Source organism: Leucopleurus acutus (genome assembly GCF_964270905.1).
Source record: "Leucopleurus acutus genome assembly, chromosome: 16".
Classification (NCBI taxonomy): domain Eukaryota; kingdom Metazoa; phylum Chordata; class Mammalia; order Artiodactyla; family Delphinidae; genus Leucopleurus; species Leucopleurus acutus.
In genome coordinates, this window is record NC_139158.1 from 87,623,899 (window position 1) to 87,689,774 (window position 65,876).

Below are 65,876 nucleotides of genomic sequence, written 5' to 3' on the forward strand. Positions count from 1 at the left end.
GCGGGGGTGGGGTGGGGGGGTGGAGTGCCAGGTGTTGGAGCCCATTGTCCCTGCCAGTGGCCTTCGGGACCCTGGGGGGCGCCCAGAGACAGTCCCCATCCTGCCCCCTCCCCAGGAAAAGACCCAGCTTTGTAAACACAGAAAGAACCATCGGCGCGTCGTTCCCCCCACCCCTCCAAGAGTTAAAGCTCGGAAGAAGCAGCAGGGAGCCCGCACCTGCAGGGCAAAGCGAGTCCTTGTAAGGGGGGAAACGGGGCGGTCAGGGCCTGGGGGCGGGGCGGGCCAGTGAGCGTTGTGGGGAGGTGGGGCGCCCTGCGGTTGGACACCGGCCCCTGGGTCCCCGGGCTGGAGGGGCACAGCCTGGCTCAGTGAAGTCCCGTCGCCTCCCTACATGGCCCAGTTGTGACAGTTGTGGCTCGGTGGTAAGGCGGCCAGGGCCCCCCGCCAGGTGAGCAGGCCTGTCCTCCGGCCGCCCCCACGTCCCCTGCCCGGCCGGCGCGGGGCGCGAGGCCAGGGGTCCGGCTGGGGCCCGAGATAAGCGCCGCACCCGCCGCCGCTTCCTGCGCTTCCTTCCAGCGCCGCCGCCGCCGCCGCGGGCCCCTTCCTGTTTTCTCGCGCGGGCGGGCGGGGGCGTGGGAGACAGGGCGGGGTCGTGGGGCAGCGGGGTGGGGTCGTGGGGGAATAGCGCGGGGGCATGGGAGAGGGGTCCTGGGGGATGGGCCGGGTTGTGCTGGCCAGAGCAGGAAGGGGGCGTGGGTCGGGGGCGTGGAAGATAAGGCAGAGGGTGGGGAGCCGTGCCGGGCTTCCCTGGGAGGCTGGGTGCTTGTGCAGAGGTAGAGGGGGTGGAAGGAAGCCGAGTGGGCTGTGTTCTGAAACACAAAGAGGAGGAACAGTGGCGCTCCCATCCCTCCTCCTCCCCAGTCCTGGGCCAGGAACTCCCACACGCTTGGCCAGAACCCACGGTGGACTGGACTGGCGCCTGCTCCCTGGGGCCCCTTCCCAAGCTTGGGGCAGGAGTGGGGGAGGGGGTGGGCTGGGTGGAGGGTTGAGTCTCGCTTGTGAGCACCCAGTTGGGATTGGAGGTCAGCCGCTCTGGAGCCCCCCCTTTGGGGGGTAGCTGCTCTAGCATATGAATTTTGGTTTTTACTGGAGTATAATTTCTTCAGAATGTCCTGTTAGTTTCTGCTGTACAATGAAGTGAATCAGCTCTATGTATACCTATATCCCCTCCCTCTTGGACCTCCCTCCCACCCCCACCCCCATCCCACCCACCTAGGCTGTCACAGAGCGCCGAGCTGAGCCCCCTGTGCTATACAGCAGGTTCCCACTAGCTTTCCATTTTACACATGGTAGTGTATTTATGTCAAACCTAATCTCCCAATTCCTCCCCCCTCCCCTACCCACCCTGTGTCCACATGTCCGTTCTCTACTCTGCATCTCTATTCCTGCCCTGCAAATAGGTTCATCTGTACAATTTTTCTAGATTCCACATATGCGTTAATATACACTATTTGTTTTTCTCTTTTGGGCTTACTTCACTCTGTATGACAGGCTCTAACTCCATCCACATCTCTACAAATGACCCAATTTCATTCCTTTTTTATGGCTGAGTAATATTCCATTGTATATATGTACCACATCTTCTTTGTCCACTGTCCTGGCTATTGTAAATAGTGCTGCAATGAACATTGGGGTACATGTGTCCTTTTGAATGATGGTTTTCTCAGGGTCATTTACCCAGCATATGAATTTGAGGTACTTAATCTACTTGTTCAGACTTGGTCATTAGAGATACACATTTATGTTACTTTCCTGAAAACACATCCACGTAAAACCTTGCACACGAATGTTCATAGCATCAGTAATCACGGTAGCCAAAACATGGAAACAACCTCAGTGTCCATCAGCTGATGCAGAGATAAATAGACTGTGTTCCTTCCATACAGTGGAATATTATACAGCCTTTAGAAGGACTGAAGTTTTTGATTCAGTTTACAACATGGATGAACCTTGAACACTCGATGCTCAGTGAGAGAAGCCAGGCTCTCAAGGCCACTTACACGGAAGTCCCGAATAGGCAAGTCTACAGAGACAGAAAGCAGCTTAGTGTCTCCCAGGGGCCGGGAGCAAGGAGGATGGGAAGTGACAGCTAGTGGGGACGAGGTTCTTTTGGGGTGATGGGAAAGTGCTGAAGTTAGTGATCATAGTTATACCACCCTGTGAACAGATTAGAAACCACTGAGTTGTCCCCTTAGAAGTGTCTGTAGGTGTTGGAGGCTGTCAGCTGAGCAGCTGGACTGTCCAGCGTATTTGTCCATCAAGTGGGTGGACAGTTCAGTTCCTCTTTGCCTGCCCAGCCTGGCCTTGTTGGGGGCGGGTGTGTGAGCACAGCTTTGCTCCTGGTGTGGTGTGTGGCTGGTTGTGTGTGGGGTGTTCCTGAGGGTGTCGAGGTGATGATAGTGCCTACAGGGGAGAGGGGTGCACCTTACCTGCTCTAACCCCCCCCCACCTCCTCCTGTGGGCAGCTTGCTGGGGAGAGTTCCACACCTCGGCTCAGGTCACCCCCAGGCTAGGCTGGGTCCTGGGTGTGGGAGCTGTGGCTCAGGCCAGGCCGGGCTGCTAGAACTTCCCGCCAGGAGCTAGGTCGCCTGGGTCTGTTCCTGGCGGGCCTGACTCAGCGGGAGCTGGGGGTGGGGACATCCCTTCTCTGACCTTAGGGGAAGCAGGTGGGTGGAGCCGGGGGGGGGGGGGCTGCGGGGGAGCCTGACCCAGGGCTGGAACCACCCAGGCCCTGGAGCTGTAGTCCTGCCTAGGAGGGCTGCCCAGCCTGCAGGGCAGGTTCCTTGGGAGGGCCCCAGGCATGGTGCCCACCTGAGGCACTCTCTGAAAACAGCTGCCCTCCGCATGTATGTGTGCGTGTGTGTGTGCGCGTCCCCAGTCCTGATTCTGCTCCTGAATGCCCCCAGCCCCTGGCTCCAGGGACTTGGTCCAAATTGGGGCCCCCGGACCCCCCCATGCCCCCCCGGCATCCCACGCTGGCGCTGAGGGAGGGTCTTCTGGGGAGCAAGCTACTCGGCCCTCCCGCACTTGGGCAGTGGGGCCTGTGCCGCCCCAGGCACCCTGAGGCCCGCATCCTCCTGACTCCGAGGGTGGGGGGAGGAGGATGTCAGAAAGCTGTCCACGCACATGAGAGACGGCCTTGCCTGCCCACCTGCAGCCTCTCTCCATGTGTGTCCACGGGTGTCTCTGGGGTGGGGCACAGGTGAGGTGATGCCTGCGCCCAGACAGGGGGGCCCTCTGAGGGTCTGCTCACATGGCTCTAGGCGGTAGGAGAGGCTGGGCTGGTCTTCCCTTCCCCCTGCCCTGGCCAGGGGGTTGGGGGAGGAGATGGGAGGGTCTGCCCCCCAGGGTGTGGCAGGGGGCAGAGGCTGCTGGACTCTGGCGGCTACGGGTCCCCATCTGTACAGAGACCAACCCCACGATGGGGGGGGGGGGCGCACCTTGGCCCTGCTAACCCAGGGCTCCAGTGGGTGGGTCACCGGTCCCCCTACCAGGGGCAGGCCCAGAGTGGGAGTCAGGGGCCATGAGAACTGGGTGTGCACACTCATGGGTGATGTGAGCCTTCGTGCGTGAGCCCAGGACTCAGCATTGGTGTCTCAGAGCTGCCTCCCACCATGACAGATGCGGCTGGACTGGACCACCCTTGTCCCTTTGGGCCTCACTCCCTGCCTCCTTCCTGTGTACCAGCACTGTCCTTGGTGTCCTGGGGGCCATTTCTGTCTGTGCCTCGACCCGCCCAGGGCTCCTCTCTCCACCTGTGAGTCCGTCGCCTGCCCACCCCCACCCCCCCCACCCCCCCCACCCCCGTCAGCTTGTCTTTCTCTGTCCCTTTGTCTTTGAGGTCTCCGGGCCCTGCTCACCATGAGGTGGGGATGGGGGCCCAGGTGTCACTCCCCGACTCCACCCGCCGAGGTGTGGGGCTCATTCCAGCTAACAGAGAGGTGATGTCCCCGTGCCTCTCAGAGGCAGGACACCTGTAAGAACAGCCCCACACCCCGTTCACCTCTGTACACACGCTCAGGCAGCAGACCCATGTGCACGGACACCCAGGCTGACACACAGACACACGCATGCGCACACAGTCTCAGACACCCTGGGTGTCACACACAGTCATCCTCATGGAGGGTCACGTCGCGTCACATGGCCACACTGTCACAGCATCACAGCCATGCTCGGAGCACGTGCACACACTTGCTCACACGCACTCACACACACGCAGCTGGATTCAGGCCCACGGCAGCCACACAGCAGCGCACCTCATCACAAGATGCCCACGCCCCGTGGCGCACGCACTACATCAGAGTTGTCAGATCAGCGGGACCCCCCCCATATGCTACCGGGGCAGGACAGGCCAGGGGGACACACGACCTCTCATCTTGGTCTGGAAGATCCGTCAGGCCCTGAGAAGGGTGTGCGTGTGTGTAGAGGCCTCACTGTGGGACCCGGTCCCAGGAGAGAAGAATTGCCCAAGGTGACTGTTGCCAACTTTCCCTGAACCCATGGGCTCCCCAGTGAGGGGGCGCTAGTGGAAGCAAGGAAGCCGAGTGAAAACAGGGTGTCCGGTCCTGCTGGGAGAGGGCCCAAGGCTAGTGTGATGGGTTCCAGTGGTGGAGGCTCGAGACGTGAGGCCTGAGCTCCCCTCCTCTGGTCACTGACCGCGTGTCACTGGTAGAGCCCGCACACGTCACCCTGGCAAGCAGTGTGGATTTGTCACGGTGCTGCCCTCTCTGGGGACACTGTGTTGAGAGAGAATGACGGATGGGAGTCCCAGGATGTCATGTCTGCAGACAGGCGTCAACCCCACCAGCCTCCTTCAGAGAGAGGCGGTTCTGGGCACTCACTGGGCTTGGAAGTTGTTTTCAGGATGAGATGAGGATGGTGAAACCCGGGTGAGGGTGTGGAAGGAATTTCTGGGTGTAGTCTGACCGCTATGAGGCTTGAGTTAAAATGGGGGTTGGGGGGTGGAGAGCTGGCAGGGTGGGGAGTGCCCACACCCCCTGCCTCCCATCGGCTGTCTGGGGTAGTGTCCTGGAAGGGTGGAGAAGTGCATGCTGTGGGGCCCAGCTGCGAGTCAGGCTCCCTGGACTTTGGAGGGAAGGGCACGCCCAGGGCCCTGGGGGGGACTGCTCCCCACCCCCAGCGACCACAGACGCGGGAGTTCCGAGGAAAGGAGAGGCGCTTCGTGCTTTATTGTGGCCTCGCCTGGGGCACCCAGCTCCCGGCTCCTCCTTTACAGCAAAGGAACGTTATTTAAAGAGCCCTTGCTACATTGGTGCTTTGCATCACTGAAACCCCTTGCAAGAAAAAGTTAAAAAGTTTAATTAAAAATTAAATATATTGTTTCATGTATATAAAAAAGGCAAAGTAAAAAATACAGCCTAGTTCTAGAAAATACACGGCAAGAAAAGGATTAGGCGCTTCAAAAACTTAGCCCTGGCAGGGCCAGCCCACACGTCCTAGGCCTGGGCTTCCCGGCCAAGCCCCGGGACGTGTGGGGACCGCCCCGTAGGGGCGCCCTCCGCCCGGCCAAGCCCCGGCGTTGCCGGTTCCTGCGGGGCTATGACGAGTAGCGGCAACTCCGCCTGCGAGAGAGACAGAGCGGTGACACGGTGACACGCGGCGCCCCGGGCGGCCTAGCCTGAGATGCAGGCGCTGTAGTAGACAGCGGAGCTGGCGTCGGACAGCGCGGCGATCAGGCTGCTCTCCTCCGGGCAGGACATGGCGCGCGGGCCCAGCTTGGCCAGTGCCACGTGGTACGGGAGCCCGGCGGCGTCGGGGCGAGTCCGGCCGCTGTTGAGGTACTGGTCGAACTCGGTCAGGTCCACGTCGGCCCACAGGTCGGCGGCGGGCCCCAACGGCTCGGCGCCCTCCAGCGGCGGGGCCTCGGGCGGCGGCGACAGCGGGCCGGGGTAGGGGCCTGGGCCGGGCACACCCGGGGCGCCGTAATAGAGGCCGCAGAGCGGCGCGGCGGGGGCGGGCGCGGTCCTGAGCGCCTCGGCCGAGGGCGCCCCGAAGCAGCCGCCCGGGTCCCGGGGCAGCTCGGCGGGGCCGTAGGGCGCACGGAAGGCCCGCAGCGCACAGTCCTCGGGCGCCGCGGGCGGAGGGAAGAAGGCGGCCTCGCCTGCCTCCAGGCCGTCCAGCGGCGAGCGCTCGGGCGTGGGCAGCCCCAGGCCGTCGAAATCGGCGCCCAGCGGCGGCAGCTCGCGGAAGGCCCGGGCCGGGCCGGTGGCCGCGGGAAAGGGCTCGGGCGGCGGCGGCGGCGCCAAGCCTGGGAGCAGGAGGCCGGGCTCCAGACGCCGGGCCTTGCGCGCCTGCTTCTTGCGGCGCGGCCGGTACTTGTAGTTGGGGTGGTCGCGCAAGTGCTGCACGCGTAGGCGCTCCGCCTCCTCCACAAAGGGCCGCTTCTCCGCCGGGCTCAGCTCCTTCCACGCCTTGCCTGCGGGCCGCGGGCGCGGGTCAGCCGGGTGCCGTCGGGCGGGCAGGCGGACCGCCGAGCTCCGCGAGCGCCCTGGAGTGAGGTGCCCCCGCGCCCCGCCCGCCCCAACCCCACACGTCCCCGCCCCCGCCCAGCAGCCACTCACCCAGCATCTTGCTGAGCACCGCGTTGTGCAGGTCTGGGTTCTGCTGCGCCAGCCGCTTGCGCTCGTCCTTCGCCCACACCATGAAGGCATTCATGGGCCGCCGGATGCGCGACTCGTCGGCCGCCTGGCGCTCCCCGCGGCCGGCCGGGCTGAGGCCATAGCGCCCCGGCTCGGGGCTGCGCGGCGGGCTGCGTGGCGGGCTGGGCGGCGAGGCTGGCGCGGCAGGCGCGGCGGGCGCGGCGGGGGCGGTGGGGAGGCCACGCGGCTCAGCGGCGGCCCCGGGGCCCGGGGCCCATGCACAGTCGCGGCGGGCGGGCGGGTCGTCCTGTGCGCCGTAGCCGGGCGGCGATCTCTGCATTCCAGCTGGGCGCGGCCTGGGCGGAACGGAGCGCGGGAGCGCCGAGGGTGGGCAGCGGGCACGTCGGGGTCGGACGCGTGGGGCGGGTGGGCGGCGGTAGGGACGGCGGTGGCCTCGCGCCGGGTGGGCGCCCAGATATAGCGGCGCGGGGCCAATGGGCGGCGTGGCGGCCGGGGCGGGGCGGGGCGTGGCGGGGCGGGCCCGGGCCGCCCCCTCCTCCCGGGGGCTCCCTTTCTTCTCGGCCCGGCCGGATTCCGCCTCCTCTGCGCGGCGCCCCCCGCACCCTCTGAAGGAGAGACCCCCTGAGTGGGAGAGGGTGGCTGATGTGACCCGAAGCTTGGCAGGGGGCGTCCTCTTGGGGGCTGTCAGGCTTTCAGAGACGAACCCACACACGCAACGAGTCAGAGCCCCCGGGGAGGAAGTGGGGAAGGCTGCCTCCGCAACCAGAGGCTGGCTCCAAGGGAAGGGCGCCTTGGGAAAAGCAACTTGTGTCTTGGGGGAGCTGCTCTGGATAACCCCGGGGCATCATGCTCGCCCACCCTCCACCCACACGTGGGACTTTCAGCGCTGAGGGCTTGGAGACCCTCCGCCACCCCGGGCCTGTTCACGGGGTTAAAGGAGAAGACGGTCTCCGTGTCCCCCGCCCCACTCCCAGACCGACTGGGAACCGGGCCAGTCGCAGCTGAGTAAGGGGACGGAGAGCGTAGATGCCCCGGACCCATAGCAGAGCCGGAGGGGAGGGGTCCAGAGTGGGTGGAGCCCCGGGCCTCGTCTCCCTCCCCCGGGCCTGATGGGACCAGTAGTAGCTGGTTACCCAGCGGGCCAGACCAGCGCTGCAGCAAGAGAATGAGGCTGGACCTCGAGTTGGGGCAGATGGGGGGAAGAGGGGCCTTCCCCTGGGCCATCCGACCCCAGAGGGTTTCCAGAGGAGCTTCTAGCCTCCTTGCAGTCCCCTCCCACCCCATCAGCAGGGGATCTGGGCTGCAGACATTGAGGCGTCTCCCCCAGGGCAGGCTCCTTCCCTGCCCCTCCTGCTGAGGGTGGTTTTTTTGGGGCTGGGATGAGTTTTCCCTCCTGCACATCCATTCGTAGCTTGGGAGCTCTGTAGCCCCACTACCACATCAGGAGCCCCACCCCATGTGCTGGGAGCTCCACGGTGCGTGCGTGACCATAGGTGTCGGTGACCCTGGGTCTGTGTGGCCAGAGCTTCTGGGTCCTCTGTCCCTGGTAGTCCCTCTAGGCCACAGTCAGTGCTTATGAGCGGGGTGGGTCCCCTGTGGGTCTGACAGCTCGCCCCAGCGGCTGCTCCGGAGCTGTCCTGGGGAGAGGCCAGCGTGCCCGCAGGGGTCCTCTGGGGGCCGCTGGGCGTGCACCCTGTCCCCAGGGCAGGTCCTGTGGTGTAGGCCTGGGTGGCTTCCAGATCTCCCAGGCCCTGGCACCTAATTCATGGACACTGACCCCATGCTGGGGCACTGGGGATAGTCAAGGTGGGTCCTCTTGGGTCTCGGGGGAAGACTGGCTTTTCCTGGGAGGCAGGTAAGAACGGGGGGGCCTGGGGGTGGACGGGTGCACAGCCTCTCCCAGTGCTGCCAGCTCCCCTTTGACCAGTGTAGGTGGGTGGACTGGGCAGCCTGCAGGGGTTGGTGGGGAGAGATGTGTGAGGAACGCTCCAGGCTGAAGGATGGGTCCAAGGGGCCAGCACTCGACAGGCCTCTCCCTGCAGCCTTCTGAGTGTGGTCTGGGTCACCAGGGCCTGGCTCAGCCTGGGCAGCGGTGGGTCTGGGATTATCATCACTGGGCTTGGGAAGGAGGCTTCCAGGTTCCTCTGCTCAAGCGCCCTACCTTGGGACGGACTTTGGGTTCCCCTAGGGGCCCTGCCTGGCCCCCCGCAGCCCCTGACAGCTGAGTTGCTCAAGCTGCTGGGAGCGCAGTGGCCACAGTGCCCAGAATTACCTCACCACCAGTGCCCACCCCCCAGGATGGCCGCTTCTCCTGGCGCCAGCCAGTGGCCCTCCCTCTTGGCTGGGCTGTGGAACTCAGGTGTCCGGCTGTCACGTCCTGTGGGCCAGGGCTGGGCAAGGCAAGGGGAGCGTCTCCTGGGGTAACCACCTACCTCCTGGGGGTCAGGCTACCCTTCCCTGTGTGCTGCCCGGCAGGCACAGGGCCGGTGGCTCTGGCCCGTGGTCCAGTTGGGGAGACAGAGGGGTGGGAGCTGCAGGCAGGGTGGCCTTGACCTTGGAGCCTCGGGGCGGGGGGGTTCCCCCTGGGGCTGTAGGAGGGCCGGCGTGGGTGTGGCCAGGTGTGCATCCAAGGTGTGTGTCTGTGCATCTGTGTGTGGTCTGTGTGTTCGTGTCTGTCTGCCTGGGTGTGGGGGTGAGGCTGGACTCTGCCATGGGGACATGGGGCCCCGCGGGGAGTAGAGTGGAGGTTTGGCCCTGGACACCCACCAAGGGAGGGGTTCCCCAAGACTTCTCTGGCTACCAAGCTGTGGCCCCTGATCCATCCACAGTCTGGGGGCGTTCCTACGTCTCCAGGACCCCCCTCAGGCTGGCCTGGTCCAGGTCTGCTGCCACCCACCCTTGGGGGGGCCCTGTCTGCAGCCCGCATCTCCCCAGACAGAAGGTGGGAGGGCGGGCAAGCTTGCTCTGTGAGCGGGGTCTGGCCTGGGCGTCCAGTGGACTCTGCCTTCCTGGCCCTCCGCCCGCTCCCTCCCTCAGCCTGGACTGGACCCCTAGGCTCTGGTCGAAGCCTGCAAGGGATGCTGGGTAATCCGCTCGGTGGCTCTGAGTGGGGGCTTGGCTGGGCCCTGGCGGACCTCCCAGGCGCTGCTGCCCGGGGCATAGACCTCACAGGCTCCCAGCCGCCCAGGCCTGGCTAATGCAGGGGCAGAAGCAGGGGCTGGGACCAATTACTGAGTCCGGTGGGGCAGGACCCTCCTGCTCCCAGAGGGCGGGGGTGGGGTCCCCGTCAGACGCTCATCCAGGTGGAGAGGTCTCTGGTCTCCTGACACCTCGGCTCTGGAGCCAGGCCGCCCAGTTCAGACCCTTCCTTGTGGTCCTGGAGACCAGGGCTCCAGGACTGGCCCGGAGCCCCCGGCCTGTTCTTGCAGCTGCTCCAAAGGCTGGAGGCGGGTGGGGATGGGGGTGGCCTCTGGGGAGGGCACCCGATGGCCTAGAACCCAGTGGGCACACGCCCAGCGGCAGGCCTGGTCCTGGAGGACCCTGGGGCTCAGGCCTGGGGCTGCAGGCTCGCCCCACCCATGCTTTCCTGCTCAGCCCTGGGGTGCCGGGCGCAGTGTGCGGAGGGCCACGGGGCTATGAGGGAGCTGGCACGGTGCTCACGCTTGCAGGGCAGTGCTCTCAGGAGTGCTGGGGTCAGTGCACGGTTTGCCACCGTCGTGGGACCTGGGAGTCCCAGAAGAGCTGGGTGCTGCGGGAACTAGGGTGTCAGTGTGCTCGTCGGGGTGCCCCGTGGGCCTCTTGGGCGCGTGGAGAGAATGGTACCATTGCAGGTCCAGGGCTGTCGCGCAGGGGTCGGGCGCGCCCCTGAGTGCTTTGGGCCAGCAGGAACAAATGAGGGGGGGCTTCTCTGGGTTGAAGGGGCCTTGTGGGTGGGGGGGCGCTGAATGCAGCGTGTGTGAGGAGGACCCCGTGACGGTGGCTTCAGGGGGGCAGGCGGGCTGTGGGCAGTTGGCTTAGGTCGCTTTTGTGGGCGTCCCAGGTGTTGGGGTCGTGAAGAGGCGTTTCCGAATGCCGGGCTGCTGTGAGGGAGGGGAGTCGGGGTGCTGAGCCCGGCGAGCCCTGGGGCACCGCGGCCACGCTCGTCATCCAGCGACCTGCGTCCTGTGTGGGCCCCAATTGGTGCTCAGCGGGGGCTCCGTGGGAAGCTGGGGCGGGGGCCCAGGCCCCACTTGGTTTCCACGGCAACAGCAGGGAGGAGCCAGGAAACACCAGCTCAGGAAGGAAGGCCGCAGCTGAGAGGAGGGCCAGCCTGTTTGAGCAGGCGCCAGACACTCTGTCTGTCCAGTTGTCCGGCCCAGCTGGCCAGCCAGGCCCCGTGTTCCTGCCTTTGGGTCCACCCCCATATGCCTCTCAGTCCGGGCCCCGGGCAGCCTCTGGGAAGGCTGTCTTTGCTCAGACCTCGGTGACCCCGGCCCCAGTTCTCCAGGGATGGTGCCCTGGTCCCCCTCAGGGGCTCTTGGTGGGGCAGAGATGGGGCTCTCTGCGTGTCCTGCCTGGGGGACTGTGTGTTGACACACTTGCGTATCCCGGGCTCCCACCCCGACTGCCCTGCCCTGGGCTGGCCTGGCTCGTCTTCTCGCCTACTGGGCTCTGGTGACCGTTCTCATTGGCCCTGGGAAGCATGGGAAGAAGGGGCGGAGCCCCCCAGGTGGTCGGTCACTGGCCCACGGGGCCTGGTGGGCACGGCAGCTGTGAGTTTCTTTTCGGCTGTTGCCCTGGCTTTGGTGACAAATGGCTTTGATGGTCCAACCGGTTGGGGCTGCCAGCTGGCCGGGGGGCAGCCTGCGTTCCTGGGGACCATCTGCCCCTTCCTGCTCAGGGGCAGGAGCCATCCACTCATCCGTCCATCGATCGGTTATTGACCCCACCGTGGGTCAGGCCCTGTTCCAGGAGATAGGGATTTAGCAGCGGAACAAAGCAGCCCCAAGCCCTGCTTGTGGGGAGTTTCCGCTCTGTTGGAGAGGGAGCCGATCCGGAGCGCCAGGCTGTGGAGGAGAGAGGGGTGCTCACTGCCTGCCCGTTCGGGAGGTGACTGTGGAGCCAACCCTGAAGGAAACACGTGAAAGCAATGAGGGCACACGTGGGGAAGAGTCTTCTGTGCGGAGGAAACAGCACATGCAAAGGCCCTGGGGCAGGGACCTGTGCTGGAGAGGGAACCGGGCGTGTGGGGCCTGGGAGGGCCTCGCTTTCTTATCTGAAGGAGACTTGGCGGCTTGGGAGGGTTTTGAGCAGAGGAGGGGTGTGACCTGGCTTGGCTTTCCACAGCTGCTGTGTGGAGATGGGCCTTGCAGGCAGAAGGATGGACTCACCAACTCACCACTAGGAGAGAAGGACAGGGGTCTGCTGTGGGAGTGGGGCTGGCCAAGGTCACCTCCCAAGGCCTGGCTCCTCGGCCCCCAGTCTGCCTCTCCCAGGAGTTTCCTTTGTCTCTCTCCACCAGGGCAGGGCTGGTGTGCCTGAACTGCCAGGAGGCACTGCCTTGGGGACCCCTGTGAGTCAGACCCCCTGCTTTCACCGGAGCCCCTGACCCTGCGGCTGCTGGGGCCCCTGTGGAGGGGGAGGGTGGGGTGGCCGCCAGGCTGGCGGGCTGGCAGGGCAGGGAGGGCGGTGTTTCTGGGAATTGTGTGGGGGAAGCGCATTGTTAGAGCGAGCCTGGAGCAGGCCGCCAGGGCTGGCTGCTGCTGGCCTCTGGGGGATGCCTCCTGCCTCCCCCAAAGTTCTGCCTCTGGGGGAGGGAGCTGGGCCTGGGCCAAGGCTGTGGGCTGGGCTGGGGACTTTCCGCGAGAGGCTGCTTGGGGCAGCGGTTCTTCCCATTCTGCAGACTGGGAGACCGAGGCCCAGAGAGGGGGCGGCTGGATGGCAGAGCCGAGATATGCGCTGGCACATGGGACAGGGGACTCGTGCTGGACTTGGTCCCTGGTCACTGCCCTGCCTGACCTCAGAGGCCGGGATCTGAGGGCGGCCTGGATGGGGTTGGCTGGGGTCTGAGCTCCACAGAGCCCCTGTGGTGGGGAACTGCAGCCCCCAGGATGGGCTGGAGGATCTGACGAAATAGGGTGCGGAAACAGCTGGGTGCCTGTGTCGGGGGAGAGCTGCCGACAGGGTGACCGGGGAGGGGTGGGGGCTTCTGGGGCTGAGAGATCTCCCCGCCCCACCCCCGTGGCCATGGGGAGACGGGGAGCGGTCTCCGTGTGAGTTTGGCGGCACTGGCCTTCCCACCGAGGCCCCTGCCCCAGCCAGAAGGGAAGCACAGATTCGACCTGCTGGGGTCATGGCCGGCTTTGGGCGGGCAAGTGGTGGGGGACACAAATAGAAAAATTAATGGCCTGAGCTTCCGATGTTTCCGTGCACTGAGGACGGGGGAGGGGCAGGCCTCTGGGCCAAAGGTGCAGCACGTCTCTTGGGGGATGGACCCTGGACGTGTTGTTGGGATATCCCCAGACCCCTGTCAGGGCTGTGTCTGCCCCCTCAGAGCCCCCAGGACAGGGCCAGGCTCCCTACGTCGCAGGACTCCTGAGCGCAGACCCATGTATCTCTCGCCATAAAGGGGTCAGGCGTGGAAGACCCCTGCAGGAGGGGACACAGCCCTAAGGGGGAGCTGGGGGGTCAGCCCCAGGGTGGGGGCAGGAACGGGGCTTCTACTAGGCGCTTCCCTGGGGACCATCGCGGGGACGGAGGGAGGCCCCCTGGCGGTGGACTGGTGGGGTGTCCAGGAGGGCATCCTGGAGTAAGGGGGCTGGGTGGGTCTGGGAAGGTGAGCTCGTCTGTCACCCACCCTTGGGGGCTCTGTCCCTGCTCCTTGCTGATTCCTCTTCACCTCTGACCTCTAATCAGGAGCCGTGCCCCCACCCCACCCCTGCTCATGGCTCACAGTCTCCAGACACGGCCTGGTACCTCCTTGTTGGGTGCCCCTGGCCCTCAGCTCTCCATGCCCCACTCCTGCCCCTCCTGGGCCCGTCTCAGGAGGAAGTGGAGGGGCTGGGGGTCGTGGGGACGGGGCCCCACCTGATTCTAGGAAGGTCTGTGTGTCAGGGCTGCAGCCCAGAGTAGCAGGCAAGTTGGTCCCGGGCTGGCCTCTCATGGGGTGGGGGGTGGGTGTTTTTGGGGCTCCCCTGCTTGGGGGTGGCCAGAAGGTGAAGGTGTAAGTTCTTTCCAGCTCCCCCCAGGGTGCCACGTTCCTTCCGTTACCCAGTAGGTGTCTGGGGGCTGGGATGCAGCAGAGGGTGGAACTCAGGCCTGGTTCTTCTGGCCGGCCGAGCAGTCCGGGGAGACAGACGCCTCACAGCCCCTGGGCGTGTGACTTGTACTGTGCCCAGCGTGCACACACGTGGGCAGCTTCACGCATCCCCCCCACGTGACTCGGGTGGTATGCCAACTCCCTGGATGCAGCAAAGAGGACGTGGGGTCTGGAGCCCCGGTGGGCACCCTGTCGTGGGTACAGCCAGGCTCGCCGTCCTGATGTCACCCTACAGGCACCGCTTTCTGAGGGCGCGGGAGGGTCTGGAGGCCCAGGCAGCTTGTTGGGGCACGTTCCTTGGAGGAAGAAGTTCCCAAGTTTGGGTAGGGTCCGAGGGGTCCTGGGTGGGCCGTAACTGACCTGAGCAAGGTTCTGGGGGGTGTGAATTCATGAGGGGCCCTGGGACCAGGGACTTCTAAGGTGGGGAGTCGGGGGTTTTGGGGTTGGTCAGTCAGTGCTACCCTGGCCAGGGTGGGACCCACCGACAGACCCCACACGTGAGGGTCACTCTCCAGGACCAAACACAGCCCCACCCGGGCTGCTTCGAGGCTGTGGCCAGAACCAACTGGACCTCCTGGGGGGTGGGGGAGGGTGGTGGCCACCTGGCCCGCAGGCCGTCTGTGGCTCACTCCTGCCACCTAGCGGCCTCTTCTCATTGTGGGACCTGCAGGACACAAGGCGGGTCACCCAGCCCGGACACTGCGTGGGGGTGGCTTCCACGTTGGACTGCACCGTGTCAGGGCTCAGGGCTCCCGTGACGGGGCGAAGGGCCGTGGGCCGCAGGTCCCCAGCTGCGAAGCACCCCACCTCCCCTGCCACGCACCCCCGCCTGCCTGTCCACTGCCCCTTCCCCATCACCTGCCCTGCCCGGGCCAGGCTCCCCAGGCTGGGCCCTCCTCCCGCAGGACGCCCCGCCTCCTGGCCACTCTTCTCGAGCGCCATGGCGTCTTGGTCTCCCTTTGTCTGCAGCCTCCGTGGCCTTAGTCGAGAGCTTCTGAGACGTGTCAGGCCCCTGAGGAGCTGTCTCTGTGGCCCTTGCCGGAAGCTCCAGAGGTAGAGACCACCTGGCTTCTCACGAAAGAGGTCGAGGGCCTGAGGTGGGCGGTCTGGGTTTTGCACTGGCTGAACCGGGGCAGGGCCTTGGTGCTCAGCTGACAGCCCCTCCTCGCCTCCCTGTCCTCGCTTTGGTGCCCCATCACAGGGCAGTGCACAAAGTAAGCCCATGGGGTTACCATGGAAACCAATTCCACTGAAACACAGTTACCAAATTATTTTCTAAAATGTGTGATATAGAACCTAAGTGCTTCTCTATCACTGCAGCTCCCGGCAGTGACAGCAGTGAGCGTCGGCAGGACGCTGGGGTATCAGCAGGATGGCTGTGACACAAGGTGCCTCCAGTTTGTGCTGTGGTCAGTCCCAGCCCTGCTGCGGGACAATACGTGTCCCCTAGAGAGCAATGCAGAGGCGACCGGGAGTCTTTCCCACTAGTCTTTCTGCCAGGGGGTTGGTTCCTGACCCGCAGGTTGACACCCTGTCCTATTCTCCCTCCCACCCGACCCAGTCCCCCTCCTCAGCTCCCAGACCTGCCCTGTCTCCATCTCTGCCCACCCCCACCTCCCCAGGTTGGTCCCTGTCCCGCGGCCGCCTCTGTCCCTCTCGGCAGCTTGGATCCGGTCACAGGGGCTGAGGTACAAACTCTGCAGCCTTGGAATACAGTCCCCAAGCCCCTGCTCTCCTCTGTGTGCCCAGTGTTCAGTGTCTACCCGGCTGGCTCTGCCACTTGAGGAGAAAGGACAGAACCCCAGGGCCCCACCCCTGGGGGACAAGGGGCAGGGCCCTTCCTTCTTAACCAGCTTCTAGGTCATGCTTTAGAGTCTCTGTGGCTTGAAACATCCAACCCAGTCCCACACATAGACGCCTCCCTCACTCAAAGCCAGGATAGAGGAGGCTGCCCCGCTAGGCCTCCCCAACAGGCAAAGTTAAGCTGATTCGAGGACTGACAGGAGGAAATTCCTCCTCCAAGCACCACGACAGGGCATCCTGAGATGCTGAGCTCAGCCATGGCTTCTGACAAAGGCTAGAGCACAGGGGAGAGCGTGTCAACCACACGGTCAGCATGCAGCAAAGCACTCAGCCTCTCCCCTCTGGAGTGGGCGGGTGTATCTCCGAGAAACCTCAAAGCAGCTTCCGGTCCCTAAGATTACAGTCAGAAAGGTGAGCATCGGGAGAGGCCTCTCAGAAGCATCACCTGGGCTGCCAAGAAGGGCTCGTGCCAGACAGTCCAACCCTGGCAGAGGCACCAGTTGAGGCAGGGTCTGGGCCATCAGCACAGCCCGCAGGAGTAGGTCACTGTTACGGAGCCAGCCTCGAGGCCAGTCCCCATCTGATTTCTCCGCAGGGCAAAGGAGGACAAAGTGCTGGGGGTTGGGGGTGGGCATGCAGAAACCCCGGAAAACCAGCCTGAGCACCCTCCCCCCCTTGACCATGCTCCGAGGGTCCCCGAGGCCACAATCCCGGCCAGAGCGCTCAGGAGGTCGGGCAGCGGCCCCGGGACAGCGGAAGGTGGCGGAGGAGGGCTCATGGGGCGGGGAGAGGGGACGGACCCCAGCGTGCCTTTGCTGCCCCGCGCAGTCGGACCCTGGCCGCCCCCGCGAGGTGTTGGGAGGAAAGCGCGGGTTCGGCGCCGCGGCCCCCACGCACGGCCGCGCCCCGCGCGGCCGCAGCGCCCTCCGCCGGCTAACCGGTCCACTGGCGGCTGCCCGCGTAAGGACTACACTTCCTAGGATGCCCTGCGCGCCCCCTGGCTCCTGGGAGTTGTGGTCCGGGGCAGGGCGGGCGCGCGCGTGGCGGGCGGGCGCGAGAACTACGTATCCCAAGATGCAGCGCGGTGCCGCGGGGGCCGGAGGTTTGAACGGAGGGTCTCCCGCCCGTGGCGGGGCTGCGTCTGCTGCGGCGGGTGCGGGAGGCTGCGGCGGCCGGGGCCGGGGTCCGGGCCGGGAGGCCGAGGCTGGCGCGGCGGGCGCTGGGGGCGGTGCCCCCGAGGCGATGATGGGCAAGGAGGAGGAGATTGCGCGGATCGCCCGGAGGCTGGACAAGATGGTGACCAAGAAGAGCGCGGTGAGGGGCGCGGGCCGCCAGGACCCCGGGACCCCCGTCCCGCCGAGCCCCCGCCGAGCCTGCCGAGCCCCCGTCAGGGCCGCGGCGACCACCCGAGGGGCAGGACGAGACTCCGCCCCGGGAGAGACTCCCGGGACACGGGGAGACCCCCGCCGGAGGCCGAGACCCCCGCCCTGGGCCAGCCCTGCCCTTCACCTCGCACCCACGGCAGAGGCCGCGATCCGGTCTGAACCTTGTCCCGGGAGCCAGCCGCTCTGGACTCAAACCCAAACTGCCAGACTGAGACCCCGCAGGCCTGGGATCCGCCCGCTTCCTCCCCTCACTCCGGAGCCCCTCGGGAGGCCGGGCTGGCGGAGACCCTCCTCGGCCCAGTCCCTCCAGGCCCTGCGGAAGCCCCGGCCCGTGCAGCCCTGACTGGCCGCCCCCCCACCCCCGTCTTCCTCCTCCCCAGCCGGGGCATCCTCGAAGTCCTCCAGAACTCCCCGCCGAGCCCCATCCCCGACTCAGAGCCCTCTGTCCCACCCTGGGTCTCCCACACCCATTCTCCGCCTTCGGGAGTTTGGAGTGTGAGAGTGGACCCCCTTCTCCCCTGGAGCTACAGCGCCCCCCTACCTCTGCCGGGCCTGGGGCTGCGGCCCCCATCATCTCATTTTCACCGGCCAGCCGGCCAGAGGCCTTTCTTGTCTCGGAGGCCCTTTTTTTCCTTGTCTGTTCAGTCCTCCAAGAACCGGGTTGCCCTAATAAATCCTTCCCCTTCCTTAGCCAGGGCTCCGCCAGCAGCTACTGGGGAGTGGGCAGATGCGTGGGCACCCTTGGGAACGAGCCCTAGGAAGCCCTCAGCCTGGCCTGGGAATGCCCGGGCGCAGGACTCCCCCCGACCCCCGCGACCAGCTGGCCGGCTTCTGTCGTCCCTCGGCCAGTGAGCCTCTGGGGAAGGCTGTGCCCGGTCTCGGGCTGGTGGTGGTAGGGGGCGGACAGCACATGGGGCTTCAGTTTCAGGCCCCTCTCAACTTTGGACCTTGGTGATCTGGGTATCCTCGCAGGGAGCATCTTTGGTGGGTGGCACCTGCCTCTAGGGAGTGGAGAGGAGTGCTGCCGGCTCCCTGAGAGGCTCAATAAACGCGACCAGCTCTCCCCAGACTGAGCTCCTGGGGCGGGGCCGAGGGGTGGTGGGGGCCGTGAGGGAGGGTCAGCTGGGGTCTTGAGATGCCTGCCCCACCACCCCAGGGCTGTGTGCCTGCACTGGTGGTTTGGGGGTGACTTTTGGGCTGAGCATGGTTGAGTCTGGGTCTTTGGACAGGGTTCTCACCCGGGGCTGGGAAGGGGGCTGGCCCCCACGCTTTCATTCATCCATCAAGCAGCAGCGCCTGCCCCAAAGCCCGCATGATGCTCTCACCCCTGGGGCTGTGGGCAGCACAGAGCAGGGGTGTGGGAACGTCTATGGCTGTTTCCAGAGATGACCAGAGAAAGAAGCTGCTTCCCCTCTGAAGGAGACGAAATAAATGCGCCCCAGCTGGGGGCAGAGATGGGCCACGGAACCCACGGAGGGCTGGGTCGGGCCAGGCAGGACGGGGGCAGGGGGCATCAAGGTGGAGCACCGCATGGATGGAAGCCCAGGGGAGAATGAGGAGGGGGACAGGTGTGGACTGGGAAGGGGGCTAGGGGGCTTGGGGCGCCATGGAGTGGGGGGTGAGAGCTAGCAGAGGCTCCTGGTGGGTCCCAGTGCCTTTGAGGCCCCTTGGGGGAGTTGGGGGCCGTGACTGGGAATCACGTTTATGCCCCTCTGGTCCGGAGGCCACAGAAAGCTGGCGTTCTGCAGCCCGGGGCTCCGTTTGGGGGAAGATGATAGATCGCCGAGTGGCGCTGTGCCCTCGGTTCTGGTGACCATTTGTCCCCTCTGAGGAGCTGACTACAGGGCTCGACTCTGTAGCCCAAGGGGCAGGGCCCGCGGGGGTGGCGAGGGGCAAGCCGCAGCCTGAGCGGAGATGCCGTCCAGGTCAGGGATGGGGCAGGCTCTGCCCCTCCCACGGCCAGGCTGCGGGACATCTGAGGCTGTCGCCCCTTGCATGGCTGCCTCCTTCATGTCGTGAGGGAGACACGCACACGTGAAACCACACCGGTGGGTTCCGTGAGCCTTCTGTGGAGGAAGGCGAGGCGGGGAGCGAACGGGGTGGCGCCGGGCTGCTTGCCGTCAGCGGGAGAGGCCTCGCCGAGAAGGTGTCATTTGCACAGAGCTTTGGAGGGAGAGTGGGGCAGGCGTGTCGCTGGCAGTGGGAGCAGCGGGTCCCGGGCGGGCAGCTCGGCCCCCTGAGGGCCCTGGGGAGCTTCGTCTGCTGTGGAGCCGTGTGGCCCCTGTGTGTGCGGCTACGAGGAAGCAGATGTGGGCAGGGGTGCCGGACAGAGAAGGGAGACGGGGTTCTGGCACAGCCGTCCAGGCGAGGTGACGCGGCTGGAGGGAGTGAGCAGGGGGCGTGGGGTGCACGTGAGGGGAGCAGAGGTCCCTGAGGGCTTGGCCCCAGCAGGCGGCACTGAGGAGAGGCTGCCTGAGCCACGTGGGCGGGGGATGTGGGACCCGGCAGGTGCGGGCGCCGCCCCTGCTGGGGATGGGCTTCGGCCCTTTCCCCTGACGGCCCTTGGGGGCCCTGGGCTGGGGTTAAGTGCACAGCTGCTCCCTTCTCATGCCTGCCTTCCCTGGGCATCTGACCCCAGGTGGATCTCCAGAGTGTCACTGCCTCGTGTTCCCCCAGCCCTCGTGTGTGGGAGGAGCTGAGCTTGCCCACTGAGACCTCAAAGTCATTTACGAGGGTCCTCCCTTCTCCTTCCAGGAGGGAGCCATGGACCTGCTGCGGGAACTGAAGGCCATGCCCGTCACGCTGCACCTGCTGCAGGTAGGGCCCCGTGTGCCCCGTCCCCCAGCTCCCAGGCACCTGGCAGAGCTTCCTGCTCCCCACCCTGGCCCTTGGCTGGCATGAATCCCTGCCTCTGAGGAGACTGTCCCTTGCCTTTCTCTGTTGCTCCACGAGACAGGGAGGGGCATTCAAGGGCAATCCACTGTGTTCCTCGCTGAGGTTCCTGCACATGGGGCAGTAACCGTCGGCGGGGGGCATCCACCTCCCCTCGCTGGTGCCCAGCTTGCCCTGTGGGAGTCACCGAGGGTCTGTGGGGAGGGTCTGACCGCTGCCCCCAGCCTGGCCGCTTGCCTTGCAGTCCACCCGCGTCGGCATGTCTGTCAACGCCCTGCGGAAGCAGAGCTCGGACGAGGAGGTCGTCACGCTGGCCAAGTCTCTCATCAAGTCCTGGAAGAAGCTCCTGGGTGCGGGTCAGGCAGCCTAGGCTGGGCGTGGGGGCGGGGGGCACCCGAGACGTGCTGGCCCTTGGCAGACTGTGCTGTTCCCGAGCCAGGGCCACCTGGGATCCAGTCCAGGAAGCACTGGCTCGGGCTGGGAGGAGGGGGCTCCACGAGGAGCAAGGGGAGTTAAGGCTGCGCTGAGCCCTGGAGGGGGGCCTGGCAGAGCTGGGGGAGGTCGCCCAGGGGAGGAGTGTGGGGCAGTCAGAGGGTAGGGGGCAGCTCTGGACGTCGGGGGGCGGGGGGGCGAGGAGGGGGAGGAGGAGGAAGGGGCGTCTGGAGCCCCTCAGGGAACGGGCAGCCTCTTTCTAGGGACAGTGGGGCGACTGGGATGCCCCCACTGGACCCTGAGCTTCCCCTCCCTTCCCAGCCCCTCCTGGGCTCTGTCCAAGCCCTTGGGAAACAGAGCTGCATGTCCTGGGCTTCTCTCCAGTCCTGCGTGGCTGTTGGGCTGTGTGTTGGACAAGCGTATTTATTCTGGTGGCATATGGGACGCTTCTCGTTCTGTGGGAAGGTCCCCAGTGCAGGCTGGGACTCCCTCGATGGCTCGCTCTGGGGCCGAGGCCCAGCTGGGGAGTGGCCATGCCCGGCCTGCCTGCGGTGACCAGCCTTTGTCCGAGTCCAGCCGTGCCATCCGTGAAGGCCGTCACTCTGGGGGGGTTCTGTACTCAGGGAGACTTTTCAGGACCTTCCTTGGCTGCGGAGAGAGGACCGCAGTCGTTCGCAGGAGGCTGGGGCTGGAGGCAGGGTCCGATGTCCGCTGGCCGGGGCTGTGCCTCGGTGGTGGTCTGCCCCCCTCCCGGGCCCCGCCCTGTCCTCCGGGCCTGCCTTCTCCCAGCCAGCCCTCCCTTCTTTCCCGGCACATATAGATGCTTCAGACGCCAAAGCCAGGGAGCGGAGGAGGGGCGGGCCTCTGCCCACATCGTCCTCCAAGGAGGCCTCCGAGGCCCAGGACCCCAGGTAGCACGTCTGGAAGGCAGACACACGCCCCGCCTATGGCCCCACTTTCTCGGCAGACCGGGGTGCGGATTTCCAGGGGCGCTGGGTGGGGGCGCTGAGGTCATCAGCCCTTTCAGCTCCTCGGCAGGGGCTCTCCCCAGGGTCAGCCTCTTGCTGGCCACTTGCCCTCCGGAGCCTCCTCTGGGCCTTTTTAGCCCCAAGCATGTGAGGGGGGCACTCTGTCTGCCTGGCTGAGCGGGCCTGTGGGAGCCCGTTGCTCACGTCCCCGGATCCAGGCCCGGGCTAACTCTGGCTACCCACGTTGGCCTGGGGTCTCTGGCTGCCGGCCCCTCCCTCACCGGGGATGCCCCAGGCTGTGGCATGGTGCACGTTTTGGGGCTGCTGAGGCCTCCCTGCTCCTGCCGCCCCCGGGATGGGCTGTGGCTGAGAGGCTGCTCTGCCCTTGACCCCACTGGGCAGCAGTGGCCAAGGGCGAGGAAAAGCTGAGCTTTGGATTCACCGCATGGCTGTGCAGAGACGTGGGCTCATCTGCCCACCTGCACGTTTTAGTTTTCCTCCAGGAAGCCGCCTGCTTCCACTGGCTTCCGTGGAGGTCACAGGGTCACGAGATGCAGGGGTGTGAGAGGAGGACCGTGGGTGGACAGAGCCTTGTGGACAGGCAACCCATGGAGGGGGGTGCCCAGACCTCCACGGGGTGGGGCTGCCTGCATAGTGGTGCCTGGTCTTGAGTGATCCCTCGTCCCGTCTGCCTCCCCCTGACCTGGCAGTTTGCGTTGGGCAGTGTGGCCCCGTGTCCCAGGTCTCCCTGAGGGTGGGGATCCCGTCTGGGGGTGTGTCTCACCCAGTGATCCTCACTGCCTCTGGCCAGACCGCGTGGACGTGCTGGACCTGACTGTAGATGGGCAGGGTTCTGGGGCGCTGTCAGGGTGGAGCAGACGGGGTCTGGGGGCATCGTGGCTGTGACATTGGCTTTTCTGGGGACCGGCATCTCACGGAGGTGCACGTGGCCCGAGCGGGCCTCTCTCCAGCCGCAAGAGGCCAGAGCTGCCCAGGACGCCATCGACACCCAGGATCACCACGTTTCCTCCAGTGCCGGTCACCTGTGACGCCGTGCGCAACAAGTGTCGCGAGATGCTGACCGCTGCCCTGCAGACGGACCGTGAGTGCCTGGGCCGGGGCCACCCAGCACACCTCGGGGTCCTGGCTCCTGACACACGCTTGATTCCCAGGTGGCCTGGGCCCCGCCTGCCTGTGGAGGCCTGAGTCCAACCCCATGCTGCTGACCTTGGGGGCGGGGAGCCGGGGGTCTCTGGGGAGCAGGACGCCCGGATGCTGCGCAGGCTGAGGTGTGGGGGGGAGCCGGCAGGGCAGCTGGTCAGGGCTCCTTCTTGCAGATGACCACGTGGCTGTCGGTGCAGACTGCGAGCGCTTGTCGGCCCAGATCGAGGAATATATCCTTTGTGCAGCGGCTTGGGGGCTGCAGATCTGGAGGAACGGCGGGGCCAGCCAGGCTCAGCTCCCCTGGTGGCCACTGTCCTGCGCCTTCGCCAGGGGATTGGGTGGTCGGGTGGGCGTGCTCGTCTTGACCAGGGGGCTCCTCCCAGACCCTCTGGGGTCTGACCGGGCCTGCGGTGGGCCTGGGTCCCGGGCCTCCAGCCTGCATTTGGGTCTCAGCCGGGAAAGCGTCAGTTGTCGATGCCCAGGTGTGGCTGGCTCTTCCGACACACCTCGCGAAAGGCCCTGGCTGACCTGGGGGCAGGGGTGGAGGGCGGGGCATCGGCCTCCCTACGGCTCCTTAAACGTCCGCACGCATCTTCCGGGACGTGGGGAACACGGACATGAAGTACAAGAACCGTGTGCGCAGCCGCCTCTCCAACCTCAAGGACGCCAAGAACCCCAGCCTGCGGCGCAACGTGCTGTGCGGCGCCATCACGCCCCAACAGATCGCCGTGATGACCTCGGAGGTGAGCCCGTGGGGGTGCTGGGGGCTGCCCCTGGCGGGCCGCGGGCTAAGCACGCGCCCCTCGCCCCAGGAGATGGCCAGCGACGAGCTGAAGGAGATCCGCAAGGCCATGACCAAGGAGGCCATCCGCGAGCACCAGATGGCGCGCACAGGCGGCACGCAGACCGACCTGTTCACCTGCGGCAAGTGCAGGAAGAAGAACTGCACCTACACGCAGGTGAGCGTCGGCAGCCCTCCCGGAGCCCCGCCCCTCCTCGGAGCCATCTGTGCCCCTGCTGTGCAGGCCGGATCCCCCTTGTGCCTGGACACGTGCGGTGTGAGTGGTGCTGGGACGGGGGTCCGACAACCTAGTCTCCGATGGGGCCGGGAGCTGCGGTCACCCTTGGGGCCTCCCCCTTGCCGAGGACCCCTGCTCCCCAGTAGGCAGTCTCGGGCGGTGGGTCCAGCCCGTTCGTTCTGGGGCACTGAAGTTTGGGAGCCCAGCCCCCCTGTGTTGCTGCTGGTGGGAGGATGGGTGCCCGGTGGTGGTAGCAGGACTCCGCTCAGAGTTGTGGAGGTGGGCCCCAAGAGATGTTGGGGGGCCCTGTAAGAGGAAAGCGGTTGGGGTGACTGCAAGGTGGGGGTTGCAGGGCAGCCTCAGCCCAGGTGACGTGAGGCCAGCGCGGCCTGAGGCCGTGGGGGGCGGGCTCCCCAGGTTGTGACTCCTGGGAAGTCCTGCTCCCTGGGGCCTCCAGCTGCAAGGGACTGAGACCCTGGGGCTGGGCCCCTCCCACCGTGGCCCTCCCCACAGGTGCAGACCCGCAGCTCCGATGAGCCTATGACCACGTTCGTTGTCTGCAACGAGTGTGGAAACCGCTGGAAGGTAGGTGGGTGAGCCCAGGCCATCCATCCCCAGCCCTGTTCTCTGGAGGTGGGTGTCTCCAGCCTTTGTGGGGTCTGTGGTGTGAACTGGGGGATGGCCATGCCAGCCAGCCTCCTGGGAGCCTTGGAGATGGTGGATGGAGACCCCAGCCCTGCCTCCTGCCCTGTGGGGTCCTGCAGGCCACGTGGCTGGATGGGCGCCTCTCACCTGTTTCTTGCAGTTCTGCTGAGCCCTGTGCATGTGTGCCTGCAGCCTTGGGCCACGGCCAGTGCTGGCCGTCGCCCTTTCCCCATCCTCTGCCAACAGATACAGCTTCTCTGGAGACCTGCCCTTTGCCCACCTGGCCTTCCTCAGAAGGCAGCACACCCTGCCCCCCACCCTGCCTGCAGTGCACCTTTCCCCCTCTTACCCCCCAGTTATTAAATGTTTCTTTTTGCCACTGTTTTTTCCCTAGCCCTTGGTCCTGGTGGGCCATGTACAGGCCTGGGCTTCAAGCTGGGTCCCCTATCCCCTCATCTCTGGTTTGATCTCCCCGACCCCCGCCGCTGCGGAGACAGCCCACCTCCCTGGGGTCGGGTGATGTTGAGGCTTGGCCTATTGGGACAACACTGGAGGGAAGAGCCCGCTGGCTCTCAGAGGGGCCTGAGTGTACCCGTGGGAGGGGCAGGGCTGGGCCTGCATAGCACGAGGAGCAGGTGGGGGGGGGGGTGCTGTGGGCGCACAGAGGAGCCGGGGTCTCACGACCTCTCCGGGCACCGCAGCTCAGGGTCCAGGGATTATGGGCGGGAGGCTAAGTCTGGGCCCCACAGCCGTGCCTGCCTGCAACCCTTCAGGATGCCCCACTGCTCGTGAAAGCAGTGTGGATGGGGGCGGACCCCTGACCAGACCCTCTGCGCCCCGGTTGCAGCGTTGAATCGCTTTACCAAGCAGAAACTCAGGGAACAGGGTGGCAAGTGTGTGCCCTGTGGGGCCTGTGAGACAGTACAGGTGACTGCCCGGCACCCGGGGTCTCGGGGAGGTCTCCCCCGTAAGTGTCCTGCCTTAGCCGGCCAGCCCCCGCCAGGGACCCTGCCTGCCCAGTGTCTCGTTGCGTTGTCACCCTTGGTGGCGCCCTCGCATGGGGAGGGCTGAGCACAGCTGCCCGCTGAGGCTGTTGCTCTGCGGGGTGGGGTTGGAGCAGAGCACAGGGTCCCGTCACTGAGCGTGGCTGCTGCCTGCTGGGGGTCGTGGCCCACTCCTCGTTCTCTGATCCTCCCGCAAACGTAGACGGAGGGGAGAGGCTTTTACTTGAAAAATATCTTCAATAATAAGGTTCTATTTTGGGGGGAAGAGGAGTGGAGTTAAATATGAAAACTTTGTTTTTGTTTTTTGATAAAACACACAGTGCCATGTTATTGGCTTAAACTCAATGAACATATAAAAGAAGCCGGGTCCTGCTGCCTTGAGCCTGGTTCTGAGGTCCTGGGTCTGATCCCGGGGTGCAGATGGCATCAGTTGGAGGTTTCCTCTTGTCACAAAACTAGACAGCACAGAGCTTCTGTTCTCCACCAAAGGCGTTTCCCAGGGGCCCCTGGGGCCCGGGGAGGAGGACCTTGTGAGCTTTGTGGGTCCAGGATGCTTTCAGGGAGGGCGCCTCCTTTCACCAGGTGGGAACCCCAGCAGGAAGTGCTCAGTAGGGGTGGTGGTGCTGGAGGGGCTGCCTAGGCCCAGAGGCCCTCACGCCCGCCTCTCAGCTGGATCCTGGGGCGCTGGGTCCTCTGGGTGGGGAAGGGGGCTTCTGGCCTGCCCAGCACCTGGAGCTCCTGCCTGGGGCCGCCCCGGGCGCTGGGCCCGGCGGGTGTGCCCGCACGTGAAGCTCATTTGTGAAAGGAGTCTCTGCCCGCGGGAGGGGCCCCGCGTCCAGGCAGCCACGGTGGGCAGTCTAGGCCTCACTGGAGGATGTGGAGCGGCCCCGGAGCAGCAGGGCGCGGTAGGCGGGGGAGCTGAGGAAGCGGGGGTAGGAGTCTCGGTGCATCAGCGTGTAAATCTGCAGCTGCGCGTCGTCAAACGTGTGCGCCGACGGCTCCTGCATCTTCTTGTTGACGCCCTCCCGCACCCGGGAGTCCAGGCTCACCTGCGGGACAGGGGCCGCGGTCAGGGGCCCGGAGGCGCCCCCGCCCCCCACCCCGGTCCCCGCGCGGCGCACCTCCTTGGGGGACAAGATGGACACATAGTCCTCGTAGATGAGCCGCGCCTTCTCGTCCACCACGTGCTGGTTGGCCTCGGCCTTGAGCTCCTCGCAGGCCAGCCAGAAGAGCATGTTCTCCTCGCTGTACTCGGTGCGCAGGAACTCGCGGAACACGCTGCGGCCCGCTGGACTGTGCATTAGCTTGTCGAAGGACTGCGCCCAGCTCCGCACCTCCTCTGGGCTCGGCGTGGCACTGCGGGCACGGGCACCCGGGTATCGGCCACAGGCCGCGCCAGGCCCCGCCCCCTCCGCCCGGATCGCCCCCGCCCCGCACCGCGCAGACCCGCGGCCGAGACTCACCAGGCTTCGCAGCTGGGGAGGGGCTGCAGCCTGCTCTCTCGGGAGGCCCGCCACGCTCGCCGCCGCTCCTCGTTCCTGCCGGCAGAGGGGACGGTGGCACTGCCCTCCGCGGCACGCGTGTGCGCGCAGGACGCTGGCCACAGTGACACCGACACGCGTCTGTATGGGCACGAGGCCTAGGGGCTCTCAGCACACGTGAACCCCCTGCAGGGTGGGTCGGCTCCTTTCCCGATCTCCGGTCCGGCCCTGGGCCCGTTGTCTTGCCTTCGGGGCTTCGCAGGCCCCTCGGGTACCTCTCCCTCCCTGGCCTGACCTCGACCCCCACTGCATTCTCCCAGAGACTCCAACTGATGGGGAGAAAGCCCCCAGCCCGTGTGTCTGGCCCCTGACTCTCCCTCGGGGCCCTGCTTCTCTCCTTAGTTCCCGCCACAGCATCAGTGCTGGCTCCGCAGTCCACACCTCCAGCTGGACCTCTCCCCAGGGTCACTGAGACGGCTAACAGACACCTCAACCTCAAAGGTCCAGACAGAACTCAGCTCCCACCCTACCCCCACCCGCCAGACTCCTCACTCCTCGCTTGGCCCCCACGAGCCCTAACAGTTCACGGCCTCGTGTCTCTACCCCCAGGCGGTCCCTCTCCTGTTTCAGGCCTCAGTTGCTCACTGCTCAGCTGATCCCCCTTTGGGTCCCCTCAGCGCTGTCCACTCAACAGCCACGGGGTGGAAGCCCGAAAAGGGCCAGGCCTCTGCGAGGCACAAAAACCCCAACAGGTTCCCTACGCGCCTAGAAGCCACATCCCCCCCGGAGGCCCCACGTCCACCCCCTGCACTGTCCCAGGGCCAGGTCTCTGCTTAAGGCTCCTCCACCTGACACACGTGTAGGACCTGCTTTTGTTCTGCTGTAGGTCCCCAGGGCCAGTCTGGGCGGGCTTACAGTAGACACACGCGTGCGTGCGTACACACACACACGTGCACGTGCTGACTAGGTGCCTGCATGTGGACGCAACCTCGGCACACCAGCCATGAAAATCACACACACAGAGGGGCCTGGGCACTGGCCGCCGGTCACCAGACCCCTGGACGAGTGCTGTGGGCGGTGCCTCAAAAGCCCCCCGAGGGGCTGAGGAGTGGGGCCCTGGATCCCAGGTCTGCTCAGTGCCCCCTGCCCACCGGCACACGGTGCACCCCCGGCCCACGTACCAGGAGCAGCTGCAGCAGCAACACCAGCACAAGCAGCAGGGGTTGCGCCTGGGGGGAGCTGGGGGAGCCGCATCACGACTGGACATGGAGGGAGGCTGGTCCCCCTCCTCCGGCCCTGTGTGCTGGGGGAAGACGGGGCCGCGTCAGCCTCCAGGCAGAACCTGTGGGAACCACCTGCTTCCCCCCCCGTCCCCCCGCCTGCTGGGGGCCTGCTTGCTCCCGGCGGGGCGTGACCCTTCTGGCCTCCCAGGTGTCCAGGGGTCTCCCAACTCCTAGTCATGCCCCCAGCCCCCGAGGGACGGAGTCAGCGGTGGAGGCGGCCCACCTGCTTCTCAGCCTCAGGCGGGGTGGGCATGGGTGGGTGGAAGAGGTTGCCGGGGCTCCGTGGTACCTGCTCCAGGACCCTCACCACAGCCTGGGGCTCTGAGAAGAGAGGCCGGGACTCTCATGGAGGACCTGACACCGGTGGCAGCCTGCCCCCCTGAAGAGGTCCCGAGTCTCTCCCTCCTCCCGGAGGTGTCCCCCGGCCCCCTGCCCGGCCTCCCACCTCCAGACCGCTCTGCCCAGGCCCTGACCCCCACTCCAGTCTACACTGTGGCTATGAGGGTATGTGGGGTCAGGAAGGAGGGGACCCCAGACAAGATCTCCACAGGAGGTTCTGGGACACCCCCATCTACTCGCTCCCTGGGAAGCCGGAAGCCAGGGTTCCTCTTTCTCGGTTTCCGGCTCCTGGCCCCTCCCAAGGGGGCTGGAGGCCCCCAGAGTCTGGGGCTATAAGGGCGGTGCATAGGGGTGGTGGTCAGACATTTAGACCCCCCATCCCAGCTCCCTCCATCCCAGGTTTTCCTCGGCTGCTGGGAGGTGGTGAGGGTTGCTCCCCACGAGGAGTCCGGATCAGCCCTGGGGAGGCTCCCCACCTGCTCCTGGGGACTCAGCAGGGGCAGCAGACCAGGCCTGCAGACAAGGAGGACTTGGGGCTGGGGCGGGACGTCCTGAGGGTGCGGGAAGTGCAGCAGGCACCGGTGAGGACGGCCGAGAGCCGCCAGGGACCGCCACCTTCTCGGCCCGGTCACTGGCCCGGCGCCCGAACACTCGGCTGGCACCTTCCCGCGCCCAGGGTCTCCCGGCCTCCCTTCCCCTCCCACCGCCCCCCCCCCCCACAGGCTGCGGAAACCGCTGCGGCCCCAGGCCTGCCGCAGGGCAGGGCGGGCGCGCCGGGCGGCGGCGGGGTATGGGGTGCGTCCTGCTCCCGGGCAGGTCGGAGCCGCGGGGTCCCTTCCGCTCGGCGTCGGGGCGCACCTTCCACGGTGCGGACGCGCGGGGGGCGCCGGAGCCCCATCCGGGTGAGCGGCCCCCGCGGGGAACCCGCGGACCTGAGCCGCGGGGGCGGCCAATCAGGGTCCAGGAGGCAGTTTTGAACGCCTCCCCACCTGCCTCCCAGTCTCTACCTCGGCCTGCGCCCACCTCGGCCCAGGCGAGGCGCCCCGCCCCACCCCCGGGGCTGGGGGCGGCGCCCCCTGGCACGTCTGCCACGCGGACCTTCCTGAAACCCCGTCGCGAGGTGCTCAGGACTTGGTTTCAGTTTATTTTCTCATTAAATGATCATCCGCCCTGCTGCCCCCCATCCCTCAGCTCTTGGCCTTTTAATGTCTGTTTGGTCCATGTTGGCCTCGTGGGGTGTGCAATGGCAGAAGAGGAAAGTGGACGCTCTGGGATAGGCCCCGGGGCAGTCACCAGGCTAGGCAGCTCCTGCCTCCCAGCCACTGACCGGGTGCTGCGCTCAGAGGTGACAGCCCGGGATATGCACACCTGGGGCACCCCTGTCTCCAGAGCCTGGGCATGTGGAGGCCTCGGCCTTGACCCAAATCTGGGGGCCAGGTGTAGGGTCCCACGGGGCCTTGGCCACTTGGCCACCTGCCTGGCTTCCCCTGAGATCGCTGGGGGGGGACCCTCCAACTGGATCCCACTGGCTTCCAGCAAACAGATGGGGAAGAAGCAGCCCGACAGCATGCCTACCCTCAGGGGTCAAGTTTCTAGGGAAAGGAAGGGGTGTGGCAACCTCTGAGGTCTGGTAGCTGTACCCCAGACGGGCTGTGACTTCCCCAGGCAGAGCGGCTCTTCCTCCTCTGCACCCCCGCCCCCCCAGCACCCTGAAGACTGTACCCCTCTAGGCTGCCTTCTCCAACTCAGCTCTGCCTTGGACGAGGGGACCTGCCTGAGGATGCAGGGCCCAGGTGCTGGGGCGGGAGAGGCAGGGGGAGAAGCCGTCCCTTCTGTCCTGGTTGCAGGCCCTGCACCTGGTCACCCATCCCTGGGCCTGGCTCCCTGCACCCTCCTCAGGCTGGCTGGGGCCACCTGTGCCCCTGGGGCACCTGCTCTCTTTCTTGGTGGGGGTACAGGGTCTGAACCAGGGTTCCCGCCCCTCATTCGGGCACGTGGGAGGGGGCTCCCTCCCCTACCCCAGCCCCTCCAGGCTTTGGTCCCTAAGTCTGGGATAGGAGAAGCTGGACAGGCAGCAAGTTTGGCCTCTGGGGACAGAGGCTCCCTTGGGAGCGGCTGCTGCTCTGCTCCACAGAAGGAAAAAGAACGTCCCCGAGCCTGCCCAGTCCAAAAAAAGAATAAGAAAATGTGACAATCCCAGGAAAAAAAATGCCATAACCTTTGGGAGGGGGGTTGACAGAGGGGCTCCATTCCCTTCTTCTCACCCTCCTCAGCACCTTTCCTGTCTGCCGCGCCGCCCCCCTCCCCCGTAGGTAAGTCCCAGCCTGGCTCCTCCAAGGCAGGCCAGGTCTTTCCTAGCCCTGGTGACCCTCGCCACTGCCCACCTCTACAATGGTGGGGGCAACCCACTTCTCTCCCTCCCTCTCTCTCATGGTGGGGTTGGGCCTGGAGAAGTCTGCCCCTTCCTCCAGCCTCTGACGCCCCCACCCCACTCTCAAGGAACTCGCCGTGCGCCGCACTCACCAGCGACCCAAAGGCGAGGCAGGGGCGGGAGGGGCCAGGTTCGCTCTGGGCCCCACCCTGGCTGCCGAAGGGGCGTGTACTGCAGCAGCAGGACTCAAGTCAGACGGCAGGAGGTCCTCCTGCGCGTTCTGGAGCGAGGCTGGCGCCTGGAGCCCCCGATCGGCTCGGGCCGGGGGCGCAGCGCCTTCCCTGCGACTGGCAGGGATGAGTGGCTGCCAGATGCAACAGGGTGGGGGCGGGGGCAAACCGGGTGTCCCGCCTCGGCCCCTCCCCACAGGCTGAGGGGGGGGACGGGAGACGCGGAAACCTGGGTTCTTCCGGCCCCCCCCCCCCCCCGCTTTGAGCAATCACTTCCCCAGGCTTCGAGCTGCAGAAAAGGGGAACCCGGCTGCAACGGCCCCTCCCCCACGCGCGGGGACGGGCTCCAGTCCCGCCGCGGCCCAGGGTCCACGTGGACCCCGCGGCGGAGTCCTTGGGGCGCGGATTCCGGCGCCGGTTTCCGAGGCTCCCGCCCCGCACGGCCCCCGGGCCCTGGCCAGAGGGGCAGGGCCGCGGTCCTCGGCGCCGCGCGCGCGCACTCACCGGCCGCGCTCCCGAGCCACTCGCGCCGCAGCCGCCGGCCCGCGCGCTCCGAGGTCCGGCCGAATCGTCGGGGAGCGGGCGCAGGCTTCAGTGCGCAGGCGCCTCGGCCTCACTTCCCCAAAGCGCGGGGCCGGGACTTCCTCGCGCGGGCAGACGCCGGCCCGGCCCGCCCCGCCCGGCGCGCCCCGCCCCGCGTTCGGCCGGCTCCTCGCCCCACGCGCCCACTCCCCATCGCCCCGCGCGCAGGAGCGCGGCGCCTCCGTCCCCACCGTGCAGATGATGGGGCCTCTGGCCCCCCGGGGCGGCCGAGTTGGTACTGCGGCAGCTGGGGGTGTGGCCGTGCCCCAGCTCCGCTCGGCAGGGCCGGCCCAGCGTTGCCGTTACGGGGCGGGGTGGGGTGGGGGTTGTGGGGGGGGCGTCCCCATAGGTTACTCGCCCCGCTCGAGGGAGAGGCCCCCTGGAAAGACCTGTCCCCCGTGGTCAGTCCCGGCCTGGCCCTAGCCTCTCTGGCACTGGGTGTCCTCACCTGTGAAATAGGGTTAAGGGCGCGCTGTCACCGTGCTGTAGGGGGCTTCCCAAGGAAGGGGGTTCCTGGGCTTCGGTGCCAGTGATGCCGGGGGTACTGGTTCTTATATCCGGGGTCGCCAAATGTCCCTGTCTGCGGGGCCTGGCTGAGTCCCTTTCAACCCCTCCAGTTGCCCCCAGATGTTCTACAGTTTAAAGCCACACCTCCCCTTTGCCACGAACCCCCGTCCCTTCTCTTCGGACAACTCTCCTCGTATCTTATGACCTGGTATAGCTGTGAGTTAAATCCCTCATCCCATCATGCTTTGGGCCAGTGTCTGCGTGGCCCTGGCCCCCGACCGTAGGCAGCTCCTGTCCGCGGCGCCCAGGGCCCGCTCACAATCTTATGACCTGGTATAGCTGTGAGTTAAATCCCTTATCCCAGCATGCTTTGGGCCAGTGTCTGGGGGGCCCTGACCCTGCTCTGGAAGTGGTCTGCAGTGTCTGAGTCCCCCTGGCCTGTGAGTTAAATCCCTCATCCCAGCATGCTTTGGGCCAGTGTCTGAGTGGCCCTGGCCCCCGACCGTACGCAGCTCCTGTCCGCGGCGCTCAGGGCCCGCTCACAAAGTGCCTTCCAGTTGCTCGGGTTGCAGGTGCTCACTGTCTTCAGCGCTCTTGGGGGCATAAAGGGCAGTGGAGATTTTACGTGCGCTCCTCATTCATCCAGCAAATGTCTGCGTGTCCCCTGTGTGCCAGTCAGTGGGACCTGGCAGCGAGCAGGACAGACAAGCCGCGGAGCAGACAAGAAGTGGACTTGCAGACTGGGTGAGAGGTGAGGAGAGCTAAGGAGAACCACAGAGCGACGAGGGGGGCGTTTCAGTGCTACCGCTTGCTCAGCACGGGACGGAGCTGGAGCCGCTGGCAGGGCAGCAGGGCAGGAGCTGAGCTGAAGAGGGTGCGGGCCAAGGTCAGGGAGGAGAGGGGGCCCCTGCAGTCCGGGGGGCGTCTTGATGCCCTGTGCCCAGGGGGCTTGGCTGCCATGTTGACAGCCTGGCTGGGACAGGGCAGAGGCTGGAAGCCTGCCCAGATGGGAGGTGGCTGCTTCGTATTTAGCTTAGATAACAGTCCCGGGAGGTGGGTCCTTCAAAGACGGGCCAGAGCTTAGTCAAGGTCACACAGCCCTGCCTACGCCATGGTACTTGACGTGGCATCTTCACCCGCCTCCTGAGACGTGTGGGGCAGCTGGATGCGGGTGTGGGTCAGCGCACTTCTCTTCCACTCAGGCCACACTCTACGCTTCTCTGGCCCTCCCCTCCCCCTCCCAGCCCCCCATACACTGTCCTTCCTCTCACCACCCCCGCATGTCCCCCGGCCACTTAGGCCTCTCCGTGCCCCTTGCTCGGCCCTCCTGGGTCTTCTGCCCTTCCTCTGGGGAGTCTATCCCATATTCCACAGGAGGAACCAGGTGGGCCGGGCAGGGGCTCATTCAAGGCTGTGCAACTGTGTGTAATGCTGGGGGTGGGATTTGAACCCAGGACCCTCTGTCTAGAGCATGAGCTCCCAGCCCCCAGTACATTGGGCTGCGGCCTACATACTTTGCTTTCCCATAGCAGAAGCCTCCTTCAGACCCTGCAGAATTGTCCTCGGCCACTTTCCTGGGCCTTCTCTGCAGACCGAGGACCCCTCCCTGGTGTGGGGATCAAAGGGTGCCCATGTGCCAGCCCCACGCCTGGTGCAGAGCTGTCTGTGAGGCCGCCCTCTTGCTGGCCTCCTCGGGGCGGTGGGTGCCTCTCTCATCCTCTGTCCTCAAGTGCCTGCCTGATGCCCTCCTTCCCCTCGCCCGAGCCACCTTCTCTTCCCCTGTTCCTTGTTTCCCCTACCTGCCTGAACCGTCCCCCGCATCCCCCCCCCATAGAGAGCTCCCCCTCCCTCATGGAGCTTCCAGTCTCCAGCTCCACACACAGTTCTGGGCTTGGATCAACGCCAAGGGTGCAACGACCCAGAACAGGCGAAGGGTCCTGTGAGGGGAAGGGCTTGCTGAGGTCACAGAGGGCTCAGGTCCCCATTCTGAGCTGCGTCAGGGAGGGCACTGGCCGCCACAGAGCAGGATTCCTTGCTGGACCCCAGCTCTGACCTCTGCCAGTAGAGGGCCCACCCCTCCAGGACCAGTTCTCTGCTGCAGGCGGGCAACTCTGCCAGAGGCTCCTGGCAGGGGAGGGCCTTGTCTGAGGCCCCCCGCTCTGTAGCCTGCTGGACTGCTGGGAGGGAGGAAAAGGGAGAGCCGGCTAAGAGAAATCTCAGTCTCTGCGAAGAGCCTGTGTTGGGCAGGAGAGTAAGTTCTCGAAGGGGAGATCTGTCCAGAACATGGGAGGTTCTTCAGAATCCAGAGGGTTTGCAGGATGTGGGTTTGTCAGAATGGAAAGGGGCGGTGTCCTTCCTGTCCTCTGTGTGTGTGTGTACGTGTGTGTGGTGGTGGTGGGGTCCAGTAAGGGGGATCAAAGGGGCAGAGGAGGATTATCAAGATAGAAAGGAAGACCTGAGGGTGATTTCTGCCTGAAGGGTCTCCCCCTCCCCAGTCTCCTGGTCCTCTGAGGGTCTCCCAGGCATGGCTGACTGTCCAAAGGCCAGCTTTGGCTTCTGCAGTCACTCTCCTGTCCAGAATGTCACCTTCCTCGCTGACCCTCTGATGGAATGACCTGCAGTCTGGGGTCCTGCTTGGGTACCACTTTCTCCCCGAGGCCGCCCTTACCTCTGGGGGTGTGACTGTTGCTGGGCCAGGCTCTTCCTCCCATCACACCCAGGCTGGGGGCTCCCACGGACTCACAGGGCACCAGATTGCCTGATGGGGGCAGCGTGGGATTTGGGGGATTAGGGGTGTCCCTGCCCCCTGTGAGTCTGATGTCAGCCAGCTTGTAGCTTTCCACTTTGTTGGAGGAGCTGCACTCTGAGTACCCCAATGCCTGTGACATCGGATGCATCCATCCTTCCCCCTTCCCTCCCAGGGGACCTAGAGAAAGGAAGCCTAGACACCAGGGAGCGCTTTGAAAGTGAGAACTTTATGTAGGAGGGTGGGGCACAGTCGTGCACTGTGGGGTCGCCATCAACGCGGGAAGATGCTGCCATCGACTTTCTCCTCCAGAATGGTTTCCACGCGCCTCCGCTGCGGGGGAGGAGGTGCTGGGGCCGGGTGTGCGGGGCGGAGGGCGGGCCCCCGCCCCTCCCCGGCCCTTCCCGGGCTCGCAGTCACCTCTCGACGGTCTAGGGGGTCTGGGATCCGCGTGGGCTTCAGCTGCGGCGGCAGGAACAGCTCCAGCCTGAGGGCGGCGCGCGCGGACTTCTGCCGCAGGATTAGGAGCGAGATCTCCTCCGCCTGCGGGTGCCGGGGTCAGGGCGCGGGGATGTTGCGGAGCCTTGGCGACGGGCGGCCCCGCCTCGCCCTCAGAACCCCCGGCCGGGTGGTCCCCCCGCCCCTTCCTCGCCCCGGCCCCGCCCCTGCCTCACCCGCAGGCGGGCGTAGCGCAGTCGGAGAGCGCGGACTCGGCCGCGGGCCTCGGCGGCCTTGAGGACGCCGAGGACCTGGTCCTGGCTTTGCGCGGGCGTCTCGAGCTGCAGCGTCCACGCGCGCGGGTCAGGCATGCGGTACCCCAGCTCTGCTGACTCACTCGGGAAGACGGAAGCGGCCGCGCCCACGTCCTCCAGCAGGTCGCCGAAGAGCAGGTGGCTGTGGCGCTGCGCGGGCCGCATGGCCTCCAGGCCCTCCGGCGTGAGGGCCCAGCTCGGCGTCGGGGGCTCCGCCTTGGCACACCCCACGCGGGCCCCTGCGCCCTGCGCGCCCTTACCCACTCGCTCCCGCGGGACCCTGCACGCGGTCCCTTCGCCGGCTCTGGCTGCATCCTCGGGCCCTGCCGAGGGAAGACGATGTCCCGATGTCCCGTTGGCGCCCGCTCCTTCGGTCTGACCCGGCCCCGCCTTGGGTTCCCAGCTCCGGCCCCTCTGGACCCTGTGCAGCCCGCCTTAGGGCCCGCACCTCTGGTCTCTGCACCTTTGCCACAACCTCGCACACGTCCCGGTCAGCTCAGCCTCCTTACTCACTCCTGCATTCCGCTAGAACTTTCGGATCCACTCCCTTCCTGCCCACGGGCTGTTTCTCCCGCACTGGGAAAATGCTGAGACCCCTGAGTTGACCTCAGGCACTACCCAGGGGTGGAGACAGATTGAGACTGCCCTGGGTGAGGCTAGGAGGACACTTCCTCCCATGCCAGGACCCTCGCTGTGTCCGTCCCCCATGAGGCATAGGCCTCAGACCCCTCTGTCTTAGTGTTAGGGGCTGGAGATGGCGGGGGTGGGCCTTCATTATATCTTGGGCAGAGGACTCATGCTTTTCTGGGAGATGTGTGTGTGTTTGATGTTGTGTGGGTCCGTTTGTGTGTCTGTGGGAGGTCTCACTTGTGTGCGGCGGAGTCTCAGAGTCGAATGGACAGCTGGCTTGCTGCAGGGGAGACGCCATCCCCCCAGCCTGTCCCACGCTGGGTCTAGATGGAGTGAGGGAGAGAGGAGCCCAGGGAAAAGGTGGTAGAGGGGGAAGGGCCCCCGAGGTGGGAGAGGGAAACACCCCGGAAGTCCCGGTGCAGCCCTGCAGGGCTCCTTTCCTTGCCCGGCCCAGCCCACAGCACCTCAGACCCCGGACCCCAGGTCCTGGGCCGGGTCCTGGCCCACACTGGGACAGAGGCTGGCGTCCGCACCCTCCCCCGCCCCGTCCCTAGCGGCGGCGGTCGAGCGCCCGGCCCTTGCCTCCCGTTTCCACACCCCATACTTTCTGCCTTCTCGGGTCTGGGCCTCCAACTCAGCCCAGACTCTCTGGGACTTGTTGACGCGGTTGCTCGGCAACCAGGAGGCCCGCCCCTCCCCCAAGCCAACGGGGGCGGGGCGAGCCCTCGGGGAGGTGCCTGGTCAGAACTTCGGTCCGAGTGCACCGAGGTCCCCGGCCAGATGCCCCGCCCCGGGACCTCCCGGCTGTCAAGGGCCACGAGGGAGATGACCCTCAGCTTTAACAGCCCGGGTGCGCTCTCCTTCTTTTCTGAAGAGCCCCAAACGCTCTCTTCTGCGGGCTGTGGGCCCAGCTTCCTGGCTGGAGAGGTCTTTGCTGGCTAGTTTTGGGGTCAGGGGGCGCAGATCTGAGGAGACCTTCGTGGTTGAGCCCCTTCCCCCTCTTCATGGCCCACGAGGCCTCCCACAGCAGAACTCGGGACTCTTCACCTCTACCAGGGCAAGTCTGGGGGTTCCAGGGGTGGTGTAAGAACAGGGGTGGTGTTTTTTTTTTAGACCATTGGTTTTGTTTTCTTTTTTAAAATATTTATTTATTTTCTTTCTTTTTTTCAAATAAATTTATTCATTTATTTATTTCTGGCTGCGTTGGGTCTTTGTTGCTGCGCACAGGCTTTCTCTAGGTGTGGAGAGCTGCGGGCTACTCTTCGTTGCGGTGCGCGGGCTTCTCATCGCGGTGCCTTCTCTTGTTGCGGAGCAGGGTCTCTAGGTGTGCAGGCTTCAGTAGTTGTGGCACGGGGGCTCAGTAGTTGGGGCTCGAGGGCTCTAGAGTGCAGGCTCAGTAGTTGTGGTGCATGGGCTTAGTTGCTCCGCGGCAGGTGGGATCTTCCTGGACCAGGGCTCGAACCCGTGTCCCCTGCATTGGCAGGCGGATTCTTAACCACTCCGCCACCAGGGAAGTCCTTTCTTTCTTTTTTTTTGGGGCTGTGTTAGGTCTTAGTTGCGGCGCGTGGGCTCTTCGTTGCGGCACACGGGCTTCTCTCTAGTGGTGGTGTGCGCGTTTTCTCTCTCTCCTTGAGAGCTCAGTAGTTGTGGTGCATGGGCTTAGTTGCCCCGCGGCATGTGGGATCTAAGTTCCCCGACCAGGGAGCAAACCGCGTCCCCTGCGTTGGAAGGCAGATTCTTTACCACCGAACCACCAGGGAAGTCCCCAGACTCGGGTTTTGATTTCTGGGTCCTGGGTCCTAGATTTCTGTAATTTATTTGTGCATTTGTTAATTTCATAATATTTTAGAACTGATTCACTTAATTGATTAATTCTTTAATTTGTTCATGCACTCATCAGATTATTCTGGGTTCAATAATCCATGTACTCATTCCACAGTTGATGTTAGGCCAGAATTAGTGCATTAAGTCCAGAATTTGTTAATGTACTGGTGGTTCCCACAGTGTAGACATGCCTCTTCCCTTCATTCATGGATGTGCCAAGGTGGGCACTGAGGCCCATGGATGGTGCCGTTTTGGGAGTTCACGACCTGAGTCCCTGAGGGGAGAGACTGTCCTGGCTTTGGGGGTGGCGTCTCAGCTGAGGTTCTGGCCTTTCCGAAGGAGGCTGTTGACTGTTGCCATTGTTTTTGGGAGTTTGCTCTGGCCTCCCAGTGAGAGGGTAAGGTTTTTTTTTTTAATACATCTTTATGGGAGTATAATTGCTTCACAATGCTGTGTTAGTTTCTGTTGTACAACAAAGTGAATCAGCCATATGCATACATACGTCCCCTCGCTTTTGTGGCCCCATATCTCGGGAGCTGGCATGCCATCCCCCGCTTCCCAAAGCTGCATGGAACTGCCCATCCTTCCAGCCCCCAAGCCTTTGCAGGAGCTGTTCCCTGGATGCTTCCCCTTCCCGCCCCCGGCTGCCGCAGGGCTTGTGCCTGTAGGGTGAGGCCTGGGCCTTGGGATTCAGCATCACCGAGGGGCTTTTGAAGGCAAAGATCTCTGGGCTCCAGAAGAAGCAGTGAGGGCTTAGGCAGGCTGACCTGCCTCCTTCAAGCAGTCCTCCTGGATACACGCAGCCCAGGCCAGCACCACCTCTGGCCCTCACTCTGCGCTCCCACAGGAGTGAGTTCTCTGAGACAGGAGTCTGGGCCCTCCTCTTAGCTTCCCAGGATCCTGGCCAGGGAGATGCAGGGGGGAAGTGACTTGCAAGAGTGGGAGTTATGGGGGGAGGGGGAGAATGGGCGCACTCTCCTGCAGGAAGGGACTTGTAACTTTCCCTCTGTTTTTGTAGGATTGAAAACCTTTGACACCTGCTCCTCCTTAACTCCCAGAGGGCCTGGTGTTGGCATAGTTCACATTCCTGAGCGGAGCTTCTTCCTGCTTCTCTACCCCCCCCCCCCAACAGCTCCCCTGGGAGGAGAGGTGCTCCCTGTGTCTGGGGCCCAGCCACTGTGAGGCCCTGGGCCACGTCTCCCGCCTGTTTCTGTGTCCAGGATTCATGTGTTTTTCAAGGGCTGATGGAAATGCTGAGATCTAAGAGCGTGCTGATCGACGCCAAGACCTGAAAACTTCAAAATAATATCAATAAGGATTATTAAATGACTGCAAAATTTAACATTATACTGCAAATCTACAATTCTGTCACAGTGTGTAAATATTAGGAAGTTAAAATCACAAGGAAAAAGTAATATTTTATGAAGAAGCCCAGAAATATGAAAATCCTTTTACTTTTTTCTGCGCGCGGGCTTTTCTCTAGTTGCGGCGAGCGGGGGCTACTCTTTGCTGCGGTGCGCGGGCTTCTCATTGCGGTGGCTTCTCTTGTTGCGGAGCACGGGCTCTAGGCACACGGGCTCAGCAGTTGTGGCTCGCGGGCTCTAGAGCGCAGGCTCAGTAGTTGCAGCTCACGGGCTTAGTTGCTCTGCGGCATGTGGGGTCTTCCTGGACCAGGGCTCGAACCCGTGTCCCCTGCACTGGCAGGTGGAGTCTTAACCCCTGCGCCACCAGGGAAGCCCCATTGCTTTTACTTTTCAACAGCACAACTGGCCTGGTGACTGAATTCCCTGGGGGTGGCTGTTCTGGGTGAGGCTGCTGGCGACTGTGCTTTGATTCCCGTGCCCTACTCCGGGGGGTGTGGGGGGTGGCAAAGCATATGCGGACCGAGGGGCAGCAGACAGTGTGGCACGTGGCGTTGACGGGCCCTGAGTCACTGGGTGCAAGGGTGAGGTGCGTTCACCCCAGTTTGTGGGTGTCACCGGCACTCTGGGACCTGGGTCCTGCCCGGAAGGCCTGTGGCCTCCAGGTGTAGCCCTGGTCAGGCTGTCACTTGATATGTGGCGGACCCGTGCCCCGCGCTGCGTGTCTCGGGCTGTCGCTGGCGCCCTTGCATGTTTTGCTTTGCCTGCGTATGGCGTGTGTGCCTGAGGTTGTCTTGCTTCGAGACACATGCTCACACGTGTCACCTGCTGCCCCATGTGTAACACATATGTTCTGTGTCTTATCCTGGCCGTACAGGGCTCCAGAGAGGCTGGGCCATTTCCTGGGCCAGGCCCCCTTTGTGGGAACGCTGCAGGGTCCAGGGCTGGGGGCTACCATCCCCAGGGAGTGTCGTCAGTACCCTGGCCTGGCCCCCCACGATGTGTCCTCACGGGAGGTCTGTGCAGACTGGAACTCACACCCAGCCTCAAGGCAGCCTCCTAGCCCCGCCCTTTCCCCAGGCTCAAGGCCATTAGGAAACGCAGCTTCGGAAACTGGCGGGCAGGTGGGCCCAGGCAGTGGGGGTGGGAGGGGCTGAGGTTGGCTGCTCCGACCTCGGGGAGCCCAGGTCGGGGAGGCTGCAGGAGGGCGAGCCCCTGGGGTTCCTGCCCTGCTGGGGCTCCCAAGGTCAATGGGATGGGGCTTCGAGCTTTGCCTGGAGAATGTGGTGCACGTGTGTCCCCCGGGCGTCTGAGGCTTTGATCTGCCTCTTCTCCCGCGTCTACCTTGTGCCTCACGTGCACCCTAGTGTGGGTTTGCGTGGGTGTGGCCCATGCGTCTGTGGGTCCCTTCGAGTGTCTGTGCGTCCTCTGAGCACGTACCCATGTCTGTTTGTTTACCTGTGTGCCTATTTGGGCATCTTTGTGTGTGTTTTTGTGAGTCTTTGTGTCCTGAGTGCCTCTGCGGATGTGCCCCATGTCTCCACACGTGTCCCTGGGTCGACTGCAGTGAAGATGCAGAGATAAGTCCTGGGGGACAGCCTGGGATGCTGCGCCCTAGGGTATTTGCCTGCTCTTTCCTCTCCTGATTCGCCAGGTATCCTAGCGACGCTGCTGCCAGTCGCCTAGCAACCAGGTCCCCATCCTTGGAGACAGATGCTCCAAGCAGGGGCTGGGCTGTGTGGGCAGAGCCCGGGCAGGAAGAACGACCCCTTGATTGGGTGGGGCCGGCAGTTCAGCTCAGGGTCACCCACGAGGCATGTGCCCCCAGGGATGGGCAGGAGGCAGCTCCATGTTCTGCCGTGTGGGTGCTGGGGGCCCAGGCTGTGAGGCGGTGATGTTCAGATGTTGTTCAGGGACCCATCCGCTGAGGCAGAGGCGCCCTTGCTGGGTCTTCAGGTGGCAGACAGACCTGGCTTTGAACGCTGTCTCTGCCCCTTTGACAGGTGGCTTCACGCTGCTGAGGTGCCCTTGTTGGCACGGAGGTGATGTGAGGCCCACAGTCAGGGCTGGTGGGGGTGGACAAGCTTGGCACCCAGGAGGCACGTGGGGCGCGCTGGACAGTCCAGACACCCTGCTTGCTTATGAGGCTCTGATCTGACCAGGGCTGGCTGGGCAGGGCCCCAGCCACCCAACCGGCGGCCCCTGTGGCTCAGCTGCCCTGGGATCCCAGCTGAGGGGCGCTGTTCTGGGCATGGAACTCCGGCTGGGGCAGGTCTGAGTCCGTCCAAGGCCCTGCTTCTGAGTGAGATGCGGCTTCACGTCTGTCTCTGTCTTGTGTGTGTCTCTCCGAGTCTCCGTTCCATGTCTTTGTGTGTTTCTGCATGTCCTTTGTGTCTGTTCTTGTGTGTTTGTCCCTGTGTCTCCATGTGTCTGTCCCTGAGTCCCTGTGCGTCCGTGTGTGTGTGTGTGTGTGTGTGTGTGTGTCCGTCCACGTGTCTGAGTTCTCATGTGCACCTCTATCCCTGTGTCCATGTGTTCGAGCCTGTCTCCGTCTGGGCTCTGTGGGTCCAAGCCTCTCTGTTGTTCATCTCTAAGGGTGCACCCTGGTCCTTGCCTCTGTCCCCGTCCAGCCTGGGGCCCCCTCCTCCATCCTGCACAGCCCCGCCCCCCTGGAGCCGCAGCCTGCTCCCCTCCCCCAGCTCCGTGCACCAGGCTGCTGCGTCTGGTCTGGCGTCTGAGAAGGAAAAGGAGCAGCTGCCACCGTGCGGCAGCCGCGGCGCCGTCCAGACCCAGAGCTGAGTCGGGCCGGCGCTCCCAGCCCTGCTCTGCCGCAGGCCGAGGGTTAGGGCCTCCGGGGTCCCAGCTCCCACGGAGGTCACCGAGGTAAGGCTGAGCCGCTGGGGGCTGGCGTGGAGGTGACCTGTGGTGGCCGCAGCTCTCAGGCAGGGCTGGGGAGGGGCAGGAGGAGGCCCTGTGCTCGGTTGCCCTGTGCCCAGTGTTCCAGGTGTTTCTGGGTGTGTCTTGGTCCCTTTTGTGTCTGCGTGTGCCCGAGGGCAGCTTTGGGCATCTGTGTGCGTGTGTGTGTGTGTGTGTGCGTGCTGTGTGTCTGTGAGCCCCCATGGTGGACACATCCCGCCGTGTAAGCGCATCCGCCATCCCATGTGGGAGCCCGCAGGCCAGCTGAGACTGTGTCCCTGTGTGTGTGCACGTGTGCCCCGTCCCTGGCATACACGTTTGCGTGTCTCCGTGTGCCCGGTGTGTGTGTGTGCACACGCACGTGCCTCCGTGTCTGCGGCCTGGGGCTGGGTGGGTGCTGGGTGCTGCGCTCACATGTCCCTGTGCCTCCCCAGGTACCGTGGGGCTTTGCGTGCAGGGCGGGGCATGGAGTCCCTCTTCCCTGCCCCGTTCTGGGAAGTCCTCTACGGCGGCCACCTGCAGGGCAACCTGTCTCTCCTGAGCCCCAACCACAGCCTGCTGCCCCCGCACCTGATGCTCAATGCCAGCCACGGCGCCTTCCTGCCCCTCGGGCTCAAGGTCACCATCGTGGGGCTCTACCTGGCTGTGTGCGTCGGGGGGCTGCTGGGGAACTGTCTCGTCATGTATGTCATCCTCAGGTAGGCTGGGCACCCCCCCCCGCCCCCCGTCTCCCACCGGTGGGTCCCGAGCAGCTTGCCGAGGGCATGGAGCAGGGGCTGCTCTGGCAGGCTTGGCACGCGGGGATCTCCCACCCCCTGTTCAATTCCTGGCCCCCTGTCACTGGGCAGGGTCGGTCCTGAGGCCCTGGTGGCTCAGCTCCTGAGGGCAGAGGCACTTGGCTGGGGGAGAGGGAGAGGCAGGGTCCAGCCCGGGTGTGGGAGGAGGCGCAGCTCTGTCCCAGATGGAGCGCCACCCTGACTCCTGAGAGCTGACGCGCCATCTGAGCCGTGCGCCAGGCTCCCAGCCCAGCTGCGCGTGAGGACCTCACGGGCCCCACAGTGATCCCGGAAGGCAGCTCTTGTCGGCGTCGTCCAGGCCCGGTGCTGGGGCAGCTTCACGAGGCCCCTTCCTCGGCTCCGGGGCTCCGTGCTCACCGCTGGTGTTTGGGCCGATTCCAGCATTTGCTGGCGCTCAGAACGGGAACGCTTGTGGGGTCAAGGATGGCAGCCACGCTGCTGGGGGGACATAATGGGGGATGGTGTGGGGACATTGTGGAAGGATGGCCGAGACAGTATGAGGGGACAGCATGGGGAAACAAAATGGGAAGAGCGTGGGAGAGAGCGTGGGGACAGCATGGGGGACAGCGTGGGGATGGCATGGGGAGGTATAATGGGAAGAGCATGCGGGGAATGTGGGACAGGGTGAGAACAGCGTGTGGGGATGGCATCGGGACGGCGTGGGGACACATGCACGTGTGTACACACGTGGACACATGTATGTGTACGCATGCACGTGAGCGTGTAAATGTGTGCACACACGAGTGTGCACCCGTGTGAATGTGCACACGTGTGTGAGTGTGTGCATGTCTGGGTGTGTGCATATACGTGTGTACACTGCACCTTGTACATACATCTGTGTGCATGGACACAATACGTGCAAGCATGTACATGTGTGCACATGTATCTGAGTGCGGGCATGAATGCGCGAGTGTGAACACACACGTGTGCATGCGGGCACACACACGTGTGCTTTGTATGTGTGAACACACAGTGTGCTTTGTATGTGCGCGCACACGTGTGCACATGCATGTGTGCATGTGCGCACGCCCTTGTGGCTGTGTCCGTGTGTGCATGTGTGTGAGCATGCCCTTGTACATTTGTATGTGCTGGTGTGTGTCATGTGTGTGCTCAGACAAGGGGCTGCGAGGAGCAGCTGCCCTTCCCCCAGTGCTGACCCCGGGGTGCTAGGCTCACGTGCACCTTGGTGGCTGGAGGGTGTGCTACGGGTGAGAAATGTGGGTGCGGGTGGGCTTGTTCCTCCTTCCGGTTGTGAGTGTTTCTTGTGGGGTCTCTGCTCTGCGCGGGGGCATCAAAACCCTCAGAGGCACGTCTTGATTAGAGAGCAGAGAGGCGAGGTCGTCTTGCCCACGAGCAGTCCCCACGGAGAGTGATGGCCGGGAACTGCTGTGAGCACGCCGGGCTCAGAGGCAGAACGATGTGTTCTGAGCCGTGGCACGGGGTGGACTGCCTCGGTGGTCAGAAACACCCAGTTCCAGTCCCTGCTCTTTTTTTTACAGGCAATGTTTTTAAAGTAGTTTTAGGTTCACGGCAAAATTGAGGAGAAGGTACAGCGGTTTCTCATATAGTCCCTGTCCTGCCCTCCCCTCCCCAGGCATAACCTCCCCCATTATCAACATCTCCACCAGCATAGTACATTTTCACAACTGATGAACCTACCTTGATACATCGTAATCACCCCAAACCCATAGTTTACCTTAGGGTTCCCTCTTGGTGTTGTACTTTCTATGGGTTTGGACAAATATATAATGGCATGTATCCACCATTACAGTATCACACCGAGTAGTTTCACTGCCCTAGAAATCCTCCGTGCTCTGCCTGTTCATCCTTTCCCACCTCCCAGCCCCTGGCAAACACTGATCTTTTTACTATGTTCATAGTTTTGCTTTTCCAGAATGTGGAATCATACGGTCTGTAGCCTTTTCAGATTGGCTTCTTTCACTTAGCAATACGCATGTAAGGGTCCTCTATGTCTTTTCATGGCTTGATAGCTCGTTCCTTTTAACTGCTGGATAATATTCCATTTTCTGGGTGAGCCACAGTTGATTTATTCATCCACCTACTGGAGGACATCTTGGTTGCTTCCAAGTTTCAGCAACTATGAATAAAGCTGCTATAAACATCCGTGTGCAGGTTTTTATGTGGATATATTTTCAGCTCCTTTGGGTAAATATCGAAGGGTGGGTGATTGCTGGGTCTTATGGTAAGAGTCTGTTTTGTAAGAAAATGCCAAGCTGTCTTTCAAATGGCTGTACCTTCTGACGCCCTCACCAGCATTTAGTGGTGTCATTCTAATAGGTATGTAGTGGTATCTCATTGTTGTTTTATTTTATTAAAAAAAATTTTTTTTCTTTGGCTGCGTTGGGTCTTCGTTGCTCTGTGCGGGCTTTTCTCTGGTTGTGGCGAGCGGGGGCTACTCTTCGTTGCGGTGCACGGGCTTCTCATTGCGGTGGCTTCTCTTGTTGCAGAGCACAGGCTCTAGGGCGCAGGCTCATTAGTTGTGGCGCACGGGCTTAGCTGCTCCGCGGCATGTGGGATCTTCCCGGACCAGGGCTCGAACCCGTGTCCCCTGCATTGACAGGCGGATTCTTATCCACTGCGCCACCAGGGAAGTCCTCACTGTTGTTTTAATTTGCATTTCTCTGATGACATAGGTGGAGCATCTTTTCATGTGCTTCTTTGCTGTCTGTATGTCTTCTTTGCTGAGGATCTGTTAAGGTCTTTGGTCCATTTTTAGCCAGGCTGTCTGTGTTCTTATTGTTGAGCATTAGGAGTTCTTCGTGCATTCTGGACAGCAGTCCTTTGTCAGATGGGTCTTTGGCAAATCTTTCCTCCTGCCTGTGGCTGCTCTTCTAGTTCTCTTGACCCACTTTTCCTTTACCAGCTCTGTGGCCTTGAGAAGACCGTTTAGATCCTCTGAGCCTGAATGTCCTCCTGTGCAGACCGGGCATCAAAATAGCGCTTCGGAATCTTAAATGAGTTAAAATCCAAGTGAAGAACTTGGCACAGGCATCTGCCGTCATCACTGTCCTTGTTGTTTGGTCATGATTAAGGCCTCTTTGAGCTTATTCTTAATCTCTCTCTAAGAGGCAGAAAGAAACCCCAGATTCCTTCATGGCAGCTTAATTGACATGGAACATTGTTGTCTCTGGTGTTGCCACCGTCACCACCACCACCATCACCATCAACAGCACCATCACCACCACCATCACCACCATCACCATCGCCACCACCACCATCACCACCACCACCACCATCATCACCACCACCACCATCATCACCACCATCACCATCACCATCACCACCATCACCACCACCACCATCATCACCACCAGTACCATCACCATCACCATCACCACCACCACCACCAACAGCACCATCACCACCACCACCACCACCATCATCACCATCAACAGCACCACCACCGTCACCAGCACCATCGCTGTCACCACCATCACCACCACTGTTGCTAGCGCCATCTCCACCACCACCACCACCACCACCATAATTACCACCATCACCAACACTACCACCATCACCATTATAACAACTATGAATTCATTTAGCAGGTAGTTGTTAAGCACCCACAATTCCTCCAGACCCATGCCAGGGTCTTGCATACAATGAGACCCCATTAGCATCTGTCCCATCCCTGTCACCATTTCCTGTTCGGTTGCTAGGCAACAGTGAGGCCTGGTTTGGTGTGCTCTTCCAGATTCTGGAGCCCCTGGAAACCTCTGGTGGTGGAAGGGCCAACATTTTGGTCCAAGAAGGGTCTTGGGGGAGACTTGAAAGGGAGGAGGACAGGTTCTTTGTCTTATGAGTCCTGTTTCTGCTCTCATGCAGGGGCAGGCAGACACTCTGCTCCCCCCACCCCACACCCATCTTTTCCAAGGCAGGCAAGTCTTTAGGTTGCGAACCATTTTTTGTGTGCTGTAAGTACTTGAAGAATTTGTTAAAATACTTGCCTTCAGGCTCCATGGCATTGGGCTGGGCCCATGAACCTACATTTTAGCAGGGGGCAGAGTGGGTGCCCCCTGTGATGGCCAAGAGGAAGGGCCCCTTGCCCTTCGCTGCCAGGTCTGCCAGGGTGGCCAAATGAAGCCTCTTCCTCCCCGTCCTCTCTGCAGACACACCAAGATGAAGACAGCTACCAACATTTACATCTTTAACTTGGCCCTGGCGGACACTCTGGTGCTGCTGACCCTGCCCTTCCAGGGCACAGATGTCCTCCTGGGCTTCTGGCCATTTGGGAACGCCCTGTGCAAGACGGTCATCGCCATTGACTATTACAACATGTTCACCAGCACCTTCACGCTGACTGCCATGAGCGTGGACCGCTACATAGCCATCTGCCACCCCATCCGTGCCCTTGACGTCCGGACATCCAGCAAGGCCCAGGCTGTCAATGTGGCCATCTGGGCCCTGGCCTCTGTTGTCGGCGTTCCCGTTGCCATCATGGGCTCGGCACAGGTTGAGGATGAAGGTCAGTGCAGGGCACCCTCCTCCCCAGTGCCACGCTCCTCTGGCTCTGGGTGGCTCTCTCCCTGCCCACCTGCCCAGCTTCCCTGACCCTGCTTCTCTCCCTGCAGAGATTGAGTGCCTGGTGGAGATCCCCACCCCGCAGGACTACTGGGGCCCCGTGTTTGCCATCTGCATCTTCCTCTTCTCCTTCATCATGCCTGTGCTCATCATCTCCGTCTGCTACAGCCTGATGATCCGGCGGCTGCGAGGCGTCCGCCTGCTCTCAGGCTCCCGCGAGAAGGACCGGAACCTGCGGCGCATCACGCGTCTGGTGCTGGTGGTGGTGGCTGTGTTCGTGGGCTGCTGGACGCCCGTGCAGGTCTTCGTGCTGGTCCAGGGGCTGGGCGTGCAGCCGGGCAGTGAGACTGTGGTGGCCATTCTGCGTTTCTGCACGGCCCTCGGCTACGTCAACAGCTGCCTCAACCCCATCCTCTACGCCTTCCTGGACGAGAACTTCAAGGCCTGCTTCCGCAAGTTCTGCTGCACGCCCACCCTGCGCCGGGAGATGCAGGTGTCAGAACGCGTGCGCAGCATCGCCAAGGATGTGGCTCATGCTCGCAAGACCTCTGAGATGGTGCCACGGCCGGCATGACTAGGCGTGGACCTGCCCATGGTGCCTGTCAGCCCGCAGAGCCCATCCACACCCAACACGGAGCTCACGCAGGTCACCGCTCTCTAGGCAGACGTGCAGCTGCGCATCACCAGCCTCCACGGGCCACCCTGTGGCCTTGGAGGGTCTGGTGACATCACGGGACGGGTCAGAGCATTAGGGCTGCCCTCCTAGTGGAGGGCGGGGAGGGGGTGCAGGACTCACTGGTGAGCATGCCCGGCACTGCCAAGCTTCATGGACCGTCCTGGCCTCTCCCCTGCTGCATCCGTCTCCGGGTGGGCACACAGCCGGAGGCGTGACAGCGGCTGTACAGTCCCACGTGCCCTCGTGCTGTGTGCTGTCTGCATGGACCCTTGCGGTGTCTCCTCTGGGCAGCTGGATGGGCCTGGCGCCGCCTGGAGAGTCCAGTGGGCATCCCTGGGCAGTGGGACTCGCCCTGAGAGTGGAACTCCTTTAGGAAGCTTCTCAGCAAGCCTGTTCCCTCCAGGACACGTGAGCTGTTGCGCCGCAGACGTGGCCGTTCAGGTTTGCGAGGCGGTCAGGAGGACCGCCGCAGGCCACCCCGTCATTTGTGAAGCAGCCCCACGTGCCTGGCCTCAGCTGTGGGGTGGGGAGGGCTCTGCGGTGCTCTGTCTGGGTTGCCTGGGCCCCCCTCGGGCTGTCCCTCGAAGCCCTCCTTTCGGACTCCATCAGAGGTCAGCGGCTGTGCAGCTGTCAGGACCGTGTGTCCTGCTTGGGTCCTGGTGGCCTTGGAAGGATGCCAGTTGGGACAGGTCCGGCCCTGCACCCCCAGTGACTGACGCCCTACTTCATCTACAAGCCTCCAGTTATCTGTGGGGGAAGCCTGAGCTTCCCAGTCAGAGGCGGCTTCGTATGCAGAGTTGGAAGGAGAGCTGGGGCTGGCAGACCTGCTTGAGGGAGGCTGCAAGGACCATCTGAGCCGTGGGGACCCTGCCCGCTGTGACCACCCAGAGAAGTACTCTCCCAGTTTGCAGATGGAGGCTGCAGCTCGGTGACTTGGCCAGCGTTCTCCCTGCAGACAAGCTGCTGAAACATCTGCAGTGGTAGAGCTGCCTCTACCTGCTAGCTGAGCTGCAGACCTGGCCAGGTGAGCTGAGGCACCTGGAAAGAGGAGGAGGTGCTGACTCTGGACTGGCCTCTCCTGCTTTGGGGACCCCGGCCTTGTGGGGTCGTTCTTGGGGAGGACGGGGCTCTGTCCGTGCTGCCAGCAGCGGGAGGCTCTGAGGACCGGAGCCACTATGGCTGCAGCATTTTTGTGCCAAGGCTGAAAGACATGTGCATTTGTGCTGGTGTAACACGTGTCTCCATGTATCTATGCATGTGGACAGTGTGATTTCCCCTGCACGTAACCAGCCCTGAACTGTCTCCAGGGGCCGTGACGGAGGGTCAGAATAACCCCCTGCACGCTGGTCAGGGCGCTCTGCTTGCAACAGGTGTTTCTGACTCTTTGGGGGGCCGTTGGGGTAAATTCTCTGGGATTAGCACGTGGGGTGTAGGTAGATCCGTCCTCCAACCTGCTCTGTGCTCTCCGCCTGGCTCTGTGCTTGGCAGACTGCCCCACTTTGGGAGGGGTCGACTAGTTCATGACAGGCTGGGGGCCTGTCTTCTTCGCTTCAGCACAAAGTTTCCCCCCAAACAATCCAGCTCTGCACTCCCCACCCCTGTAGCCCGAGGTTCCAGTGGCGGATCCAGTGGCGGGAGCTTCCCCACAGTGGGCTACGGGTTCTCCTCACTCCCACCTCCCCCCGCTCTGGCTCCTTTCTCGTTCCTTGGGCGGATCCAAGGGAGTTTGATGACAGATGCACAGAACCGCTTCCTTGGGCAGCCCTGAGATTCTGGTATCCTCCTGGCTCCTGCGTGGGCCCGGTTCTACCCAGGCTGACTGTCGGGCAGACAACCCTGTCAGAGAGAGGGGCTTCGCAGGGGCATCCAGGGCCAGCTCGGTCGCAGTGCGTGGGCACGGGCAGAGGGGCCAATGTCCGGGTTTATATGTTTTAATGACAAGCAAATTGCTGTTAACACAAAAATTTAGCATCAAGGGAAAGTTTAGGGTGCCCCCTGTGATGGCCCCTTGCCCTTCGCTGCCAGGTCTGCCAAGGTGGCCAAATAAAGCCTCTTCCTCCCCGTCCTCTGCAGACACACCAGGATGAAGACAGCCGACATTTACATCTGTAGCTTGTCCCCGGCGGACACTTTGGTGCTGCCGACACTGCCTTTCCAGGGCACAGATGTTCTCCTGGGCTTCTGGCCATTTGGGAACGCCCTGTGCAAGATGGTCAGTGGCAGTTAGCACGGGGGGAGGCAGCGGGGTCCTGGCGGAGGAGGCGGCTCAGGGTGGGCTCCGGGCTGCCAACCAGGCCGAACCCACAGCGAGCGTCTGCGCTCGTCCCCGTCCAGGCAGGGCTGAGGGGCAGGCCAGCAGCCCGCGGGACCTCGGAAGCGGGACCACGGCTCGTCCTCTCCACCTGCACCCAGACCTCTCCTCGGCTCCCACCTCCGACGCCGCCCCCTGCCTCCAGCCCCGCCCCGCCCCCACCTCCACGCCCCACCGCTCCGACCCGGCCCCCAGCCTGCATCGCCACCTCGCCCCCTGCCCCTTTCCGTGCCCCAATCCCCGCCCCCGCCCAACCCCCACCAGCTGGGCTCGGTCAAGTCTCCCGGCTTCGCTGAGCCTCGGTTTCCCCGCCTGAGCAGAAGGGACGCCGAACCTTCCTCACGGGGTAGTGGGGGAAGGCCGGGCGGGGGAGGGTCAGCGGATCGGCTGGACCGGGGAAGCTGCGGGCTCGCCTGGCGCTCTGGACTTTGCCCACCAGGGGCGCTGTGGCCCGCGGGAGACTGCGCCCAGGGGCCGCGCCGGGTGGTGCGGGGCCGGGGGCCGGGCCACGGCGAGGGGATTTGGGGAGTGGAAGGAGGCGGCCAGTTCTCTCTGGGCCCAGAAGCCCAGGGCATGGGGACACTCCCTCCGCGTTCCCCAGTCCACCTCCGGAGTCACGGTGGAGGGGGCGGCGTTTTCCCGGGGGTCCACGACTCACTCGGGCGGGATCCCGGTGAGGGCTCTCCTCTCCCCCCAACCTTGGCTGGCCCATGTCTCCCCCACCCTTGGCGTGTCGCGGGCCCTGCGTGAAGACCCTCCCTCCCATCGGGTGTGGGCCGCCTGGCTGGGCCTGCCCCTGCTCGGCCCCCACCATGGATCTCAGTGCGAGACGGTGGCTCCCGTTGCTGGGCTGTGTGTGGGGCGGGGGCCACCCCAGGGGATAAAAAGTGTGCGGTCCGTTGAGGAGGCTTGGTTGGCACCTCCTGTGCTAGGGAGATGTTCTGCGGGGGACGGGGTGGGAGCCCCTTGCTCCGCTCGGCGTTCCCGTGGGCTTCCGGCTGACACAGCCCCGCCCCTGCTGCTGCGCACTCACGCCACGCGCGCTCACGCCACGCGCGCTCACGCCTCGCTTCGGCCCAGCTGGGGTCTTAGCTGGGGTGTGGGAGCCGCAACTTCTTCTCTCGAGGAGCTCGCAGGGCGCAGGATGAACGCTGACGAGGTAATCACGGCTGCTGCTTGGAGAGGTGTGACTGCAACACAGTGAGAGAGCGGATCGGGAACAGCTAGTTCTTCGTGGGGGAGGCTGGGTGCTAGTGGCGGTTTGAGAAGTGGCCACAGCCCCTGAGTGTGGGTGGGACTTGGGGACTCGCTTCTAAGGAACAGAAAGTAGCAGAATGGCTTCCCAGGTAGGCCTTAAAGGTGTGGAGGTTTCCGCCTGGGTCTCTCGGCTGCTGCCCTGTGGGCTCGCGGCCACCCCGGGAAGGTGCCCGAGCAGCCTGTGGACAGCCCGCAGGGCCAGGAACCGAGGCCTCCGGCCAGTGGCCACGAGAGGAAGCGGCTCCTCCAGCCCCGGTGTGGCCTTCAGGTGATTGGGACCTCGGCTGAAGTCCTGCCTGCAATGTCATGAGAGACCCTGAGCTGCAGCCAGCCGAGAGCTGCTGGAAGGTTCCTGACCCACAAGGGTTGTGAACTAGTAAATGTTGTTCTGAGCTGCTCATTTTGGGGGAGTGTTTTATACAGTAATAGCTTACTAATACCATGTGGTCAGAAAGGTAACAGGACGGAGGTAGCCTCTGAGTTGTTTCAGGCTGAGAGGGAAGGGGAGAGGGCCGTGGGTCCGAGCTCTTCCACGTGACCGGGTGGGGGGGAGGCGGCCATGCAGCCTGGGGGCCACCTCACCGGGTGGCGAAAGGTGTGTCCTGCTTGCCAGCGGGACAGACTGACTAGAGCCGTGTCACAAGGACTAAAACCAACCTGGGGCCCCATAAGCCTCGCAGGGTTATCGGGTGCCGGGCAGGTGACTTACGGAACGGCAGGGCTGGAGCTCCAGGCCTGGAAGCAGCTGGGAGCCGTGGGGCCAAGAGTGCGGAGCCTGGCCGAGGCCCACCAAAGCCGTCTTCAGGGACTTGTGGCAGAAATGGTCTCTGAGCAGCCAGCCCCTTAGTGTTCCCACCCCACCCCCAGGTGGAGCCCCTGCTGGCAGAGTCTAGGCCCCAGGCCACACCTCAGGGGGGAAGGGGTCCAGGTGCCAGCCTGTCTAAGTGACAGGTGCCCCCTCCAGAGGTCCTGGCAGAAGGGCCCTGGGTCCTATAGCAGGACATGGGAGGGGACCACAGGCATCGGCATGAAGGGCACAAGGGGCATGGGGTGCTCAAGGGAGCCTGAGCCCTGCTGAGGGAGCCGGGAGGGGACATGGGCACAGGCCTCCTGGTGGAATGTCACCTGAGTTTTGGGCTGTGAGAGCGCGCTTCATGGCCTCCTTTGATGTGCGCCTTTGGCTTTTACAGCGACACCTGGCTTTGTTGCCCCAGGTGCCCCCCAGGATGTCTGTTGTGCCAGGACCATCTGCCTGGGTCGGCGGGACCTGAATCCCTGCAGCTGGCCACCCAAGGGCTGTCTAGGAGGCAGAGACAGGGGTGGGTCCATGGCCACCTCTGCGGGCTTGGTGGCCAGCCTTCGTGGGTCTTTCTCTTTCTGTCTGGAGAAAATAGTGATGGCATGTGAACAAGTGGGGTGTTGCTCTAAAGGAGCAGAGCTTTTCTATGGTTGCGTGGGCTGCGAGGGAGGGGTGCTTATGCCCCCGGGCACTGGAACGTGGTGCAGAGGCTCTTCCAGAAGCTGTGGTCCGGGAAGGCCTAGAGGAAGGGGTTGAGGCAGGAGCTGGTGTAGCCGAGGCTGGTGACGACATAGGAGATGATGATGACCAGTGGCGTCTGGGGCAGGTCTGTGGTCAGGGCCACGACTGAGGCCAGGTGGAAGGGCGTCCAGCAGAGCAGGCCCACGGCCAGCACAGCCAGGACCTGGAGACTCACCTTCCGCTTGGCCTTGTCCAGAGCCTTGGCTCCGGAGTGGAGCCGCAGGGCCTGCAGCCTCCACGTAGAGAACATAGAGGGTGCCCGTGGGCACCGCCAAGCCCAGCACCGGCGTGTAGATGCTGATTGCCTGGAACCAGGCCCGCTCAGGCCGTGGGCAGCTCAGCCCGCAGCTCGTGACCTGTAGCTCATTGCTGTAGACTCCGGCGAGGGTGAAGAAGGGCAGCATTGCGACAGTGACACCCAGCCAGGTGCACAGGCTGGGGATCTCAGCCCCGCGGACAGTGTGCCGGGGTGTGCGGCGGGGCAGCACCATGGCCGGCACCACCAGGTAGCGGTCCATGCTCATGGCAGCCGGGAAGTAGACGCTGGAGAAGATGTTGCAGCGGTCGGTGGCCAGCACCAGCTTGCAGAGCAGCTCCTCAAAGGGCCAGCGCTGCAGCACGTGCTCGGCGATGTTGGTGGGCAGCACCGGTGTGAAGAGTCGTCGCGATGGCCAGGTTCAGGGTGAACGCGTGGGTCACCGTCTTCATCCTGGGCGCTCTCAGGATCACACAGATGGCGGCCGCGTTGCCCGTTAGCCGCACGGCGCAGATAGCCGCGTACACCACTGGCAGGAACACGTGAAGAGCCGGCAGCGGCTCAGAGAGCGTGACGCTGTGTCTGGTGCCGTTGTCCCAAGAGAGGCCGGCGCCCGTTGTGCCTGGCAAGGGGAAGCCTCGGCTGTCGGGCTCTCCGGCCCCGTGGCCTCCATCGTGAGGCAGGACCGATAATGGTTTGTGCCCTGGGCAGGTGGGAGGTGCTTCCGAGCTGGGAATCTGGGCAGCGGCCTCCTTGGGCTGGATTCTGAGAAAGAAGCGGCCAGAAAGTCTGGGACCTGGCTGTCAGCTTAGAACGGGGGCTGCCTCAAGTTCTCCGGCAGAAGTTGTGGCCACTTGGCCGGGGTCAAGGGTTCATGGCGTCTCTCTCCATCCACCCCTTTCCAGTGGCAGGAGAGAGCCTGGCAGAGCGCATGGGCACCTCCTCCTGGGTAGCACTTTCGGCTGGTTGGGTTCCTCCCCCAAGGCCCCCTCCTCTTGCAGAGAGCAGCTGCTAACCACCCTTCTGGGAAGGGAGGGCTTGGACCTGCCCCCCCCCCGCCCCGACCCCAGCCCCTGTCCCGGCCACACCCCAAAGCACAAGCTACATAAGTCAAGACAGTCCCTTTGAAAATGCACCTCCCATCATACTCCTGGCCCCCTTGGAATCGGGAGGCCTGGAGCAGTGCCCTCCCAGTCACGCTGCAGACCCTCTGCGTGTGGCCACCGGCACTTTTCCTCACTGACCTGTCTGGAGACACATGGCCAGAAGTTGGTGGCCTGGGTGACATGTGGTGGTGGCCAGCTCAGGCGGCCTCAGGGGTGGAGGGGGAAGGTGTGGCCCCCGCCGATGGGCCCCCTGCCAGCGTCCCAGTCCGTCCTTAACCACCTGGGGGACTTTTAGAACCTGCTCGCTGGCAGCCTCAGAGGGAGCTGGCTTCTCGAAGAGTCTCCAGCCTCGTGGCAGCGCTGCTACGTGCCAGGAGGTGGCGGGGCCGGGGGGGGGGGCGGTGTCCCCTGGCTGACACCGCCAGGAGCCCTGGGCTGCGAGCGCTGCTGGCTCTGGGAGACCGAGGGCGGCAAGCCTTGGCCAGGGGCTCCAGCTGTCCACCAGGGCCGAGCCTTCGTCCAGTGGGCTGCCCCCAGGTGGGACCCCTACTCCCCCGGTCCCCCAAGAACCCCGTGCTTCCAAGTGGTCTCTACATGCCGGCTTTTGTTTCTGGTGTGAGGTGGGGACGGGGGGCACCGGGGCTAGAACTTTCCTCGGGATACGCACGGTCCCACGTGGGCTACATGAGCTTCACAGCTTTGTATGAGGTGATTCTCTTTGAGAAGCAGAGAGAAGGTGACCAGCTGGGCCTGGGAGGGAGGGAGCTGCCCTCTGGTCTGGGTGGGGCAAGTTCTGGACTGGTCATTGGTGCCCCAGCCTGAGACCCACCGAGGCCAGGGGATGGGTGGTCAGTGAGTGTGAGGGGAGGCCCCTGCATCTGGGTCTGACTTTCATGATTTGGGGGTGTTCGTGCATGGGGAGGGGTGCTGGGTCAGGTCACAGCTCCTGGACACCAGAGACAGGACAGAGAGAGGCTCAGGCCTGGCGTATGGGCCGCCCGTTCCCCTTGACCATGTGGCCTACGTGTGAGCCAGCGTGCAGGCTGGCCTGGGGGGTGAATGGCTGACCACTGCCCTGGTGCTGGGCCGGTAGGGAGTGGCCCAGGCCTCCTGTCGCTCAGCTGCTGTCCTGGGGTGGGGCAGGGCTCACCTCTCTGGGCCTGGTTGTGGGTCTCCCGCGGGATGGGTGCCGGGGGTCCCTATTTCCTGAGTGCCTTGGGGGGGGCCCAGGGCTCCGTCTGCCCGCCAGCCAGCGCGTGACCGACCGGCGCCCCCCGAGCGTGGGCCTGTGATCGGGGCTCCTCGCCCTCATGCCCTTCCTGCTCGTTGCCCCAGCTCAGAAGGACACCACATGCCACCCCAAACTTGCTCTGGGCCCGGCTGCTCTAGGCAGGGCTCCCCTCAAGCCCCGGGAGGAGCAGGCGGTGTCAGAATTACAGGAAACTTCCTGGCGGTTTCCCAGCACGGCCCTGGCTTCCTCTGAGGCAAGCCGTGAGGCTGGGGTCCCTGCTCACCCCACCAGTGTCTGGCAGGGTCTGGGGCTCCGAGCCCCTCTCGGCCTGATCTCCGCTCTCCTGAGTCTGTCCTGGGGGCTGCTGGCTCCCTGTCACGTCTGAGGGGGCTGGGGGTGGAAGCTGAGAGGAAGGGGGCCCCAGGCCCCAGGGTTTGGGGGTGCTGAGGAGGGGGCACTGGGCCTGCAGGTGTGGGGACCCTCACGCCGGCTCAGCGGTGGGGGCGCCTCAGCCTCTGCTCTCTGGCCCCTGGAGCAGCAGGGGGCTTTGTCTGCACGTGGGTTGGGCATTGTGCGCTTGTCATCCTGGGGAGATGAGTTCCATTTTCAGAAGTGAATCGGCTGTTTCCAACCAGCCCGTGAGGGCGTTCAGGCTGTAGAGAGAGAGGTGGGGGCCGCAGGGGAGGGGCGAGACCTCTGCCTGGTCTCCAGGGGCTGGGGGCTGGGGCCTGCGCAATGGGAGCCCGTGGGAGTCTGCGCGGTGTGAGTGTGTGCGCGCGCGCGCGCGCTCTGTGCAGCCGCTTGGGGCGGGGCGGGGGCTCGGGGGAAGCAGGTCCTGGCGGTGAGCCTCCCTCCCCACCCCTGCGCAGGGAGGAGGGAGAAGGCAGGGAGGGGTTGCAGCCGCCCTGACCCAGCCCAGTGTGGCTGGTGGGCAGGGAGACCGGAGACAGCGTCAAGCCATAGGCAAGCTCAGTGGAGCGTCTTTCACAGCTGTGTGTGACTCACCTGGTGTGGCAACCACCTTCCACCTGAACCCGATGGTCGTGTCTCACACACACACGCACGTGCACACGTCACACAGATGCGCGCGGCAGAGCACGCACTTGCGCAGACAGGCGTACACACACGCGGGCACGGGCGGATGCGTGCACCCCTGTGTGCCTCTGTGTGTGCTTTGGCCACCAGGCCCGTCGCCTCTCTTGCTGTCCTCCTCAGGCCTCAGGAGATAGCCCTGAAGGGTAAGTGCTGCCTCTAAGTAGGTAGTTGGGAGGCTTAGCTCGCTGAGAAGAGACGGGTGACTCAGAGCGCATGTCCAGGGAAGCAGAGAGAGAACGCTGTAAAAGCCAGAGGGCCCGTTTCAAGCCTAGCCATTCGGACCCCCGGCCCTGCCACCCGGCGCCCAGCTGCCCTCTCTCCTTCAGCACCAGTGGCACTGAGCTGTCCCCAGGGGCAGGTCATGGCTTGGGGGCTCCTGACGGCTCCTGATCGCCCTGGGCTCAGGGCTGCTGAGAGAGGCCCGGGGCAGCCAGACCGGGGTCCCACAGGGACTCTGCTGCTCAGCCAGCTCCGGAGTATCCCGGCCCTGGGCCCGGAGTCACTTGTCTGCTCTGCAAGTGTTTGTCTAGGAAAGGAGCAGTGAGCAGAGGGGGGAATCCCTGCTTTCCTAGGGCCGCCCCTCTACGGGGCAGGTGGGACACAACAGGGGAAGCGCCAGGCGCATCGCAAGGTTTAGCCGGAGGTCGGGGCTCTAGGGGGAAGGAAGCAGAGAGACATCTGTCCATCAACAGGGTGGTCCTGTGGAGACGGCGATGCTCGTGCTGAAACCAAGGAGACGGGAGGCCTGGCAGGTGTGTGGGGCACGGCCGCGGGAGAGGAAGGAGCTTGGTCCGCCCTTCTAGGGACGCGGGCTCTGGCCTTCCTGAGGGTTTTGAGGAGGGGAGCGTGGGTCGGCCAGGTCCTTAGGCCAAGAGGGTCAGAGGGGTGTGGGGTGCGGGGAGCAGGGCGCCTCGGCAGGAGCCCTGGCCTGGGGGCTGGGAGGGGCGGGAAGGTTGGAGGTCAGGATGGAGTAGAGTCCAAACCCGTCCAAGGCCTTCGGGATGTGGGGTTTTGAGGGGCAGCCTGGGCTGGAGGCTGGGTGCCCTGAGGCCCCCTGGCCTGCCCTGCCCACGCGCCCCCTCCCCATGCTGAGAAGCAGGAAGCACGGAGGAGGTGCATGTCTCCCCTGGGCACCAGCTCTTCTCAGCCTCGGAGGGTTGTTAAGCCAGTTACCAGAGGACTCCCTCTCCCCTCCCCAGGAATAGGCGGGGTGGGGGTAGTAAGGCCCTGTCCCCTCCTTCCTGCCCAGATGCCAGCCACCACGATCAGCCCTGCTGGGCCCGACGGGGGAGCTTCACGGAGGCGCCCCTGCCCTGAGCGAGCCTGGGGCCTGTCTCCTGGGAGGTCTTCGTGCCCATGGCGTACTTGTGGACTGGTCCTCTGGTCACGAAGAGCACAGGCAGCACTGGGAGGGAGGGAGCCAGTAACTCTGTGTCTCAGGCGGGAGGGGTCACAGGCACGACTGGGCCCTCGGACAAGCACGTGGGTGGGGGGAGTGTGTATGCATGCGGGGCAGCAGAGCGCTCAGAGACACACCCAGCAAGGGAGCATCCGTGAGCGTTGCTTCCGGGTCTGTCCATGAATTCATTTTTGTCTTTAAAATTAATTAATTAATTTATTTATTTTGGGCCCTGTTGGGTGTGCGTCGCTGCGCGCGGGCTTTTTTCTAGTTGCGGCGAGCGGGGGCTGCTCTTCCTGGCGGTGCGCGGGCTTCTCACTGCAGTGGCTTTTCTTGTTGTGGAGCATGGGCTCTAGGCGCACAGGCTTCAGTAGTTGTGGCTCGTGGGCTCAGTAGTTGTGGCTCGCGGGCTCTGGAGTGCAGGCTCAGTAGTTGTGGCATGCGGGCTTCAGTAGTTGTGGCTCATGGGCTCAGTAGTTGTGGCTCACGGGCTCTAGAGCGCAGGCTCAGTAGTTGTGGCGCACGGGCTTAGTTGCTCCGCAGCACGCGGGATCTTCCTGGACCAGGGCTCGAACCTGTGTCCCCTGCATTGGCAGGCGGATTCTCAACCACTGCGCCACCAGGGAAGTCCCTTTCTGTGCATTCTTACTGAAGGTTGGTGGGCAGGCGGGGCTGGTTCATGCTCGAGTCAGCTCCTGCGGAGTCCTGAGTCGGACGGGAGGCCAGGCCTCCCTGTGGCCCTGGAGGGGGCGGTGTTTGTCCCTCCACGTGGCCTCAGGGCCACACAGCTCAGCTGGGCCCCGTGGGTCTGGGATGCTCCGGAGGCCAGATTCGCTGACCTTGGACCAAGCTCTCTGTCCGTGGGGCGCGGAGGACAGACCAAGCTGGCAGCCGGTGGGGCCGGGGTGATGGGGCCTCTGGTCTTGCTTGTTCCCTCCCCCTTCCCACCAGCCTGGCGCCAACCCCAAGCTCAGAGGGTGCAGCCTGGCCTGAGCCCGCGGCAGAAGCCGAGGACAGCACGCACATGCCCCCCTTCCCCGCCCGCCCCCCGCAGACCCTAGTGCCCTGCCCTCCCTCCCCAGCGTTTGCATGACCCTCCCGGTTCATTCCAGATTGTGCACGGTGGCGTCCTGCCTGCTGCCTTTCGATCCATTTGGGTTGGAGTGGGCGCTGTCCAGCCCGGTCACTGAGGGACTGGGCCTCCGCAGGGGAAGGCTGGGCGCGGGTGAGGGGCCATCCCTCGCTGGGCATCTGTGATGGGGGAGGTGGCCAGGGCAGGCTGGGGTTGGAGTGGGCGCTGTCCAGCCCGGTCACTGAGGGACTGGGCCTCCGCAGGGGAAGGCTGGGCGCGGGTGAGGGGGCATCTGTGATGGGGGAGGTGGCCAGGGCAGGCCGGGAGCCCCGCGGTCACATGCGTGATGCACGGTGCGGTGAACACGTGTGTGTTTCAGGTGCTTCCCCTCAGGCTGACACGTGCACATGTGGCTTGTTAACGCGCCTCTGGGCCCCCTCAAGTCTGCAGGGGGCAGCACCCCGCCGCCCTGCTGTGTCTTGTCTGCGTGCCCAAGGCTCTCCCACAAGGCTCAGAACCCCGGGAGGGGCCTTCGCCAGGGCACTGTCCACCGCCAGGCCTTCTCCGTGGCCGCTGGGGTCCTGCTGTGGGTGACCCCTGGGGAGGCCTGGTGTCTGCAGGGCTGAGGGCCCTGCAGGACCCGATGCTGGGAGGGCTTCTGTGGCAGGAGTGCCGATCGGCATGTGGGGGTCTGCGAGGGGCCATGCCTAGGGCTGGGGAGACGGTACAGGGGGCCAGTGCCGGGGAGGGGGCAGGGCTCGGCCGGGGAGGGGGCCCGGGGAGGCGGCATCCTGGGCTCTGAGCAGGGCTGGGCGTTGGCTGCACAAGCGAATACCTGGAGGACGGGTGCCACCAGGACCAGAGGGAAGCACCCTCAGCTCGGGGACCCGGGTCTCCTAATGGTGGGGCTGCCCTGGACGTCCCCCCACCCCTTGGCCCTGTGCTCACATGTGCTCTGCTGGTGCACATGACAGACAGTGATGCCTCTCTGTGTGCCCGGCCCGGGGTGGGGAGCCTCTGTCCAGGGCTCGTGGGAGGACCATTTTGTTGTCACCCTGGCAGCGGTCGGGAGAGGGGCCTGGACCCACCGGCCCAGCTGAGGACTGCGGCGCTACCCAGCCTAGAGCCTTTGGCTTGGGGTGGGGTAGGGGCTTCTGCCTGAGGGACTGAGCTGGCTGGAACTGGGAGTGATGACTCAGGTCTAGAAGCCCTTTGTCCTGGCCCTTTTGGTCGTGTGTCGCGTGGGACACACATCTCTCCTCTCTGCCCGACCCTCCACAGAGCCCTGGGCTGGGGTCTGGACCATCCTGTCACCACCGCCGTGCGCTCAGCCCTGGGCTCTAGGGAGGCCCCTTCCTCCGCGCTCAGGAATGGCAGGTGGTGGGAGCTTCCAGCAGGAGAGGAAGACCTGGCAGGACCAGGTTTTCAACGTCTGGAGCTTCCCCGGCAGGCCTCCCGCAGCTGTGGGTGTGGAGGTCGCGAGGGCGGCTCTCCGGGGCCCAGGTGAGGCCTGGGGCCTGGGCGGAGCTCAGATTTCCTTGCCTGGGACCTCAGCCCCCACCTGGCTCCAGACTGTGGGTCGCAGTGGGGAGGGAGGGACAGCCCCGCTGACCCGGTTGGCCTGGCCTGCTGGGTCCTACAGCATCTGTGGGGAGAGTCCAGCTGCATAGGCTCTGGGCACCGTTTTTTTTGGTGCTGGGGGAGGACAGAGGTTTGAATCCAGACAGGGCACTCCCCTCACCTCGCCCACCACAATTTTAGCTTCCGTTGGCGTCATCCGGGAACGCAGGGGAGGGTGGGAAGGTGGCACGCGTGCGTGGGGACGTTGCCTGCGCAGACAGCTCCTTCGTGCTGTGGTGGCGGACTTGGCAGTGGTGGAGAGGAGGTCAGAGGCTGGACTGCGCGAGGGTGTCTTGGGAGGGGCCGACGTGGGCTGGGAGGGCCCCTGAGGGGAGATCGGGGTCAGCAGGGGCTGTGGGCAGGGAGTCCATGGCTCCCCCTCGGAGCAGAGCAGAGCCCAGACCAGCCTGGGCATGGAGGAAGTGGTTGACGTGTGGCGGTGTCAGCCAGGACCCGGCTGCCTGGGGGCCTCTTGCCCCGGGCAGGGCCACCTTCTTGTGCCCAGAGGCCCTGCAGGTACTTCATGGGCTTCTTCTCTATGTCCTTGCTGGACTGAGGCCCGGAGTGTGGTCGCTGTGTCCTCAGAACCGCGTCTGGAGCCAGGACCTGTGTGTCTTTCCTTCCCGGGCCTCTTGGTGCTCCAGGCACTGCTGGGTCCGGAGGAGGCTGTGGGCCCCCCACCCAGCCCTGGTGAGTCAGCAGCAGGGCCAGTTCCCACCCGCCCCGGCCCATGTGTGGGTGCTCCTGTCACCATGGCAACCCTGTCCCAACGGGTCTCATTGAGGGACATTTCCCGGTGTCCACTTTGTGTCCCCTCGAGAGCCTCTCTGCCCGTGACCCTGTGACCTCCAATGTCCCCTTTTTGGGAAGGCGGGTGGCCGGCCCTCCCAGTTTACCTGTGACTGTCCACGTTTCAGCACTGAACGTCCACGTTCCAGGAAACGCCTTGGTCCTGGACAAACCACTTACCAGCGGGGGCCTGTCTGGGGAGGGAGGGGGCGTGAGAGGATGCTGCCCCCCAGGGGAGGCTGCCTGGTGTGGCCAGGCCTGGGCTCGGCCAGAAGACAACCCCTGTCCCCCATCTCCACCCAGGCCTGAGGCGCCTCTGCTGACCCCCTTGGTCTGTCTCCTCTGGGCACCAGGCGCTGGCGGAGCCCTGGCACATCCGTGCTTCCTCCATCCCACGGTGACCCAGGAGGCAGGGCTGCTCTGGCCCCACTTCACAGGCGACAGCAGGAGGCTCTGGTGGGGGGGTCCCCTGGCAGGTGCCATCCTTGAGCAACAGGCGGGTGTCGCTCCCGAGGGAGCTGCCGCCGTCAGCAGTGTCCATGGGCGGACGCCCAGGGGCTGGCCCCGGTGCCAACCCCCGCGGCGCGCTCAGGAGCCTGGCAGACGCTAGAGCGGCTGGAGACTCCGAGCCCGGCTTCCTTCCCAGGGTGGAGGAGTGTGGGCTTGAGTAGAGCTGGCACTCGTGCTGTGGCGACAGGTGTCACCTGAGGTCTGCCCACACCTCCAGGCGGCGGTCGGGAGTGCGGGTCTGGAGCCAGCTCTGCTCTTGCCGTTGAGGACCCAGGGTGAGGTACTCAGCACCTCTGAGCCTCCATTTCCTCGCTTGTCCAATGGGGATCATACTTTTCCTGCCTCAGAATGTGGAGAGGTTGAGCTGAGCTGATGCGGGCAAGGGCTCTGCCCCACCCAGTGCCTTTGATGCTGGAAGGAGCCCCGCCCGGTCCCACCTGCCCTGCTGCTCTGGGCCTGGGCCGGGGTTTCAGCCTTGGGCTCGGGCAGCTAGATGGGGGCTTGGAGTGAACTCTGGCCTCACGTCAGCTGTGAGTGGGACAGGAGGCTGCTGAGTGGTCGAGACCTGCAGGCAGAAAGAAATTCCTGGAGGAGGCACGTGAGGGGGTCACCAGCCTGTGCAGGGAACCGGGAAAACCGGCGGCCAGCCGCTCGCCCGAGGTGTGGAGGTCTGCCGTGAGGGAAGCACCTCGAAGCCCCCCTCTTCCAAGAGGCCCTCCCGGATCAGCTCTGCCTGACCACGCGGGGGTAGCCATTTTCCCCAGGGCTGGGTGGGTGGGTGGGGTCTCTCCATTTCTAGCTGAGCCGGGTTCTCATCGTGCAGCTCAACCCTGACCCCCAGTGGCCAATTCTGAGCACTGCTGCCGAGGATTTGGGACCGATGGCCTGGGGGGTGGCCCAGGGGGATGTCTGTGACCTGGCCCAGGAGCCTCACCGCCCTTCCCAAAGTCTAGCCTGGACACGCCCAGCGAAGGCCCCATGGTGGAACCCCAGGCTCGGTGGCGGGGCTTCAGTCAACCCCGGTGTGCACTCCTGTTGAGGGGCGTGACCCAGGGATTCGGGGACGCCCCATATGGAATCGGCCTTCGTCATGCTAGAGGCTGGTCTGGACGGGCCAGCCCTGAGAGGCGGCCCCTGAGCTGTGCTCCTGGCGTTCCGGAAGGGGTGGAGGAGCATGTGGGGCCGCGGCAGAGGCTGGCGCTGGGGGGGCGCTGAGGCCGCCGGGCAGGCAGGGCTGCACTGGGAGGGGACCTGGGGCCAAAGAGGGTTTTAGGCAGAGCAGTGACACGGTCACATTGCGTTTCAAAACAGTCATTCCGGCTGCTGGGCAGGTGGACGGAAGGGTGGAGGCTGGCAGCAGGTGGCTGGTGGGAAAGGGAGCCGCTAAGACCCCAGCCTGCTGGGGAGGAGAGCCCTGGCAGGCAGGGCCTGGGGACGGACTGGCTGAACGTGGGGGTGTGGCTTGGAGGGCAGCTGTGGATGCCCCGAGGACAGGAAGAAGGGGAGCCCTGGTGCTGGGAGACCTAGGCTGTTCTCTCAGCTGCCAGCTGACATGGTGATGGGGGAGGTGCAGAGGTCTGTGGGGAGGGGCTTAGTGGGTCTCCTGTGTCTAAACTAACCTGGGCCCCTGGGGGGGGTGCCTGGACTTGGTCCCTGCCTGAAGCCTCAGTTGGCTTCCTGCTCAGCTGCGCAGGGTCAGCGGGGAGCCCGGAGGGCAACGCCGTGTGGCCAAATCCTACATTTCCAGATAGCAGAGGAGAGGAGCTGGGGGTCTTCGGAGGCTGGAGAGAAGTCTGGGTGGCCGGAGGCTGCTTGGAGCCGAGAGGTTAGACAGGTGAGGCAGGAGCCTGCGGGCAGCCGCAGGGTTCAGGCCTGCATAGCTTGAGGGGCTCTGGGGACCTGATATTTCTGTGTGGAGGTGTCATCCAAGTAGGGGGGCTCGTGTGGTGGGCACGCAAGTATGCAGAGGCACCTGTGGTGCGCGTGCACGTGCGGTGTGCATGCCTGCGTGTGGACCTGTGCGCGTGCGCGTATGTGCGGTGCATCACACACGTGCACACACTGCATGTTTTGTGTGCACGCACGTGTGCATGTGTGTGTGGTGTGGTGGAGTTCTCCCTGCTGCCTCCTTCTGGGCTCTTCCTTTAGTCCCTTCTCTAGCTGGCAACGAGAGTGATTTTTCTAAAAGCCAGTAGGATCACGTCCTGTCTCTCTCTGAAAGGCTTTACAGACTCTACTCATGAATGAAATGATGTGATTGTGTTTGGGACTTGCGTCAAGATGATCTTGCGGATGTGGGTGTAGAATAGACAAAACAGAGGTGGCCGGAGCTGGTCTTAGAGTTTGGCAATGCCCACGAGGGCGGTACGGGTGTTCTTCTCTCTATTTTTGTGTGTCTTTGAAATTTTGTCAAGATAAATTGCAAAAGACTTTGAAATGTCAAAAAATGTATTGGGTGTCCCGTTGGCTCACTCTTCCAGATTTTCTGCCTTTCATTATCTTTGAGCTGTTTTATAGCTCTCCAATGGCAGCTGATTGATAGTAATGTAAACAATTCTTGTTCATAGAAATGCAAATTAATTTCGTCCAGTGGAAAGCGATTGATGATTGCCCTTTGGGTACTGACCGGTGTTGCTTGTACTTACAAGTGCATTTCAGGATTCTGGGTTGCCCGTGGATGTGTCTGTGGTTTGGATTCTTCTTTGATCTGGGTTGTAAAATGTTACTGCTTTCTTCATTAATGATTGCTGTGGGGTGAATTGTGTCCCTAGAAAGCCGTGTTGAAGTCCTGACCCCCAGTCCCTGTGAAGGCGACCTCATTTGGAAGTCAGGTCTCTGCAGATGTGACTAGTTGCAGTCAAGTCCTTATTAAAAGAGGGAAATTTGGACACAGACACAGAAGACACAGGAAGAATGCCAGGGATGACAGAGGCAGAGATTGGGGCGATGTGTCTACGAGTCAAGGAACATGTGGGGTCATCAGAAGCCGGAAGAGGCAGGAAGGAGCCTCAGCTGTAGCCTCTGGAGAGAGGGTGGCCCTGTCCGCACCTTGATTTTGGAAACCTGCCTTCCAGACTGTGAGAGAATAAACCTCTGTTGTTTTAAGCCCCCCAGTCTGTGGGCTTTTGCTAGGGCTGGTAGGGGGGCCAGGAAACACAAACAGTGCGCGGGGGGCGCGCGGGGGGTGGGGGGTGGGGGGGCACTCCAAACAGGGAAGGAGGCAGTGCAGGGCCTACAGGAAAGGCGGAGCCTGGTGGGAGGGGCAGCCTGGCCCAGGACGGAGGGGGAGGTGGGGATGTGGTGGGGTGCGGGTGTGTCACTGGGAGGAGTTTGGACATTTTCCCTGAAGGCAGCATGAGGCTTT

The 65,876-nt window shown here is 64.0% G+C and overlaps 6 protein-coding genes across 12 annotated transcripts; 2 read left to right on the forward strand and 4 right to left on the reverse strand.

Annotated features, from left to right (window-relative positions):
• Window positions 1-5,329: 5,329 nt before the first annotated feature.
• On the reverse strand, window positions 5,330-7,090 carry SOX18 (SRY-box transcription factor 18). The gene is made up of 2 exons (XM_082857170.1): window positions 6,642-7,090; window positions 5,330-6,496 (listed from the first exon to the last, which is right to left on the reverse strand). Exons 1-2 carry the CDS (start codon window positions 6,997-6,999, stop codon window positions 5,694-5,696), a joined length of 1,161 nt encoding a protein of 386 aa, XP_082713296.1. The 5' UTR covers window positions 7,000-7,090; the 3' UTR covers window positions 5,330-5,693.
• A 9,839-nt stretch (window positions 7,091-16,929) lies between these two features.
• TCEA2 (transcription elongation factor A2) lies at window positions 16,930-24,642 on the forward strand. Of its 2 annotated transcripts, XM_082856379.1 has the most exons (10): window positions 16,930-17,094; window positions 19,920-19,982; window positions 20,302-20,407; window positions 21,310-21,400; window positions 22,429-22,559; window positions 22,795-22,851; window positions 23,210-23,364; window positions 23,434-23,580; window positions 24,154-24,225; window positions 24,446-24,642. In XM_082856379.1, exons 1-10 carry the CDS (start codon window positions 17,023-17,025, stop codon window positions 24,452-24,454), a joined length of 903 nt encoding a protein of 300 aa, XP_082712505.1. In that variant the 5' UTR covers window positions 16,930-17,022; the 3' UTR covers window positions 24,455-24,642. The 2 variants fall into 2 exon arrangements, with proteins under 2 accessions (XP_082712505.1, XP_082712504.1); XM_082856378.1 differs by having other exon boundaries at window positions 23,210-23,580.
• Window positions 24,643-25,571: 929 nt separating this feature from the next.
• On the reverse strand, window positions 25,572-31,563 carry RGS19 (regulator of G protein signaling 19). Of its 3 annotated transcripts, none has more exons than XM_082857660.1 (6): window positions 31,498-31,563; window positions 28,277-28,374; window positions 27,952-28,073; window positions 26,753-26,827; window positions 26,411-26,645; window positions 25,572-26,338 (listed from the first exon to the last, which is right to left on the reverse strand). In XM_082857660.1, exons 2-6 carry the CDS (start codon window positions 28,304-28,306, stop codon window positions 26,147-26,149), a joined length of 654 nt encoding a protein of 217 aa, XP_082713786.1. In that variant the 5' UTR covers window positions 28,307-28,374; window positions 31,498-31,563; the 3' UTR covers window positions 25,572-26,146. The 3 variants fall into 3 exon arrangements, with proteins under 3 accessions (XP_082713786.1, XP_082713784.1, XP_082713785.1); XM_082857658.1 differs by having other exon boundaries at window positions 30,916-31,561; XM_082857659.1 differs by lacking the exon at window positions 28,277-28,374 and having other exon boundaries at window positions 30,916-31,561.
• Window positions 31,564-35,101: 3,538 nt separating this feature from the next.
• Window positions 35,102-35,894, reverse strand: LKAAEAR1 (LKAAEAR motif containing 1; the record flags this gene model as incomplete). The annotated part of the gene is given in 3 exon segments (XM_082858072.1): window positions 35,102-35,371; window positions 35,503-35,856; window positions 35,859-35,894. Coding segments are annotated over 3 exon segments (660 nt in total).
• Window positions 35,895-42,776: 6,882 nt separating this feature from the next.
• On the forward strand, window positions 42,777-48,224 carry OPRL1 (opioid related nociceptin receptor 1; the record flags this gene model as incomplete). 4 transcript variants are annotated; one of them, XM_082856273.1, is made up of 3 exons in its annotated part: window positions 42,777-43,009; window positions 47,239-47,594; window positions 47,701-48,224. In XM_082856273.1, 3 exons carry the CDS (start codon window positions 42,777-42,779, stop codon window positions 48,222-48,224), a joined length of 1,113 nt encoding a protein of 370 aa, XP_082712399.1. The 4 variants fall into 4 exon arrangements, with proteins under 4 accessions (XP_082712399.1, XP_082712400.1, XP_082712401.1 ...); XM_082856274.1 differs by having other exon boundaries at window positions 42,777-42,994; XM_082856275.1 differs by having other exon boundaries at window positions 42,892-43,037.
• A 5,145-nt stretch (window positions 48,225-53,369) lies between these two features.
• Window positions 53,370-56,597, reverse strand: NPBWR2 (neuropeptides B and W receptor 2; the record flags this gene model as incomplete). The annotated part of the gene is given in 7 exon segments (XM_082857866.1): window positions 53,370-53,432; window positions 53,436-53,670; window positions 53,672-54,094; window positions 54,096-54,455; window positions 55,164-55,249; window positions 56,311-56,417; window positions 56,513-56,597. Coding segments are annotated over 7 exon segments (1,359 nt in total).
• Between the last annotated feature and the right edge of the window lie 9,279 nt (window positions 56,598-65,876).

What these genes read in the sequence shown, in the direction of transcription:
- SOX18 (XM_082857170.1), bottom strand. Translation starts at nt 6,999, where the DNA reads ATGCAGAGATCGCCGCCCGGCTACGGCGCACAGGACGACCCGCCCGCC. An exon ending in GGTGCTCAGCAAGATGCTGG is followed by an intron (nt 6,497 to 6,641) that starts GTGAGTGGCTGC and finishes CGCGGCCCGCAG; the next exon opens with GCAAGGCGTGGAAGGAGCTG.
- TCEA2 (XM_082856378.1), top strand. Translation starts at nt 17,023, where the DNA reads ATGATGGGCAAGGAGGAGGAGATTGCGCGGATCGCCCGGAGGCTGGAC. An exon ending in TCACGCTGCACCTGCTGCAG is followed by an intron (nt 19,983 to 20,301) that starts GTAGGGCCCCGT and finishes CTTGCCTTGCAG; the next exon opens with TCCACCCGCGTCGGCATGTC. An exon ending in AGAACTGCACCTACACGCAG is followed by an intron (nt 23,581 to 24,153) that starts GTGAGCGTCGGC and finishes CCCTCCCCACAG; the next exon opens with GTGCAGACCCGCAGCTCCGA.
- RGS19 (XM_082857660.1), bottom strand. Translation starts at nt 28,306, where the DNA reads ATGCCCACCCCGCCTGAGGCTGAGAAGCAG. An exon ending in TGCTGCTGCAGCTGCTCCTG is followed by an intron (nt 26,828 to 27,951) that starts GTACGTGGGCCG and finishes CTCTGCCGGCAG; the next exon opens with GAACGAGGAGCGGCGGCGAG. An exon ending in CCATCTTGTCCCCCAAGGAG is followed by an intron (nt 26,339 to 26,410) that starts GTGCGCCGCGCG and finishes CCTGTCCCGCAG; the next exon opens with GTGAGCCTGGACTCCCGGGT.